The 72,089-nt window shown below is 38.0% G+C and overlaps 1 long non-coding RNA gene across 1 annotated transcript; it reads left to right on the top strand.

Annotated features, from left to right (window-relative positions):
• Positions 1-36,694: 36,694 nt before the first annotated feature.
• On the top strand, positions 36,695-47,779 carry LOC118151648 (uncharacterized). The gene is made up of 3 exons (XR_004740059.2): positions 36,695-36,832; positions 45,021-45,316; positions 47,118-47,779. It is a non-coding gene; the product is annotated as an uncharacterized LOC118151648 (long non-coding RNA).
• The last annotated feature ends 24,310 nt before the right edge of the window (positions 47,780-72,089 follow it).

The following is a 72,089-nucleotide window of genomic DNA, read 5'->3' as shown; positions in this document are numbered from 1 at the left end:
ATAAGACACCAAATCTTGGGCTTTCCCTTTCAGAGAACAGGGAAATAGCTGACCAGTAAGAGAGTACAGCATGCTCACATGATTAATTTTATTGAATGGGATATGAGCAGAAATAATATGTTTCATTTCCTGGAGAGAAGGGTTAAAAAATGAGTGTTCTTTCTTCATATTTTCTGTTTCCACCAGTTTGGTGAACATGAGTATGAAGAACTTGGAAACCACATTATCACTATGAATGGAACCAGAATATGAATGGGACATGGGCCTTTGAGTCACTAGGTAAAGAACTGCATGTTGACCTGGAACTGTTATCAGATTGTTATGTGAATTTATGAATTTCTGTTACATAGAGACATTGAAATTTTATTTTGTTTTGTTTTCATTAGAGCTGGTGTTACTGTAAGTAACATAGGTCAAAGCTCTGAAGTCATTGGTTTGTCCGTTAAAATGGGTCAGGCAATCTGACAGCACCATGAGTTTCAGACTTAATGGTCTCTTGGTGATAAGCTCTGGCTGGTTGCAATTCTTCTCTCACCCACTAGATAATAGATGACTTGGTGTCCGGAAGGTTAAAACTGTGGAGACAGCTCTTCTTTAATTTTGTCACATTTCATGTTTTCTGTTCTGCTAACAATTTCAGTAATGACTTAGAGAGTTTGAGATGGTAGGTTCTCAAAACATAGGTTATTAAGTGTTTGAGTATCAATTTGTCCCATATGAATCATTTTCTTACCATATCATAACATGCAAGAGCCTTAAAACAGCATAGACAAATATTAAATATTTCATCAATAACTTGAATGATAAGTATATATTAATCAGGACTCCCCAGAGAACAGAACCTACAGGCTATATAGAGATATATAAGGGAGGATTTATTATGGGAATTGGCTTATATGATTATAGAGGCTGAAACATCTCACAAAAATATCTGCAAAATGGGAAACTAGGAAAGCTGGTGGTGTAATTCAGCTGAAATCTGACAGCCTGAAAGCCAGGAGAGCCAACAGTGTGACTCCCACTCTGAAGCTGAAGGCCTGAAAACTGGAGGGTGAGGAAGGAGGGACTGCTGGTACAAGTCCTGGATTCCGGGGCCAGAGAACCTAGAATTCTGATGTTCTAGGTAGGAGAAGATGGATGTCACAGTTCCAGAAAAGAGAGTGAAGGAAGTTGCTTTTCCTCTGCCCTTTTGCTCTATTTTTTTTTTTTTTCTGGAGACAGAGTCTCACTCTGTTGCCCCAGCTTGAGTCCAGTGGCATGATCTTGGCTCACTGCAACCTCTGCCTCCTGGGTTCAAGCAATTCTCTGTGCCTCAGCCTCCTGAGTAGCTGGGATTACAGACACCTGCCACCAGAACCAGCTAATTTTTTTGTATTTTTAGTAGAGACAGGCTTCCACCATGTTGGCTAGGCTGGTCTCAAACTCCTGACCCCAGGTGATCTCTCCACCTCAGCCTCCCAAAGTGCTGGGATTACAGTTGTGACCCACCACACCTGGCCCTTTTACTCTATTTGGGTTCTCAATGGACTGGATAATGCCCTCTCACATTGGTGAGGGTAACCTTAGGGTCTGCAGATTAAAATACTAAACTCTTCTCGAAACACCCTCACAGAGATACTCAGAAATAATGTTTTCCTAGCTATCTGGATATCCCTTAACCCAATCAAGTTAATAACTAAAATGAACCATCACAGAGTGCATGTTTTTCAAAGCTGCCATACAAATAAGAGAAGCTCCTTTTAGGTCTTTTAATTCTCCTTTATGCTTAGATGCAATTGAGGTCCTAAGAGGAGTTCCAAATGAATTTAAAACCTGAGATCAAATAACTGCAAAATTTACGTCAATGTTGTTCTGGTAGGTAACAATTAATTAAAAAATTGTAGATTAGATAAACTACATTTATTTAACCCACTGTGGTTTGCTAACTATACTAAAGATACTGTCAAAGGAATAGCTCGACAATTACGATCCACTAGCCAAATGGCCTAAGAAAATAGCATAGCTCTAGATATAATATTAGTGCAGAGAGGTGGTGGTTTGTGTTGTGATTAAAACCCACTGTTGTGGGCTGGGCGCGGTGGCTCAAGCCTGTAATCCCAGCACTTTGGGAGGCCGAGGCGGGTGGATCACAAGGTCAAGAGATTGAGACCATCCAGGTCAACATGGTGAAACCCCGTCTCTACTAAAAATACAAAAAATTAGCTGGGCATGGTGGCGCGTGCCTGTAATCCCAGCTACTCAGGAGGCTGAGGCAGGAGAATTGCCTGAGCCCAGGAGGTGGAGGTTGTGGTGAGCCGAGATCGCGCCATTGCACTCCAGCCTGGGTAACAAGAGCGAAACTCCGTCTCAAAAAAAAAAAAAAACCCCACTGTTGTACCTTTATTCCAAACAACACTGCTCTCAATGGGAGCATGACAAAAGCCCTTTAAGGACCTACTACTTTATCAAATGAGCTAGCTAGAAATTCTGGCATCAATAACCCTATTTCAAATTGGCTCAAAAGGTGGTTTGGTTAATGGAAAGAAACTATAACCTCAATTCTTACCTCTCTAGCAACTGTGATAATTATACTTTGCATTAGATGTTGTGTCATACCATGCACCCGAGGACTTGTGTAGAGGCTAGTAAACACACCTCTTACCAAAATATCCCCAACCCCTCCTCCACCCTAATTAGATGGATTACTTCTTTTAGAAAAACAAATAGAACAACTAAGCCAATACATTTTAAGGAAGTTTGAAGAGAAAAGAAACTGGAAAAATTCAAGATGGGGAATTGCTGTAGTGAACCCCAAGTTTCTCTTCAAAGAATTAGGACATCAGTATGTTCAGCTCTCTTATTCTTTAATTCTCTATTTTAAAGTTTAACTCCCTTTTAACTCCAGTAAACAACCTTCTCCACCAGTTCTAATCAGTAGTTCACATCTGTTCCACACCCCACCCCCTACTCCATCCTGACTCACCCAGTCACCTGATCAGCTGGATCCACCTGCTCTGACACACCTGTAATGGTCCTTCCTGCCAAAACACCCACCCCACTCCAGCTCAGACCCCTGCTCTTTTAAAAATAGCCAATAGGGATTAGTCTAGCTTGTGTGGTCTAACCCTAGCCAACAGGGGACAACACAACAGTAGGGATGACCCCCATCAGTCATAAGTACCCCTTCCTCCTTTTCTAAGCATGGTACCACCATTGTTGCATCCATATGCTGCACTCTTTTATAGAAATAAATTGCCTTGCTGAGAGAAAAAAAAAGTTGCCATAGAGACCAAGATGAAAGGGACAGGTAACACAATAGACAAGAGAATATATTTCTTTTGCCCCCATGCTTCCAAGCTATTTCCTATGCTATATTTGGCCTCAAATATCCTTGTTTTTTTTGCTAGCTAACTCCTATAGGTTTGCAAAATTCTCCATTAGGAAGTCTTCTCTTCTTCCACCCATAGTTTATTTATATTTATTTTCTCTGTATTTTCTTAGTGTCTGGGCATGTCTCTATCTTTGCACTCACATATAACCCAATATTTTGATTATATTTATGGGGTTTTTTTTTTGGTCTGGTAGTCCACAATTTTTTTCTTATGGCAGATACTCTATCTTATTCAATGCTGTATCTTCAATGCTAGCATTTTATTTTATTTATATGCTGTCTTATTCTAAGACTGATTTATGCTCATTGGTATCCTCAATGAACAAAAGACCAAATTAGTACATTTTTTAAAAAAATCAATAATCACAAATGATAAATTCAAATAAGCAAGGTAAAATAAAAGTGGCATCAAGGTAAATTTTCTAGTTTTTCTTAAAATAATAAACACAAAATGGAAACAAACACAAAAACACGCTCTCTTGCAAATAAAAATGTAGTATTTGAAAATTTTTGAAAATGGCTTTTCAAAAATTGATGTAAAAAAAGATCTGAAGTTTTAGAAGACAAGTTTGCAAGAAAACCAAAGATGACTGCTGCATAAATACAAGTAAAGGGGCCTGATGAGCACAAAGAATAGTGCCATAGGCTCACTAGGGTGAGGGCACATGTATAGCATTCTTTAAAAAGACAAATGCCATTACTCAAAAGGAACCAGAGGATGCCCAAAAGACAATGACCAAGCCAGTAATGAAGATAGATCTAGGAAGACGTTTCAAATATCCAAAGGCTCTCATGTATAAAAGGAAGTTAAATTACTTGGATGGATGGCATATGTACAAACTGAGGCCAAGGCATAGAAGTTGCAGAAGACAGGTTGTGCTGTTTTGGAAATACAAGTTCTGATAATAGAGGATAGTAAAAAACATTCAGGGCTACTTTGGGAAGTTAGTGGAGTTTGGACAAAGGCTGAATTATTTCTCCTCAGAGTTGTGATAGAAGAGGTTCCTGCATTAGGAAGAAGGTAAATACTATGGTCCAAATGTCCTCTCTTCCTAAATTCACATGTTGAAACGTAATTCCCAATATTACTGTATTTGGAGGTAGAATCTCTGGGAGGTGATTAGGTAATGAGAGCGAAGGCCTTATGCATGAGATTAGTACCCTGAATAAAAGAGACCCTTGAAGGTGCTCTTACCCCTTCCTCCATGCTAGATCACAGTGAGAAGAAACAAGGAAGCAGGCCCTCACCAGATACCATCTACTATCATCTTGATCTTGTACTCACCAGCAGTCAGTGCTGTGAGAAATAAATTTCTCTTCTTTATAAGCCACCTAGTCTATGGTGTTTATTTAGCAGCCTAACAAGAATAAGAAAGTAAACCATAAAAAATGTGTCATCCTCTACAACCTGAATATTCCAGATTGTCTACATTGAATCAGACTAATCATATCTTACTCCAATGTGTACATTAAACTGTCCTATTTTATCTGTATCTCTTTGTTGCTTCTTCCTTCTCTTCCACTTTTGCTTCCTTCTTCTATCTTTCATCTTTTCTGTCTTCTTCCTTCTCACTGATATCCACCTAGCAGCTACCATAGGTCAGGCAACGTAGTAAGTACTGTGAGTTCAACAATGAGCAAGTTAGACAAGGTTGTTGCTCTTACAGAGTTTGCCATCTAATGAGAGATACAGACAAGTAAACAGGTAAATACAATGCATATTATAAAAGATGATAAAAGAGATTTAGAAAGTGCTTATTAACCCAGGGCATAGAGTGTTTGAGGGAGGCAATATCGAGTCTGCAGACCTCTTGGAGCCAGACCAGCAATGGAGGCATTGGTAGCATTGACATAGCAGACCCAGTGTAAGCTGCATTCATCTGGTTCTTTGTATTGATTTTTTCCCAATATTCTTCAAGCACTTTCCAAATTTACTTTTCAATCATCAAATGTCCCTGTGAGAGAGAAAAATATCATATCCTTTTATATCTATCTGATAACTGTCAGTGCTCAGCAGGTGAGTTAGAAGGTAGGGGGTGGAGAGAGAGACAGAAAGATAAAAAAAAGAGAGCAAGAAAGAGAAAGAAGAAAATACCTAAGTTTCCCAGGAGATATTGTCTCTTGTGATAAGTTGGATTTTAATTTCAGGGCTGGGTATAAGCTAGCCTTGAATGCATAATGGCTATCATGATTGCCTACCGAGTCACTGTCAATCTATATTTGAAACTCATTACAGTAAATTGCTTTGGGATACCTTGAGCATGAAAAATGCAATAAAAAACAACACATTTTGTACAGAAGGTGATAAAACTATAAAGACATTTTTAGAGCTTGCCTCATGTAAGTGAGATGCCAAAGACAATACAGGGGACCCTGCCTTTGCCCACGGACAACAGTCATATCTGTTGAAAAGAAGAGAAAAAAGATGAAAATAGCTTACCGTGGTCTCTGAGGAACAACAAGGGACTAATTAACTGAACTGGTCTCAATACGCCAACCTTTATCGTTTATTGTCTATTACGATGTCTCTACCAGAAGCCAGTGGTGACACATGCTAATTGCATGCTATTTATGTTGACTGTTGTGTTCTCTATAATGATCATTTGTTTCTACAAAATTGCTATCTGTCAACACTTCAACCAAAGCGTCCGGTTAAGGCAAAAGTGACCTCTACTAGGCATAATTTGGTTTGGTTTTCATTCTTTGTCAGTCTGTCGAGGAAAGGCAAAGAATCTGGCCAGCATAACTGGGAATGACATTAAGTTAGTAAAAAAATGTATTACAGATTTTCTTCTCTGTATTCCAACTGAATGACATTCCCACCTTCCTGCAATAAGATTCTTACTAAAATAATTTCTAAAGCATTTATTTTAATTGGTCATGAGGGACAGATGTGATTTTTGGGAATAAAATCTCTACTAGGATCTATGATTGGCTTAGAATCATTTCAAACCAAAATGAGTAACTTCACCTAATATTTGCTGTAATAAAGAAAGAAGTAGGTAAGAGTTCAAGGATACTGGATTTCAGTTCCAACTCTAATTGAGAGATTTTGAGCAAGTCCTTCTCTTTGATATGATCTTTCCTCATCTATAAAATTTGGATCATCTGTTTGCTGGATTCATGTTTATCTCATAATTTTGGGGCTCTTTGAATTTTTTCTTTATAGCACTTACCATGGTTGTATTTGTACTATTATTGTATGATTCTTTGATTCATGACTTTTTCACCCACTGATGCACCATGAGAGCAGGAATCATACTTAATTTTCCTCAATATTTCAGCTCCAGCTTCTTGTACAAGTTTCTTGCACAAAATAGGTACTCAATGAATACTACTACTACTACTACTTCTTCTTCTTCTTTTTTTGAGTTGGGGTTTCCCTCTGTAGCCCAGGCTGGAGGGCAGTGGCGCCACCTTGGCTCACTGCAGCCTCCGCCTTCCTGGTCCCAGTTCAAGCAATTCTCCTACCTTAGCCTCCCAAGTAGTTGTGATTATAGGCACAAGCCACCATGCCCAGCTTATTTTTGTATTTTTTAGTGAGACAGGGTTTCACCATGTTGGCCAGTCTGGTCTTGAACCCCTGACCTTGTGATATGCCTGCCTTGGCCTCCTAAGGTGCTGGAATTATAGGCATGAGCCACTGTGCCCAGCCCACCATATTTCTTGAATCAATGAATAGACAAACAACAATTTAGGGCAGATATTCTTATTTTGAGTCTTAGAAATGGCATTCCCTCAAGACTTACTGAATAGCACAATCTACACCTGACTTCTCTAAATTTCCATGGCAACTCATCTATGTTTGTTTTAGAGAGCTTAAACTTTTCCATCTTCCATTATTATTATTTATTTAAATGCTTAGCCTCCTATCTAGGGTTCTGAAAGATGCCCTGAATTACTGTATTTTTTCTTCTATATAATAGGAATTCAATAAATATGTGTTGAATTTAAGAGAGTGTCTGTGCTTTATTTATCTTCATATCTAAAGGCAATAGATGTTTTGTAGTGTTTATCTAATAAAAGTTGGTGATATTTCACTTGTTTGTCAGGGATATGTCGACTATAAATAACAAAGTTCAACTCAAACTGGCCTACCCAATAAGATTGTAACTTATGACTCACATAACTGCAAAGTTCAGGTAGGCTTCAGAAGGGTTAATGCTATAACTGAAGTCCCAACATTCTCTCTTTTCTCTCTCCCTTCCATAATCTGTGCATCTTCCTAAAAGTGTCTGCTCTTAAGATGACTAATAGCAGCTTCTTATAACTATATTTATTTATTTTTTTAATAGTCCTCTCAATGTGCCAGGTGCTGTTTTCGGTGATTAACAAGTATTAACTCATGTAACACCCCAAGCAAATCCCCCAGTAAGAATTATTAGTATCCCTATTTTGCTTATGATATTAATTAACACCGAGGGCCAGAGAGGTTAAATAATTAACTTAAGATCATACAGAATAATCATGTTTTAGACCCAAATACTTTTTGTCTCCAAATTTTCTGCTCCTAACTACTATACTTACTCATTCAATACAACAGAAATAAAGCTTCATTTTTCTTTATTAGATACCAAGAAATGAAGCTTAAGCAGCCTTCCCAAAAGAACCAAGATAATATCTCTGCACTTTATTGGCCTGGTTAGATTAACTGCTAATTCCAGTCATCTCATAGTGAGTGGTAGCAATGTTAGGATTGACTTAAATGTATTAGGACTAACTTCTGGAGTTGAGTGATGTGAAAAGCTTATGGTCTGAGTAGAACAGGGTAGATATCCAAGAATAGTCATTGATACTGTAATCCTGGGTATGAGCGAGGATTTATTAGGTGGACAGACAAGAGCAAATGGACATTGAGACAGGTAAACCTCAAAAGATATTTTAAGAGCTAGATGTCAAACTTTCTGTGACTTCAAAGAATAAATGTAAACCTAGATCAATTCACTAAGAAATGCAAATTTTAGTTTGTGTACAACAGCTCTCAAATAATTTCATAACCATGATTAGAGGAAGTCTGTATACATGGTAGCTAAATTCATTGATTATTGATTATATTGGCTAGATTGACCAAGGGACTTACTTGATTGAACTTCAGAATTGGAATTGTTATATAACTGTCCTATAACCGAGGTTGTAGAAATAGCTGATTCTTGGTTTAAGAAAATTCAAAGGATATATTTGCTAATCTTTGGTCTGCAATAATGTGGTGGGTAAACATTTGAATAAAACCAACGGGCACCTAGTTGCAGTTTGATAAAACTGAAGAGGAGTAGATTATTGAGTAACTAAATCAACACAAATCAGCAATTAAAAAAATATGATCTCCTAACCTGCAGGACTTCTGCCTGCAAACTGGCTCCTCTGTACACAATCTAGAATGTATCCAAATGTCCAAAATGCTTAACTGAAAAGATAAGGGATCTGGATTAGAAAATAGCTGACCTGTGCTGAAAACCAGATGCTTGCAGCTCAGCTGAAATTTTTGGGATAAATAAATTATGGACAAAAACAACACTTTAGAAACTCTGGTGTCTGTGAGCTAATGGACAGCTCCAGACAAAGACTGGAGAAGAAAAGCATTGTTATTTGAGGATGGTAATAGAAGTAATTATCTTTGTGCCAGAAAAAAAATAGCACAAAAAGGCTATGATGAGTCTATACAATCAGTCAACAAAAGAAATTTTCTAGAATTATTTGACCTAATTACAACAGAATTTGCTTGCTGTTTTTGTAAATATCTTAGGGATATAGCACTCACCACACAATAATCTGATATCATTAATAGGTTGTGCAGTATAAAGCCCAGAGCCAAAAAGAGCCTAGGGACTCTGGGCAAAGAACAAACAAAGCACTGGATATAAAATGAGCAAATCAGGCACATGGAATTACAACACATTGAAGAGAGAAGAAATCAAAAGAAAATTTGAGGCCTGACTTTGCAAAACAAAAACACAATCAAATGAACGCAGAACCAAAGATGAGTAATGAGTGAAAGGACCTTCTAACTCTAAATTCACTTTAGATCATCAGCTTCATCATCCAAGTATCTCTGGTTTATTTAGCCACTATGCAGATACAAAAAGAAAAAAGGATGGAAATATCTTGATAAAAAGTATTTAGCAAGAGATATTAATACTGATCCTACAGCATTATTTTAAATCAATCAACAATCTTTTTAAGAGTCTAGATATTTGGGAGTATATAACTACTTTTAAGATATGACTTACAGCAAGGACAATTATTCCAAACATATTTTAATCCATGTGCTTACCAGAATCTTCTGGTAAACATTCCCCTCAGGGAACTCCCTGGCAATCATAAATGTTTGTTTTCTCTGATACTGTTCTTGGGTTGCTGAGTGTACCTGATAAAGTCATATTGCCATTTAAGTTGATTTCCCCCAAAATTTATAATTTTGAAATTTAACTCATTCTTTAGTGCTGTTTAACAACTATTTACATACCTCTCTTTTCCAATCCCAACCTATTACTGCTCCAATTTTATTACCTCCCTAAGGTCTGTTCTATTGATCATTTTCTATATTCTCCCCTTCCTGTAGTTTGACTTAGCCTCTTCCCAGGCATAAACTCTCCTGATATTTATTTATATACCTCTTATCCATATCCATATTTTTGTTTGTTTTTTGTCTTCCTTCCTATTTTATAAGAGGTAGGGGAGTGGTGGAAATTCCCTTTGCTGTCCAAGTTTTATCCCTCAATTATACTCTGGAATATAAAATTCTCTTTAGTCTCCATGAAACATTACTTGGTGAACTATCCTTTCTTTATTTTCTCATTCAGCCTACCTTATCCTTCCTCTTATGCTCAAATATTCTCTTTACAAAAACCTTAGACTTTTCCTCCATAGCAAGCCACCAGTCTCTTTCTTTTCTCCTCTTTATAGCTAGATTTTGAAGTCTTTGTCTAAAGTAGGATTTCTTAATCTTGGCACTACTGACATTTTGAGCCAGATAATGCTTTACTCTGGGAGCTGTCCTACATCTTGTATAATGTTTAGCAGCATGTGTAGTCTCTATCTACTAGATGTTAGTAGCACTTCCCAGTTGTAACAGTCCAAAAATGCCTCTAGATATTGCCAAAAAAAAAAAAAAAGTTCCCTGGAGGGCAAAACCATTCCTGGTTGAGAATCACCATCTCCATTTGTTGACGTCCCATTTGCTATTCAGTTCAGTGCAATACAATTTCTGCTCTGGACACTTCTGTGCAAACTGCTTAATTACAGAGCAATATTATTCTAATGGCTAAATCCATTTAACTTTGACATTTAACTTTGTCAGTGGTTTCCTCTCTTTGAAATCCCGTTCTTGAATGGCTTACAAGGACCGCTCTCATAGTCCTTCTTTAGTCTCTTTTTTGCTGATTACTCTTCTACCCTATTCCTAAACTCCACCGGCTTCTCTCTCCGCAAGGCCTAGTCCACTTCCATGACTTTAACTGCAAATAGGCCAATGAATCCACAAGCTTAACTCCATCCCAGACTGCTTTTCTGAAAATCAGACACGTATTTATAACTAACCAAGAAACTTATTTCTAGTTGATATCTCAAATGTACTTCAAAACTCAACATGTCCAGCTGGAGCTTGCATGTACATATTCTAAAAACAAGATATTTTCACGTTCACTATCTCTGCTTACTAAAACACCATCCATCAGTCAGTAGTCAGCTAAGCTAACATTTTATAGTCAGTATAAACTCCTCCTCCCAATTCTAAATTTCTAGATTTGCCAGTCTCCAATTCCCTCGAACCCTACCTTTAATATCTCAATTGTTCCATACCAAGATGGCCAAATAAGAGGCAGCTCCAGAAAGTGGCTCTCAGCGAGAGAGACACAGAAGCTGAGTGATCTCCACAACTCCAAACGAGGCACCAGATTCATTTTAAGGGTCTGGTTGGACAGTGGGTGTAAACCAAATAGGGCAAGTTGAGGCAAGATGGGACACTGCCCCACCCAGGAGGTGTGTGCAATCAACCGGAGGACTGGGGGATCTCCCCCTCTGGGACTTTGGTTCAGATACAGCACTCCACCCAAGCCCTCTACAACCCACAGAACAGGAGATCTTTGCCGGGCTGGAAAGCCTCAGTGAGCTGCTTGAACAGGGCAGAACAGCAAGTTTGGCCAGCGATGGAGCTGTCAACATAGATCTGGGCAGACACACTGACTGATGCAAAAGCCAAAAAGCCGGCGGGGCAGAGCTACTCGCCTCCCAGTAAGAAGGGGAACTGAAGGCAGGGAAACAGCCCAAATGGCAGGACGGGTCCCCACACCCACAAAAAGCCCAGCAGCCTAAAGAAAAGAAACCTCTCACTCCAGAGTTACGCACCCAGAACATCAGTTAGGGAGAGACCAGGAATGATCGAGCTCAGCAGGGGGAAGGGAAGCCGCAATTTGCAGAAGCCGTCCTAATTTTCCTAAGTAAGTAAAAGACACAACAGCTCCTTGGAATCTGTGGCAGCCCAGCAGCGCCTCTGCAGGCAGACCAAAGAAAGGCCACATCCCCAAGCAGCTACCTGAGATCAAAGCTATATAAATCCAAGAGATGGAAAGAAACCAGTGCAAGAAGAATGAAACCATCAAAAACCGGAATGTCTCTCCCCCACCATGAGATCACAACTCCTCACCAGCAAGGGAACAAAGTAGGACAGAGAACGAATTTGACAAACTGACAGAAGTGGGATTAAGAAGGAGGGTAATAACAAACTTCTCTGAGTTAAAGGAACATGTTCTATACCAATGCAAAGAAGCACATAGGAAGCAAAGAAACTAAAAACCTTGAAAAAAGGTTAGACGAAATGCTAACTAGAATAAGCAGCTCAGAGAAGAACATAAACGACTTGATGGAGCTGAAAAACATAGCACAAGAACTTCATGAAACACACACAAGTTTCAATAGCCAAATAGATCAAGCAGAAGAAAGGATATCAGAGATTGAAGATGAACTCAATGAAATAAAATGAGAAAGCAAGAAAAGAGAACAAAGAGTGAAAAGAAATGAACAAAGCCTTCAAGAAATATGGGATTATGTGAAAAGACTAATCTACACCTGAACGGTATACCTGAAGATGATGGGGAGAATGAATCTCAAGCTGGAAAACACTCTTTAGGATATGATCCAAGAGAGCTTCCCCAATCTAGCAAGGCAGGCCAACATTCAAATACAGGAAATACAGAGAACACCACAATGGTACTCCTCTAGAAGAGCAACCCAAGGCACATAATCATCAGGTTCACCAGGGTTGAAATGAAGAAAAAAATACTAAGGGCAGCCAGAGAGAAAGGTCGGGTCACCCACAATAGGAAGCACATCAGACTCACAGCAGATCTCTCAGCAGAAACCCTAAAAGCTAGAAGGGAGTGGGGGGCCAATATTCAACATCCTTAAAGAAAAGAACTTTCAACCCAAAATTTCATATCCACTTCATAAGTGAAGGAGAAATGAAATCCTTTACGGACAAGCAATTGCTGAGAGATTTTTGTTACTACCAGACCTGCTGTATAAGAGCTCCTGAAGGAAGCACTAAACACAGAAAGGAAAAACCTGTACCAGCCACTGCACAAAAGAACCAAATGCTAAAGACCAATGATGCAATGAAGAAATTATACCAACCAAAGGGCAAAACAACCAACCAGTAGTAAAATAGCAGGATTAAATTCACACATAACAATATTAACATTAAATGTAAATGGACTAAACAATCAAATCAAAAGACACAGACTGGCAAATTGGATAAAAAGCCAAGAACCATCAATGTGCTGTATTCAGGAGACCCACCTCACATGCAAAGACACACATAGACTCAAAATAAAGGAATGGAAGAAGATTTACCAAGCAAATGAGGAGCAAAAAAAAAAAAAAAAAAAAAAAAAAAGCATGGGTGGCAATCCTAGTCTCTGATAAAATGGCCTTTAAACCAACAAAAATCAAAAGAGACAAACAGGGCATTACATAATGGTAAAAAGATCAATACAACAAGAAGAGCTAATTATTCTAAATATACATGCACCCAATATATACATGCACCCAATATAGGAGCACCAAAATACATTAAACAAGTCCTTAATGATATACAAAGAGACTTAGACTCCTACACAATAATAGTGGGAGAATTTAACACTCTCCTATCAATATTAGAGAGATAACGAGACAGAAAATCAACAAGGTTATCCAGGACTTGAATGCAGATCTGGACCAAGTGAACTTAATAGACATTTACAGAATTCTTAACCCCATATCCATAGAATGTACATTAATTTCAGCACCACTGAAATTAATTTCAGTCGCACTTACTCTAAAATAACCACATAATTGGAAGAAAATCACTCCTCAGCAAATGCAAAAGAATGGAAATCATAACAAACGGTCTTTCAGACCAAGGTGCAATCAAATTAGAACTCAGGATTAAGAAGCTAACTCAAAATCACACAGCTCCATGGAAAATGAACAACTGGCTTCTGAATGTAGACTGGATAAAGAATGAAATGAAGGCAGAAATAAAGATGCTCTTCAAAACCAATGGGAACGAAGACAAAACATACCAGAAATTCTGGGACACATTTAAAGCAGTGTCTAGAGAGAAATTCATAGTAATAAATGCCCACATGAGGAGCAAGGAAAGGTCTAAAATCGACACCCTATCATCAAAATTGAAAGAGTTAAAGGAACAAGATCACAAAAACTCGAAAGCAGGCAGAAGACAAGAAATAACTAAGATCAGAGCAGAACTGAAGGATATAGAGACACAAAATTCCCTTCAAAAATCCAGGAGCTGGTTTTTTGAAAAGATAAACAAAATAGATAGACCAATGGCCAGACTAATAAAAAAGAAAAGAAAGAAGAATCAAATAGATGCAATAAAAATGATAAAGGGGACATCACCACCGATTCCACAGAAATACAAATTACTATCAGAGATTACTACAAACAACTCTATGCATACAAACCAGTAAATCTGGAAGAAATGGATAAATTCCTGGACACTTGCACTCTCCCAAGAGTAAACAAGGAGGAAGTTGAATGTCTGAATAGACCAATAACAAGGGCTGATGTTGAGGCAGCAATAGCCTACCAACTAAAAAAAGCCCGGGTCCAGACAGGATTACAGCCAAATTCTACCAGAGGTACAAAGAGGAGCTGGTACCATCCCTTCTGAACCTATTCCAAAAAATACAAAAAGAGGAAATCCTCCCCAACTCATTTCATGAGACCAACATCATCCTAATATCAAAACCAGACAGAGGTGTAACTGAAAAAGAAAACTTCAGGCCAATATCCACGATGAACATCAATGTAAAAATCTTCAATAAAATACTGGCAAACAGAATGCAACAGCAAATTAAGAAGCTTATTCATCATAATCAAGTAGGCTTCATCCTGGGGATGCAAGGCTGGTTCAACTTCGCAAGTCTATAAATGTAATCCATCACATAAGCAGAACCAAAGACAAAATTCACATGATTATCTCAATAGATGCAGAGGAGGCCTTCAACAAAATTCACCAGCCCTTTATGCTAAAAACCATCAATAAACTAGGTATTGTTGGTATGTATCACAAAATAATAAAAGCTATTTATGACAAACCCACAGCCAATATCATACTGAACAGGCAAAAACTGGAAGCATTCCCTTTGAAATCTGGCACATGACAAGGATGCCCTCACTCACCACTCCTATTCAATATAGTATTGGAAGTTCTAGCCAGAGCAATCAGGCAAGAAAAAGAAATAAAGGCTATTCAATTAGGAAAAGAGGAAGCCAAATTGTCTCTGTTTACAGATGACATGATTGTATATTCAGATGACCCCATTGTCTCAGCCCAAAATCTCCTGAAACTGATAAGCAACTTCAGCAAAGTCACAAATACAAAATCAATGTGCAGAAATCACAAGCATTTCTATGCACCAATAAGAGACAAACAGAGAACCAAATCAAAAGTGAACTCCCACTCACAATTGCTATAAAGAGAATAAAATACCTAGAAATACAACCAACAAAGAATGTAAAAGACCTCTTCAAGGAGAACTACAAACCACTGCTCAATGAAATAAAAGCAGACACAAACAGATGGAAAATCATTCCATACTCATGGTTGGGAAGAATCAACATTGTGAAAATGGCCATATTGCCCAAAGTAATTCATAGATTCAACGCTATCCCCATCAACCTACAAATGACCTTCTTCACAGAACTGGAAAAAAACAACTGAAACTTCATATGGGACCAAAAGAAAGCCCACATAGCCAAAACAATCCTAAGCAAAAAGAACAAAGCTGGAGGCATCATGCTGCCTGATTTCAAACTATACTACAAAGCTACAGTAATCAAAACAGCAAGGTACTGGTACAGAAACAGAGACATAGACCAATGAAACAGAATAGAGGTCTCAGAAGCAACACCACACATCTACAACCATAGGATCTTTGACAAACCTGACATAAACAAGCAATGGGGAAAGGATTCCCTGTTTAATAAATGATGTTGGGAGAACTGGCTAGCAATGTGCAGAAAGCAGAAACTGGACCCCTTCTTGACACCATACACTATAATTAACTCCAGATGGATTAAAGATCTAAACATAATACCTAACACCATTAAAAACCCTAGAAGAAAACCTAGGCAAAACCATTCAGGACATAGGCATAGGCAAGGACTTCATGGCTAAAACACCAAAAGCAATGGCAACAAAAGCCAAAATAGACAAATGGGATCTAATGGAACTCTAGAGCTTCAGTACAGCAAAGGATCAGTCTTTAGAGGGAACTGTCAACCAAGAGAATGGGAAAAAATTTTTGCAATCTACCCATCTGACAAAGGGCTAATATCCAGAATCTACAAAGACCTAAAACAGATTTACAAGAAAAAAAAACCATCCAAAAGTGGGCAAAGGATATGAACAGACACTTTACAAAAGAAGACATCCATGAGGCCAACAAACATGAAAAAATGCTCATCATTACTGCTCATTAGAGAAATGCAAATCAAAACCACAGTGAGATACCATCTCACACCAGTTAGAATGGTGATTGTTAAAATATCTGGAGACAACAGATGCTGAAGAAGATGTGGAGAAACAGGAACACTTTTACAATGTTGGTGGGAGTGCAAATTAGTGCAACCATTGTGGAAGACAGTGTGGCATTTCCTCAAGGACCTAGAAACAGAAATGCCATTTGACTCACCAATCCCCTTACTGGGTATATACCCAAAGGATTATAAATTGTTCTATTATAAAGACCCATGCACACATATGTTCATCACTGCACTGTTTACAATAGCAAAGACTTGGAACCAACACAAATGTCCATCGATGATAGACTGGATAAAAAAAATGTGGCCCATATACACCATGGACTACTACACAGCCATAAAAAACAATAAGTTTGTGTCCTTCATAGGGATCTGGATGAATCTGGAAACCATCATTCTCAGCAAACTGACACAAGAACAGAAAACCAAACACCACATGTTATCACTCATAGGCAGGTGTTGAACAATTAGAACATGTGGACACAGGGAGGGGAGCATCACACACTGTGGTCAGTTGTGGGGGGCCTAGTGGAAGGACAGCAGGGGGTGGGAGGGTGGGGAGGGATAATGAGGGGAGAAATACCAGATATAGGTGATGGGGGGATGAAGGTAGCAAACCACCTTGCCATGTGTGTACCTATGCAACAATCCTGCATGATCTGCACAGGTACCCCAGAACCTAAAGTACAATTTAAAAAGAAGACATATATAAAAAATCTCAATTGTTCTTTCCATTTTATTTTTGTGAACATTGCCCCAGTTCAAACAATATTCCACTTTTACCTAGACTCATGCCCTGTAAAATTTCTAATTCAATCTATTCATTGTCAGTTATTTTTCTAAACTACATGTCTAGTTTGACCACTTCCATGCTCACAATGCTTTTGGTGGTTCTCATTGTCTAAAACTGTATTTCCATAACTTTTGGTGACACAGAATATGGTTTTGGAGATGTGTCCATTTTTTTAAATTTAAAAAGTTTTGCATATATTATAATTTGCATTAGGAAAAAACATAGCTAGCACATCAAATCTTTGATTTCACAGACATATTGCTGAGGATGAGCAATATGTTATTGCTCAAGTATAAACCGTCCAATTAAAAGTACTCTAAGAAAAAATATCTAGTATGTAAATACAGTTTATAGTGTTGACAAAATTTGTGCCAGTGGTATATAGATGTTTGAAAATTGGTAGCTGTTAGCCTTCTAGATAAAATCTAAAGTCTTTAGTAGGTTATAAAATTGTTCTTAAAATCTCATCAAGCCTCTACATAGTAACTTATCTCAGAGTTCCCCAATAACCACTCCATATTCAAACCAGGCAACACGTTCTTTTATTACTGAACATGGTATATAACTTCCTGACTTTCTGTCTTTGTTCTTCCTGTTTTTCTGCTTGAATGGTACTATGGCACATCCAGTGGATTGCATTTCTCCATGTCCGTTCCAACATTTTTCTAATTTGGCTTCTTGTTTGGTTAGTCTAGAGGATTTCCCAGACTCCCTTGCACCCAAAGGTCTGGATCTGTGTGGTTCAGGACCAGCTAATCAGAAACACGTGCATAAGATTTATTAGTCAGAAAAATGATTCCTGTAAAGCTGATCTTCTGTTACTTCTGCTTTTTCTGTAGTAAGCACAGTTGTGGAGATGTTCGGTTTTCTAAGGAAGCAGGTTGCAAGATAGCCCAGGAGTTGACCTATAGGGCAGAATTTAGACATTTGTGGCAGATTTATCATAGCCAAGGTGGACTGGTCCCAGAGCAAGAGATGGTGGGGCACTTCAAACTCTTTGGCTTCTGGATAATTTTTTAGACTCTTGATGGTGACAGAGATATTTGCTATTCTATTGGTCAGTTCCAGGGTATTATTCTGGAAGCTGATTCTGGAAATTCAGCCTTGAGCCTGTTTCTTTAAGCTCTACGAGGTTTCTGTGAAGACATAACTCCCTGTGTTGAATGGATTCCTGCTTAAACTAGCTAGAGCACTTTGCTCATCTGATGCTAAATGCTAACTAAAAAAAGGTTTTGCTTCTACTCTCCCCCATTTGATTTTTGTTCCACTTTTTTGCACTTTTAATTATGAATGTCTTATTACTTTGATCAATAAGAAACTTTTTTGCATGTTATTTTAAAATATTCACACACATATATTGGGTAAATAGAAATATAAGGGTATATATGATGTATACGCCGGCATATTCAGAAGCTAAATGTTCCTGCAGAAGAACCTAAACATTTCCACAGTACAAAGGACCAAGTGCCCATGTTTCTCCCACCATGACCTGCACCAAAATTGCAGCTTGTTTTTTCTTTTCTTCTTCTGTTTTTTAAATCTCTGATGCAACCCTCTAATATAGTTCTGGTTATTTAAAATCCATAATTCATTGAGTCAGTGGCTGGCCTGTTATCTTGTATACACCACCAAAATGTTCTTTAGAATTTTCACCCTTTCAAAAGAAATAAGTTGCATAAGAATCTTAAACCCCAGATGACTGTCCCTGTTCCCCTCCCAAATTAAAGAGGAGCCCTTCTTGCCACAGTGAGACGACATTTGCATCCAGAGTGAGCAGAGTGAATTTCTATCTTTCTTGGCACACTGTGCTAGTTATTTCAAAGTCTTTAAAGGGAGATGTTCTTATTTATTTATGTTAGGTTTTCAGGACAGTTCCACAAGGCAGTGCCTGTTTGAGTTCTTCCTGTTTCTTGATGTTCTAATTCACTGCAAGCAGAGATGCGTTTCTAGCAGCACAGAGGTTGAAAGGCTGACATCAGCCTGGATGCTGCTTACTAATCAGGCTCCCTAGTTTGGTCCAGCATTTTAATTTATTTCACTTATTTATCTGTTTGTTTATGTTTCCCCATGCTTAAAAATCAACTATGGCAATGTATATCTCCATAGCTTAAGAAATAAAGACACAAGGAACAAATGCTTCTCTACACATGCAATAGATGACTCTTTTGACTGCATTTTCCTTTGTCCGGAGTCTCCTTTGTTGTTCGGGATTTATTTAGGCATCTTATTACTCTAAGGCAAATAAAATATAATATTAGTAGCTAACATTAATTGAATATTTAATAAGTTCTAAATGAATTACATGCAAAAGAAATCATTTAATTCTCACAAAAGTCCTATGAGCTAGATCCTAATTTCACAGTTGAAGAACCTGAGACTTAAGAAAGCTAAATAAAGTTTCAAATGAATATAAAAGATTCCCAGGTGCATATCTATGAAAAACATTGGTATTTCTGGGCTATATCACTCTGGAGGTAAACTAGTCAGCTCACAACCTCAGAAAAACAATTATTTATCTCTAATTTTGATGATGTTCTTAGAATAGCAGGCACTTCAGACTCAAGCAAAGCACTAAGTGCTTAATGAAAGTGCTCACTGTCCTCTGGGACACCAGATGGTCCCTCCATTTCTATTCTCTCTTACTTCTCTGCCTAAAATGGTTGCTGTTATTTCTTTCTAGTTTCTATTACAGAGGCCTGGGTACTGTGTCTGGGAGTAACATTCTGCTGGCGGTAGTCTATGCTAGCACTTGAGAACTGAGAAGTAAAATTTCTGAGTAGTATCAGTTTTGAATCAGTGGTATAAAGCGAGTAGCAGTGGGATCAGAACCACTGGCATAAAGTGGGTCAAATCCAAATGGAAAATCTAGTGGATGACTAAAAGGTAGAATTCAAATTAATGTATGATTGGCAAGATCAAAACCAGCAAAATAAAAAAAAAGTTAGCTGGAAGAACTGCAGTGAATGGCTACGGAACAAAACTGGGTTGTGAAAAAACTCCTCTATTTCTAATGCCCTATCCCTAGTGCTCATTTGCCAGCCAGAAGAACCTCAGTGTCAAACTCATATGATGTCCACAGACAATCAGTTTAAAACAGAAAAAAAAGCTGTTTATGTTTCCCTTTTTGATGGAGTGGTGCCTGATGCATAGTAGAACTCAATAAATATTATTTGGGAGAAAGTGCATGCATTCTGGGATGGAAATGCTTATTAAAATCAAAGCTTGTTAAGTGAGACCAAGGGCATGCAGATTGTCCAAAATAGGCTCCCCTGATTTTCAACCGTACTGAGTTTTGAATTATTTCTTCTGTCTTTTGACACTTGATTGCTATTTAGGCTGGCTGGAAAAGATTCATTGGTTTAGTGTACCTCCACACACAAAATCAAGTAGGGTTTCCCCAGACATCAAATAACTCTAGTGAAGGTTTGATGAGTTAAGGGTAAGTGAATCAGGAATTTATTGATTCAGTTTCCTCTGTAATACACAAGCATTTAAAAATTCAGGAAAGAGCTTAATTTGAAGATATTAGGTTTAAAATATCAAAAGCAAAATTTGCCAAACCACAGTACAACGATTTTGTCTAAGCTGAGAATGTCTATAAAATACATGGACAATACATTTCTTTTAAGTCTGTCTTAATAGAAAAATGGTTGAACCTGGATTTCTAACCCTGGGCTTCAGGACCTGCTTTCATTGAGTGGAATGATAAAACTAACAAGAGCTATTATTTATTCAGGACTCAGTATGTGTCGGCGCCATTCTAAATGCTTTCCATAGATTACCACATTGAATTATCACAGCAGTCCTATGGAGTGGGTACTACTATTACCAACACTTTATAGATTAGAATCAGGCACAGGAAGATTAACAAATTTGTCACAGGTCCAACAGTTAGTAATTGAAAAACCTAGGACTCAAACTTGAAGCAGTCTAACTCCAGATCTGCATACTTGCATACTTTTAGTTCTTTGATGTAGATGTCCTCCTCTACCATCTCTTCCAGTCTTATATCCTTTACCAACTGGTGTCTTCTAGTGCTGTTACAGGCAATAGAATATTGTGACACTATGTCTGTATCCTTTGGAAGACACACAAGAGGGAAACAAGGCACTTAACTTTAATGGCTTTAATTCTTATTCAGAAAGCCAAAATGAAGTATCCAGGGATTCATAAATGGGACACATGCCAATTTTGAAGCTGAGTCTGGTAAATCTGAACTGAAATATGAACAATATCTTCCACGTCCTGCCAGAACCCCAGTGGTTATAGCATGGCCTACGATGTGAACTACTAGTCTCTCAAAATGATTCAAAGTAAAGCTTCAATGTTGCTTTAATTTGCCCTGTCTAGGATGGTGTGATACCCTTTATTCAAAATGCTTTGACCTCTATAGAGTACCAATCATTTCCAGTGACTGCAAGTTTGGATTCTGTAACACAGATATACAGATTATAAATAAATAAAGGTAAATTTAATTTTCAATCTTCATCTAAGAATGTGGTATTCAGTGTTAAGAGGAATAAAGTAATTAAGGATAACTAAAAATTATAGGAAATGACCAAAAATAAATCAATTCTGATACAGTCACACAATGGAATATTCTTTCATGTTAATAATGTTGGTAATCCTGTGTTTCTCAAAACATGAGTGCTCATAATAAAATATAAAAAAGGAGACTATATTGAACACAAGTATAACCATAATAACATAAAATAAACAAAATAAATCAAGCATGGAAGTAAGACTGGAAAGAAATCCGTCAAAATATTAATAGTTTTTGTTACTAGGTAGTTGAATTATGCTTCAATTTTTCTTTGTAAGGATTGTTTTCCAAATTTTTAGTAATGAGCATGTATTTTTATTGTCATGAAATAGAACTCCAATTGTAAGATATATAAATATGGTTTAAAAGGCTCTCTGAAATTTTTAACGAAATCTTTACTAATACATGCAATTCTTGTGAATGCCCTAATGATGTATGTCAATACAGCAGAAGAAATATTTAAGTGGAAGTATGAGAAAAAAATATATGGAAAGAATATGTGGTTTCTTGGATTTGCTATTCACTAGCTCTGTAACCTTGAAAAATCATTTAACCTCTCTAAGCTTCAATTTCTTCATCAGTAAAGTAGAGATAATAATATTTGCCCTCTATACCACAGAGAATTGTTGAGAAAATGAAATGCTTTGGAAATGCTTTGGAAAGTTTAAAGTAACATATGATAATAAACCCTATTCTTACTAGAGAGTGATAGTTAACTATTTTAATCTCTAAGAACAATCTAAAAATTTCTAAGTTGCCTATTTTTAAACTTTATTTACTTTTAAAAATTGCCTTGACTGTGAGTGACTAGTTTTACTTTCAGTCATACAAATGAAGGCTAGAATTGACCTAATTATAATATGACTGGTGAAAAGGTGGGGCATGGAGTGCAGGTTACGGATGATGGCAGCAACATCATCGTACCCAGCATACCTGCTAGAATTTCTGGTGGGAATCATGGGCAGGGGGAACCTCTAACACCATTGAGAAAAGCAGATGTAAAAGCTCCTAAGAGGCAGAACGTGTCTCCACAATGTCAGGAAAAAAAGGATAATTAAATTAGAGAACAAATGCCTTCTTTCCTGTCTTATACAAACATGCTTTCACAACCACTTTGAAAACAAATCATTACAACACAATATGCTTAGTGCTATCATGGCAAAAGCAAAGCGCTTTAGGACCATGAGAAAGGATGTGGCTAACCCTGCTACAATCTGAAGAAGCCTTTGTAAGGCAGGCAATGATGGAGCTGGATTATGAAGAATGTTATATGGGAAGGAGAGGGACAGCATTTCAGGAAGGAGAAGAGGTGGTATAACATCAGGGAAGCACCAAAGAGCGTGACCTGTTCATGGGACTAGATCCTTTGTGTCTGGAGCTGAGAGTTAATTAGGAAAGAAGTGGGAGATTAGCCAGATATTAATTGGGGCTAGTATGAAGTGTCTCATGTGGACCTACACAAAGTCTGCACTTTAGTCTAAAGTATGCTAATATAACTAACGTTTTAAAGCCATGGAGTTGCATGGCTGTATTAGACTTTTAGAAAGATAACAGTGGCAGCCAGACTGTGAATGATGAGATGGCAATTTGTCTAGTGGGCAGTGGCCAGATACAAAGCCACATTTTGCCGAGAGATGATCAAAACCAGATAGCAGAGAGGACACAGGAACAGAATGGATAAAACATGTAAAAAACAACAAAAAATAAAATTAGCTCACATTCATAGATCATTCCTGCATGCAAGGCACTGTGAGATGTACTTCACTTGGGAATCTTATTTTATTCCTAAAACCCCCTTGGGGTAGGTATCATGATGATGGCAATTTCACAGATGAGAAAAACAAAGCTAGGGATTTTATGTCACTTGACAGAGGTCACAGACAGAGTGGCGAAGGCTGCCTAATTTTATGTGCTTAGTGTGGAGATGACCTGCTTGAGAAAGATTGTGAAGAAATGTGAAAGGCCCAGGTGATCTCTCACGATTGCAGATTGGGATTGTGGGTGGAGAGAAAATAATAGAGAATTGAAGAGAGGAAAATAAGGAAGAGACTGAGAATACAACCCCATATTAAAATTGCTGAATGTCAGATACCTGCATGGAGAGTCCAAGAGGTAGATGGAATACTACTTTAATATCAAGGAGAGAGATCTAGGTTAGAGATAAATGCTTGATTAATTGACTGGGCATTTAAACCATGACTAAAAGAAAATGCTGATTAAAATCAGCTATATTAATTGAGAGAAAGAATAAAAGAGAGAGATGAAGAAGGAATGAAGGAAGAAAGGAAGGAAGGGAGAGAGGGAGGGAGGCAGGGATACAAGTAGGAAAGGAGGGAGGGAGACAGAGGGGAGAAAAAACACTATAGAAAGGGTGCCAGACCACCAACCTCAGAAAAGCAGAACCCCTGGCTAGAATGCACTCGTTAAGCTACTGGGCCCGAGGGACACTTTTTTTTATTTTTGAGTCAGAAAAGAAGCCTCATGAAACGCAGGTTTCATTGTGATCATGACATTGTGATCTGAGGTTGACAAAGAAAATGTCTTGCTAACCTCTGTGCTTAGGGTGGCCTCCAAAACCCTGAAATATTTGTTGGAATCCATTATTTTTATCCACACAAAAGAACACTGCTCTTCCATTTGAACTCTGTATTTGATCAGCTAATGAAGAAACTCAGTGTTTATTTTGAGACGCAGCTAAAGTCACATCTTCACTTATTGACTGTTCTGCTTTGACGGAGTAAATTACATACCATCATGGAGCAGACAAATATGCTTCTCTGAGTACAGTTACCTCCCTCACTCCCAGGTACTTTTCTATTGATTCTGTAAAAAACCCGCAATATCTAAAATAAAACAATGAAACCCATCCTCATTCACACAGGGGAAGAATTTTAAACTCTGTGCACTCTTTCTCAGTAATATTATACAACGTGAAAGCTAATAATTCTTTTTGAATTTTAACAAACCCCAAAAGCCTCTCCATCAATTTCATGTGGGAAAGGCTGGTGAGGGATGCTTTCCACAAACTTTAATTTTATAACAGAGTTCTTCAGTTCAAATGGGCTTTTGACCTAGCTAATTTAATTGTCTTTGTTACTGACAGCTGCAGAGCTGTAAATCAACCTCATCTGAGAATGTGCTTGTGAGGTTTACTTTCCAAAGAGCATTTTGGATGACCCTCCAAGTGGCAACACTTCCCTTTGTTTCTACAAGTGTATACTGTTTTTCATCATAACCAACATAAAAGGGTGACTTGAAGTGTTTATTTTTATTTTTTTTTAATTTTTTATTGGATTTTAGGTTTTGGGGTACATGAGCAGAGCATGCAAGACAGTTGCATAGGTACACACATGGCAGTGTGCTTTGCTTTCCTTTTCCCCTTCACCCACATTTGGTATTTCTCCCCAGGCTATCCCTCCCCACCTCCCCCTCCCACTGACCCTCCCCTTTCCTCCCCAATAGACCCCAGTGTTTAGTACTCCCCTTTCTGTGTCCATGTGTTCTCATTTTTCATCACCCACCTATGAGTGAGAATAAGCGGTGTTTCATTTTCTGTTCTTGTGTCAGTTTGCTGAGGATGACGTTCTCCTGATTCATCCATGTCCCTACAAACGACACAAACTCATCATTTCTGATTGCTGCATAATATTCCATGGTGTATATGTGCCACATTTTTCCAATCCAGTCCATTATCAATGGGCATTTGGGTTGATTCCAGGTCTTTGCTATTGTAAACAGTGCTGCAATGAACATTCGTGTACATGTGTCCTTATAGTAGAACGATTTATAGTCCTTTGGGTATATACCCAGTAATGGGATTGCTGGGTCAAACGGAATTTCTATTTCTAAGACCTTGAGGAATCGCCACACTGTCTTTCACAATGGTTGAACTAATTTACACTCCCACCAACAGTGTAAAAGTGTTCCTTTTTCTCCACATCCTCTCCAGCATCTGTTGTCTCCAGATTTTTTGATGATTGCCATTCTAACTGGCGTGAGATGGTATCTCAATGTGGTTTTGATTTGCATCTCTCTGATGACCAGTGACGATGAGCATTTTTTCATATGATTGTTGGCCTCATATATGTCTTCTTTCGTAAGGTGTCTGTTCATATCCTTTGCCCACTTTTGAATGGGCTTGTTTATTATGGCAGAATATGGGGCATCAAAGTGCTTTCCTCCGATGCTTGCTCTGGGATCAGCCAGGGCTGGCTCCACGACCTGCACCATTCTGCTCCGTCTGACTCATTCCTCCCCTAAGTAAAGGAGGAGGGTAGATAAGAAATGGCCTGGAGGAGAACCATTTTTGCAAAGGCAGTATTAACGGAGAGCATCAGAGCATCTGGGAAATGTAAGGTCTCTTCTTCCCTGTCGTCACTTAAAGGTTGGTTGAGCTGTTGGAGCTGCTGGAGGATGGGGTAAACTAAGGGGAAATGACTAAGAGTAGCCTAATGGAAGGAGCAGAGACAAATACCTAAGATTTTTGCATGTCTTGAGAGCTGTTTCTTGTTGTGTGTGTGTGTGTGTGTTGCATTGATTCGGACTTTTCTAAAGAGAGTTGAAGAAATCATGCATATGGTCATCCTGGTCAGTGCAGGGTCCCTGCCTGTTTTTCCTTGTCTCCCTTCCTGCTTTTTTCCCCCTCCCTTCTTTCTTTCATTTCCTGTTCCCTGATGTCCCCAATCCTCGCTCCCATTTCCTACCTCATGAAGGAACAGGCAGCCACTCAAGCACATTTGATACTGTATTCTTTCATTTATATATATTATTATAAAATATAAACTATGTACATTTAAATGCATATACAAATGTAAGTATGTTCTAAATCTTATTTTGATTTCCTTGATTCAGCACTGATTTTTAAGATCTTTGTTGCTGTATATAATTTAGTTGGTTGCTTCTAAGTGCTCCGTAATATTCCAAATGGTGAATCTACAATGTTTACTCATCCAGTCCTCCAACTAGATAACTTGATTGCCTCCAACTCCCCAGTATCTCAAAATATGCCATATTTGAAACTCCTTGTATATATCTGTCTGCTTTTCCTCTTTGATATATATCTAGGAGGTGGGTTGTTAGTTCTTAAGGCATACTGCATGGCATTTGATTCATTTTGGCTGGAGTTTCCAGAAGGAGTTCCCCAGGCTTCCAAACTCACTCAGCCCCACCAGTGCTTCGCATTTTCTGGAATAGAAAACTTAGCAAATCTAATTACTGATGAATTTAATTATCTCTTCTTTTACTTGCTAGCCTTTCTCTTTTGTGAATGACCTGTTTATATCTTCTGCACATTTGTCTATCTGGTTTTTATTTTTTGTTAGCTTTCACTTTTTTTTTTTTTTGAGGAGAAGTTTCGCTCTTGTTACCCAGGCTGGAGTGCAATGGCACAATCTCGGCTCACCACAACCTCCGCCTCCTGGGTTCAGGCAATTCTCCTGCCTCAGCCTCCTGAGTAGCTGGGATTACAGGCACACGCCACCATGCCCAGCTAATTTTTTGTATCTTTAGTAGAGATGGGGTTTCACCATGTTGACCAGGATGGTCTCAATCTCTTGACCTCGTGATCCACCCGCCTCGGCCTCCCAGAGTGCTGGGATTACAGGCTTGAGCCACCGCGCCCAGCCCGCTTTCAGTTTTTTGCATATGGCACGTTTCTTACAAATTTTTGACATTACAAATAACTTCTCCAAATTGGTTACTTGTATATTAATTTTGTCTTTAATATTCTTCATTGAACAAACATCAGTTATTTTAATAACATAAAATTAATATATATTTTTTTTTTTTGCTTTTAACATCATCCTATATTATCTTTCACATTCAGGTCTTAATCCTGAATAAGTGAGGGAGTTGGGGAGATCGTTTTCTGAAAAGTCCACCTTTCCCCTTGGGTTTGTGATGCCATTAAAATATGTGTCATATTTCTCTCTATATATGTGATTTTATTGCTAAGCTCTTATTCTGTTCCAGAAATCTATTTATCGGTCTTTATACTAGCACATGGATGATTTTTACTACTAATACTTTGTAATATATTTTAGCAATTGATAGGTCAGATTTCCCCTTTTCCAACTTTTCTCCCTTTCAAACACATTTAGAAGACTCCATTAGATTGCTCAAAAAATATCAAGCTTAAAATTGTTTGGAATTACATGTAACATACAGATTCATTCAAATATCTGATATCAAGTTGTCCCGTTCAGGAACATGCAATTTCTCCTTTTAATCAATACCTTTGTTTTTAAAAAACAAAAGTACATTTTTATTTCCACAAAGAGAGTTTGTTTTCTCTTTGTTAATTCTTGTAACTTTAAAATATTTTGTTACCATTTTAGATAATATGCTAGTTTTGGTTATATTTTCTATTTGTCTTGATTTGGTTTTGTTGCCCCTAGGGCTAGTATTTTCTTTATCTGGTAGATTTGAAATACACTGAAATCCCAATTCTGGTGGAAGTTGAAACTTTTATACCTGCATCATGTCTGGGATTTACAACAACAATGTTTTTATTTCTAGAGAGATTTGAACTTTCTTCTAAAAAACCTCAAATGCTTTGCAAATACCATCCTCTAAAATTCCCTCAGCATTTTTAAGAGATAAGAATGTAGGAGGAATATGCAAGATACTCTTACCTCATTCATCTAAGGCATCTTGGTGTCATTTGATGTCCTAATCAGTGAGACTCAAGGGTGAGATGAAGCTTTCAGCAATGAAGACAACTCCCTAACTAGTGCAGTTAACTTACACACATGCTTTGTGATGGGCTTAGCATGTAGGAACTAGTGACTGAAGCCAGACCAAGGTTCCTCTGAGGAAATGCTTTGCTTTGCTTGTATTTGTTTCAACTTTTGCTCACACTGTTTTTCCAGCCAACTCATTCTCCTTTTTTCTTTTTTCCCAATCCAGATATAGAAAAAAGTAAAGTTAATCCAAAGCAAACTTTCAAATATATTTCATAGGCTTCAATGTACTGCTTAAAATGCCAGACTATTAAACACCAGACATAGAGTGTGTTCTCAGGGGCAATGACTGTGGGAGTAACGTTTTCCCTAGTTTTTAGCTGACAACTTGTGATTTCATTGCTTGAAAGTATTATTTACTTTCTGTTAAAAAGAAGTTTCCTTTCTCCTCCTCTTATCTTCTTTTTCTTCTCTTTCTCCTTCTCTTCTTCTTTCTTTCTTCCTTCTCCTCCTTCCCTTTTTTCTCCCCTTCTACTTTCACATCTTTTTCTCTTTCCCTACTCCTCTTCCTTTTTCATACTGGATCTTTTTAAAATAAGACAATATAAGCAGATGAGTTTTATGAATGCATAAACACATATTATGATCATTTTATTTTATCAATAATATGAAAAGACACTGAGGAAAAAAGTGAAGAAAAATATACCTTCAATTTTTTCCACCTAAAATTGGGAATAAATTTAAAAAAACATAAAATGTATTTGTTGTACTTTAGGAGTTAAGTCAATACATAGATTTAGGATATATTCAGATTCAAAAAATCTTTCTCACAGGTGCTTCTGTGATCTTTTCTCTATATGATAAAGACAAATGCTCACCACAAAAAGAAAGTATGTGAGGTAATTCAGATGTTAATTAGCTTGATTTGTCCATTCCACAATGTATACATATTTCAAAACATCATGCTTTATACTACAAATACAATTTTTGTCTTGCCAAATAATAAATTTCAAAATGAAGACAAATGTATTCCAATTACTTTGATCAAAAATCTAACTATAAGGGTAATAATTCTTCCCCGTATAAGATTGTTCCTCGTACGACATTTTAGTATACCCATATTTGCTTTGTAGCTTTTTCAGATTTATAACAAATTAACTTTGCTTATCTTCTAATCTCATACCACCCAATTTGGGGATGAGTAGAAGGCAAAGAGCATGACAAAGTAGAAGGTGAGGTTTCTGCAATACAGGCTCAGAAAACGTGAAAGATCTGAGAATGATTTTGGTTTTAGAACTCATTCCAGCTACCTGCTTGTTTAGCGGAGATTGGACCTTATAAAAAAAGGGTAGGTGGACAATTAGCCTGATTCAGCAAAGTTTCAGTGCGTTCTGGCTTGAAGTTGCAAAGAACAGAGCAGATACTGTAAGTAACCCTGTCCATGAGGACAGCATCTGAGAAATAAAAATAAACATATTAAATAAAGATGGCATCAATCTCTTTCCATCTTAGGTGTAGAAGTTACTTTGTGGGATAGGTTACAGAACTCCAGAGCAGCAAGTCAACTTCAAATTATAAAATTAGAAAGGTATCAAAATGAGAAAAATGACACCAATATATTATAGTATATGTGTATAGCATAGTTCAATTCCAGATAAGGTTTAATTCATGGAATAAGTTGCTTTAAGCAACATGGAAGATCTGGAGAAGTAAGCTCTAGGCAGAAGTTCCAAGAATAAATCTAAAAGCAACACCGTAGAATTGGCCCACAAAGAAGCAGCTACCTCAGCCACAATAAGGAAGGTGAAGGTTGACTAGGAAGCCATTGCCTTAATTGTGGACTGTGGACCACCCTCCTTTACCACCATCTGAGGATCAAAAAGCTACTGCTAAAACAACTGGCACCAGAACCACAGCATCACAGCCACAAGCCATCTCAACAAAATGAATATCACTCTAAACTCTCAATACCTACAAAATAGGAGACTGGTTACTAGGCCCCTGCTTCTACTGCTGCTGAAAAGCCAACTGCTTCCACGGCTAGGCCCACCAGCAAAAGTCTCCCATCTCAGTTTTGCCTGCCAGTTCTTGCGTAAAATGCATCTCCTTGGTAGGAACCAAACACTTGCAAAATCCAAGCTATAAAGCAGCTGTGCAATAAGGCATAAGACAAGGGGATTAGAACAGAGTTGAATGAATCAATACCTACCATATGCCACAGTATACATATTATCTGCAACCAAGCAACACACATTTATAAGCATCTCATAAAAACTGTTGTGGAGGGAAAATCCTGTAAAGTTACAAGTGAACAAAAAAGGAAGTGGGAAAATAGTCGGACTCTCAATTTCATTAGTTTTGGATGTGTAAAATATCACTGTATGATTCTTTATTTTATATGTATGATTTTAGTCAAGGTTAAAATATTTCCAGAGGCTTCCATGGGTTTGCCTCAGTCCCCTTTGTCTTATTTTTCTCATAAGTTATCTAATTTATCACCTGTAATTCCCCTATCATGAGAGTTTCAGGAATCTAGCTTTCAGAGCTGGAGAATACATACTCAATAAGAAGTACTGTTAATAGTCTAGAACAATACACTTCTGGAAAGATAAGTTCCTGACTTCTGCAGCTTTATGCTTCCCTTTTCTCTATGACATTGTAGTGGACTTTCTTCCTCATCAGTTAGGGATATCCAGTGTATTAGTTGGTTCTCTCACTGCTAATAAGGATGTACCTGAGACTGAGTAATTTGTAAAGGAAAGAGGTTTAATTGACTTATTCCTCAGGGTTGGGGAGGCCTCTGGAAACTTATAAACAGGGTGGATGGGGAAGCAAGCACATCCTTCTTCCCATGCTGGCAGCAAGAAGTGCTGAGCAAAAAAGGAAAAAGCCCATATAAAACCATCAGATCACATGTGAGCTCACTAAAACATCAGACCACATGAGAGCTCAAGAACAGCATGATGGTAACCACAACCATGATTCGGTTACCTCCTGCCAGGTCCCTCCCATGACATGTGGGGATTATGGGAACTACAATTCAAGGTGAGATTTGGGTGAGAATGCAGAGCCAAACCATATCATCCAGGTTGTTTCAAAATGTATTTTTAAAAATGAAAGTGAAGGTCTAATTATAGAAAGACACACAGACCACCTACCCACGGACTTAGAGACTAAAGCTGGGTAACCTGGGCTGGCAAATAAAGGGGATAAAGTGTGACCTTCAGTGGAATCTGACCTGATAGGGGTAAGGGTAAGATATTTGGTAGAAGTAAGGTCTACCTGTTTGGTTCAGCCCCCAATGTGGCCTGTGCAGAAAACTGACCTGAAACTGGGCCCAAAAATGTAAGCCCTTCTAATATCTACCAAATTTATTACCATCCCAGAGAGTCTCACTTATTGCCTGGGAAGTACTTTGTGTGGTCACTGAGGTGAAGGCCTTCTTCCATATCATGAGGAAAAAGCTCCTCCACACCTAAGATTTACTAAAGCTCTGTGTCAACTGAGTTTTGAGAAAACTTTGCTCACTTTAAACATCCTGGTACACTAATAATCCCTGAAAAACAGCATGTGGGTGGACTTGGTGGTCAGAGAAGAGGTTGTATGCAAGGAAAATAGCAGCACTTGTACATGGGTGGCCTTGGACATCAGTGCCACACTTGTTGCACAGAATGCAAAGGGTGTTCATATACTTGGTCTCCCTTAACCCTCACAATATCCCAAAGCAGAAAGCTCAGAAGTTATTATCTGCAACTCACTGATGTAGAAACAAAACTCAGAGAGGTTTCGGAACTAGTCAAAAGTCACACCACTCGTAAGTGACAGAACACAGACTGGAATGATTTTGTTCTGACTCTGAGACCTGTGTATAGCAAAGAACACTATAGAACACTATACCACACTGCTGAATTTAATCAAAAGTGTTACACCAACCACTGCAATGGATTGAATTCAGTAAGAAAATTACCTTATTAAAAGCAAGAAGATTTTTTAAACCTGAATTTAATTAGTTTGAATAGGACTATCCTGAAGCTTTGTTAGCATAGGAAAACAAATTTTTAGGAAAACATCAGTTTTTATAAAAAGCAAAGACTAATTTGGTCATTTCAATTAAATTACCAGTTAGTTATATCAGAAAAAAGTTTAAAACTGGGAAAAGGTACAGGCAAGGTAGTTAATGAAGTTGTGAAATCAGATCAACAATCATCACATTTTCTTTTTCCACTTTTCAAATAATGATGTTGGCATAGTGTAAGAAAATTAACTCTGGACTTCTAGAATTTGACAATAATGTTTCTCAGTACACCCTGTACCATTCATTTAGCTCTGCATGTTTCTACCCAAGGCTGAATTATAAATCCTAATTTTACTACTCTCCTCTCTACCTCCTGTGCTAGGAGATTAATTTGGATAATATATATGATATTCATTTTTTTATTCATTCATTCCATATACTTTTAAGCACTTGGTAGGTGACACATACCACATGATTCTTATAATAAAAATCTAATGGCATTGCCTCAGGAGAGAAAACCTGACTCTATATAACTGTGCTTGAACCAGAGAGGATTTGGTTTTTCTTTCTAGCTCTAGGCAAAATCTCAGGGAATACTAAAACCAAGATATAATTGGGAGCATGGGCTATGTTAATTAGAAAAAAATTTCTGGCTGAGTGATGGCAGGATTTTATTATGGTTAAGATACTGGGACCAAAAACACTGGAAACAACCCAAATGTCCTCCTAGGGATGCATGGATAAGCACGCTATGGTACATCCATAGAATGAAGTCGTACTTGGCAATAAAAAGACCTGAACTACTGATTCCTACAATAACAAGGATGAATCTCAGTGACCTATGCTAAGTGAAAGGAGACAGACTCAAAGGGCTAAAGGAGAGAGGTTGACAATCAAGCAAAGAAGCATGAGGGAATTTGCAGAGGTGATGAAACTATTCTGTATTTTGAGTGTGATAGTGGTTACGTGATATGTGTTAAAGCTCAGAACTGTGCACCAAAAAGGATGACTTTTACTGTGTATAAATTATACCTAGAAATGACATTTGGTTCCAGAATTTGATTTGTTAGATTCAAGTAAAATTTCACCTTTGCTACTTCTTATTTGTATAAGAATTAGCAAATTATTTAGCTTATTCAGGCTTATTTTAGAGTCATTGTTTATAACATAAATATTGTAATAATATTTACATCACTGAGTTGTCATGAATATTAGGTGAAGTAATCTACGTGAATTGCCTAACACAATGCCTGACATAGATTAACTTTCAGCAAACAAAAAAAATCATACATTCTTTTTTTTTTTTTTTTCTGAGATGGAGTTTCGCTCTTGTTACCCAGGCTGGAGTGCAATGGCCCGATCTCGGCTCACCACAACCTCTGCCTCCTGGGTTCAGGCAATTCTCCTGCCTTAGCCTCCTGAGTAGCTGGGATTACAGGCACACACCACTGTGCCCAGCTAATTTTTTGTATTTTTAGTAGAGACAGGGTTTCACCATGTTGACCAGGATGGTCTCGATCTCTTGACCTCATGATCCACCCGCCTTGGCCTCCCAAAGTGCTGGGATTACAGGCTTGAGCCACCGCACCCGGCCCAAAAATCATACATTCTTGCAAGAACAGCAACATATTTACCATTGACACTTCTTTTGTTATGCTAACATAACAACACCTTCTAGACTTCCCTCACATCCAGAAAGAAAATTCATGTCAAGGGCTTCCTGATATGCCACCCAGGGTCCATATGGCTACTGTGGGCACACCATCACCCTGTCATCTCATTCTTCTACTTTTGCCGCTCACTGGTGCTTAGTTTAGCTGGTTCCATGACAAGGTAATGGCAGCCACACACTGCGCTTATCAAGACCAGAAAGACAGAGATGACAGCATGCAATTCAATCATCTTTCACTGCTGATTTATTCATGATGCCTTTTTCTATTTCTTTTCTCATCCAAAATATCAAAGAATGTCATTTACAAACAAAAATAAGTAATGCGTGGAATAATATATGCAACTCCTTCTTTGTAATTTATTTCAAAGCACTACATTATTAAGTCCTAAAAACTCTAAACAGCATTATTTGGTAGTGCAGAATTCAGTTATTTTGGATTAAATTAAAAAATTAAAATTACTTTCTAAAACAATGAACAGTGCCCAAATTCTCTACATGGTAGAGTTATTCATTTCGGATGGAATTATCATTTTTTTTTTCCTGAAAGATTGCTTTTTTAATTGTATTTTTCTCATGTCGATGTTATTACTTTGCATTCTCTGAGAACTTAACAAAGGACAGTGATGGTAAGACACAGCAAAATAACCTAGAAATATGCTAGAGTCATCCTCTAGAAGTCATAAACCCTAATGCATAAGTTTACTTCTGTAACTTGCTTAATGATATCCAAACACAAAAGAAACACATTAATATTATACGTCTTGGTTTTATGATAAAATGCAAATGATTCTGGAGAGAACTCATTCTTTTTTTTTTTTTGAGACGGAGTTTCGCTCTTGTTACCCAGGCTGGAGTGCAATGGCGCAATCTCGGCTCACTGCAACCTCTGCCTCCTGGGTTCAGGCAATTCTCCTGCCTCAGCCTCCCGAGTAGCTGGGATTACAGGCACGCGCCACCATGCCCAGCTAATTTGAGAACTCATTCTTATCAGTCATTTACATTCTAGTGAGAACAAGTTCCCAAGATGATTATTGCTGGGGACGTCATGGGGAAAAGGAACAAACAAGGGTTCTGGGTAACTGTAGGGGACAACACATAGATATCAACGTGCTTTGGTTGCCACACATCTCAATTTCACTTCAATCGAATGTCCAGATCCTCTGTTCTTGGAAGAACATAGTTTTCTGGCAAAGTGTTTTTATAGCTTGCAATTTTTCTTTCTGTGTTCATACATTCTACTCTACCTATGAAGAAGCAGAGTAATATTTCCTCTGCATCTTGAATCTAGATGAGAAGGCTGACTTGTGACTGAAAGAGTGTGGTGAAAGTAATATTTGGCACTCCTGAGGCCAGACCAGAAAAAGACTGACAGACCAAGCTTCCTTTCTTCTGGAAGTCAGGTATCAAGTAAGGCCTAGGCCACTCTGAAAGAGAGCACCTCGGTCTCACATGGACAGACCAGATGTAGAAGCAGCAAGGACCACACCTGTGAACGAATACTAGTAAGTCACTCTAGTTGATCCCATGTGGAACAGAAGAATCATGTGGCTAAACCTATTGAATGGAAAGAATCAACAGTAAATTTTTGTGGCTTTCAGCCATTATGTTTGGAGTGGCATGTTATGCAGCAACATATAACTGAAACATTTTCCTTCCCCACTCATTTCACGTGTCACTTCCAACAAGGATTAAAAATAAATTAAACAAACATGCATGCCAATAATTAAGAATGCATATGGGCTATGTGTAGTGGCTCACGCCTGTAATCCCAGCACTTCGGGAGGCTGAGGTGGGTGGATTACTAGGTCAAGAGATTGAGGCCATCTTGGCCAACATGGTGAAATCCTGTCTCTGCTAAAAATACAAAAATTAGCTAGGCGTGGTGGTGTGCACCTGTAGTTCCAGCTACTCAGGAGGCTGAGGCAGGAGAATCACTTGAAGCCGAGAGGCAGAGGTTGCAGTAAGCCAAGATCATGCCACTGCACTCCAGCCTGGTGACAGAGCGAGACTCCATCTCAAAAAAAAAAAAAAAAAAAGAGATGCATACACATTTATAAGTAATACTTTTTATTGTCAAGACCCAAGTAACTATTTTTTTCAATTTAATCTTTCAGTTTAAATGAAACCATCATAATTCATAACTTTTATATTAAGAAATCAGCCTCTACATTTATTAGGTTTGGAAGATCCCCTTGCTATGTGGCATCTCATTCTTCTAATATAAGCTGAAGGCAGCAATAAAACCAGAAATGCATGTAATTGAAAAGTACATTCATCTATTCATTCATGTTGTTTTCTCTGATCCACATTTTAAAAAATTTATGAGCTCATTTGGAAAATGTGAAAGAAAAAAAATCAATAGAGTAACCATGATTTATAAAGGTGAAACCATCATGTCATGAATATTTCATCAGGGAAATATGGAAACCATCCGATTTTATCTAAGTATATTCCTCAATCTGATGTGATTAATTCATAAATGAACTGCCATCCATTATTATGTAATAATGCCATTATGTAATAATGCCATCATTATTACAGATGATCACTGGATATATAGGAACAGCACAAGGACTACAGAACAAACACCTGTTTCAGGAAGCTTTCGAGAGTTCTGGAAATAATCTGGGACAAATGTGATTAGAAGTTGTTGGTAAGGAAAGGACAACAAGAAGAGACCATGACTTTCTGCATGTCTAGCAGAGGAACATCAAAGTGAGTCAAATTTTATAGACTGCAGGAGAATTAGGCCAAACTCTCCTTCTTTTTCCTAGGGATGTATCAGCTGCTTTTCTCAAGCCTTAAGTGGGGGAACCCAGTCACCCATGTTTGTCCTGACTGTAGCTCAAATTTCTCCAGGTGTTCAATTCTTTTCAAGTTCCTCCACTCAGTTCTGAGAGCTCTGGAGAAATTAATGTATGAAAGCAAAAGGCATTTTGTAGAGAAGAAATAAGCCAACCACATTTGAGAGGCTCATAGTCAAGCAATTAATGATACAACCAGTGGCACAATAAACACCCATCGATCCCCAGTAGAGCAGGAGGCAGCACAAAGAACAGGGTAAATTAGAAGCAGATCAATGGAGAAGCATATTCAATAAAGAACTCAGGCAGAATGCTGCCAAGGCCAGTTAGCACTGACGTTTCAAATGGCATAGTCATCAGGGGCTGGATTGTCCAAGCTGTGCAGTGCCCTCAATAGAATTTTCAAAGGTGGCCCATGGTGATGTGATTTCATTCTCAAGCTATTGATTTCATTGAAGAAATCTGAAACTTTCCAAGAGTCATCAGCAAGGACATAGAAGGGTCAGAACTTAATTTAGCAGCAGGGGCACTCACTGAGTCTAACATGTTTCCTTGCAGAGGAAATTAATCATGGACTTGAAGGCAGTCTTTTCATGGCTCTGAAAAGCAAAGTCTGTATAGGTGTTAGCGCCTCCATTAGTGAACTCCTCAACCAGGAGCTGAAAGCAGTCTACATGCATTGACGTCAGATCAGCACAAAGCTGCAAGGAGTGTGGGGAAATAGACTGAATTACAGTGAAAGAGACAAAGGACATAATGAAGAAGTGCAACAGCAGGGAAGAAGCACATATATGATATGTACTAGCCTTCTGAATGCTAATTGGCTGTCGTTTGTTGGAGAGGAGACTCGGTGGTTTTCATATCTAAGAGTCTGATCCCAGGACACAGTATGCACATTCAAGAGTCAGATGTGGATAACAGAGACAATTAAAAAACTTCCATGTGCAAAAATGTTCCATAGTCTTTCACTTACTATGAGGTCAGATGATATTCATTATATATATTATTATGTAAACAATTTTAAGTATTTGAATAAACTCTACATGGGGAAAGTGGAGTCTGATTTATCCACTCCTCTATCCCTAGTAACTAGCAAGTAGGTCCTCAATAAGTGTTTACTAAAAAATGAAATAAATGAATCAAGCTCTTGAAAGTCTTTCAGAAATAGAAGGCATGCTCATATTTTTACTTATTTAGTTTTTTCCTTTCATTGCAGTAACGAATATATTCTTGTATACTAGAATGAATTCACTTAAAGCCAGAGTGGTGCAGAAATAAATAAATAGATAAAAATACAGCAAAGCAAAACAGAAAACAATAACCTGGGCAGATAGGGATTTATGTTCTTATTTCTGGAGTTTCACTACATTTCTAGGCCTTGAGAATTTTACTCCTCCTCCGCACAAAAGCTAGAAAAACAGGTAAGAGGAATGCTATTATGTTCCAACTGCTTTCCAGAGACAATATTCTGTAATTCCATTGAGAAGGTATATTTTTAGAGCATAATATGGGACTTATTAACTTCATGAGATGAAAGAATCTTAATGTGTGGGGACTAAGGAATAATTTCAATTCAGAAAATAGAACAGAAAGAAAATATTTTAAAGTATCTGGTCTAAAACCATACCTTCAGGAAGATAAATGATGAAAATATACAGGGTTATTAGTGTTTTCATCTTCAATATTTCTAGTTATGTCTATTTATTTACTGAAGAGTAAATCTAGGATTAGTTGGTATGAATTTGAAAGCTTCAATGGTATCCTTTTTCTGCATGTTTAGGAGGCTCTCTCTCTCTGTCTTTCACACACATACACAGGCATGCACACACACATGTGCCCACACATGCACTTGCACACACACACAAACTGCAACGAAAATAACCTCAGGGCCAACCTTCAAACAATAGAGAAATTGAAAGCAGGACATTCTCTCTGAGATGTCTTCCGGCCCAGTTGCTAGCCAACAGGACCAAAGAATGACATCTTCCATTCTCTCAAGATCTGTTTATTCAGCAATTGTTATTCTAATTTTATTCTAATGTAAAGGATTTGTGAATTAAAGATGCATCTTTCTGTGTGTTAATAATCTCCTGTTTCTGTTATACACATGCCATTCTATAATTTTCCATACTGCAATCTGCTAACTGGAAGATAACTTGAAGCCAACGTTATGAATAAATCCAAAATGGACTAAATAAAAACAAAACCTAATTCATTTAACATGCCCTATTTCCCCACCCTTTCATCCTTCCATCAATATTTGGCTGCTAAAATGGCTCAAATTGTAAACCTGGATGAAAAGTGTGCGAAACGTTTTTCAAAAAAAGATATTGGCAGTTTGGAGTAAGTCATTTTAGATTTATGGTCTGGGTAACATTTGATTCACCTATCATAAAGGAAAGATCCATGCTAGTTTTCTCCCTTCATTAGTAAAAGCCATTTTGAGGTCTCCAGGAGGTAAATTATTTTTAGAATTAGTTTTTATTTTATTAGTCAGGTTGCAGAGTGTCAAAATTGCACTGAAGCCAGTGGCACTTCACTGAGCTTATTAATATTGATACGATCACTCTGTGTTCTGTGCTGAGTGACATTGCTAACCTTCTGGGAAGATGAGCATTCCTTTTAAAGAGACCACACAATTTTTTTTAATAGATCTGCAAATCTTCTGATATTTGTGAAAAAGAGCAAGTAGAATGTCTGCATCAATGCTCTGTGTTTCAATTCATTCAGCCAATGTTACCTAAGCACCAAATTTGGATTAACACAAGATGCAAGATGCTGAGACTGAAAAAGAACTCCAAAATGTGACGCTTCCCTTCAAGAAGCTCAGCCTATCCAGTAAAGATTTCTCTAGCACCTACATTATGTGCCAGGCCCTGTGGGGGTGGTGGGCTGCAAACGATTTTAAATGGCTATAGTATTGTCTCTAGTCAAGTAACTTACTAAATAATAGAGGGGATGAAAGAATTATTGCACTGTAAACAGCACCAAAGAACCAGTGAAGTGAGAGATTATGTCCATAGGGAGTTAGCTGATAACTTCATATACTACAGATGATGATACTGAACAGGGCTTGGAAGGATGGGTGGATTCTAAAAGACGGATTTCAGTAGCACAGGCAGGGAGTAAAGGATGCAGATGTTCAGAGGAAATACTTTGAGCGAAGACAGGCAAATCAAACTGGAATGCACTTAGAGAATGGCAAGTAGCTCTGTTTAAACAGACTAGGGATATAGTGGGTAAAAGGGGAAATTCGGTTGAGGCCATGTTGCGGAAGTGGGAAGGGCAGCTGAAGTGGTCTAAACTGAATTTCCACAGAGTGAATATTTAGCAAGTTTCCAAGCCAGGAATCAAATCTGTTGCTTATATAAAAAATTTTAAATACGAGTTTGGGTTAATCCCTCCAAAGGTTGGCAAACATATTTGGAATAATATTTGCTAAAAAATTCTGAGTTTTGTTTTAGGGTAACTGGAAACAAGATAGTCATTTCTGGTAAAACCTGTGAATCAAATAGTGCGCAGTAATTATGGAAGGTGAGAGTCAACATTCTACTTACCATAGAGGATAAGAGGGAATTTTGCAATCTATATAAAACATGTAAACAGAAATTTCTTAAAATGTAACTTCTTTCAGTGATATCCCCAATGATTGCTGACAGCACATTTTATATCTACAACCAAGATTCAGAAAGAAAGTTCTGAAAACTTCCTTCATGGCATGGCGGAAGAAAATCTGATCACTCTGTACTGACTTGCTCAGGAATGCAGTCTGGACCCAAACAAGGGCTTAAGAAACCTAGTCTCTAATTATAGCTTTTCCAATCACTGTGTTAAACACAAAATGCATGCTAACAACTACAAGTTTAGAAAATAGAATAAAACAATTCAAGTATTCAGAATTGGCATTACAGGAATTAACTGAACTGAATTTGATATAACAATTTCTCCCTGGTTCAACCTTGGGAGATTGTACATTTCCAGAAATGTATTCCTTTCTTCTGGGTCTTCTAGTTTGTGTGCACTGAGGTATTCACAACAGTCTCTGAGGATTTTTATTTTTTTGCTTTTCTGTGTAATTTGTGGTAATGTTGCCTTTGTCATTTCTGTTTGGCATGATTGGGATCTTCTCTCCTTGTTCTTTATTAGTCTAGCTGGTGGTCTATTGATCTTATATATTGTTTTAGAATCCAACTGTATTAGTTTGTTTTCAAGCTTCTAATAAAGACATACCTAAGACTGGGTAATTTATAAAGGAAAGAGGTTTAATTGACTCACAGTTCTGCAGGGTGGTGAGGCCTCAGGAAACTTACAATCATGGTGGAAAGAGAAGCAAACATGTTCTTCTTCACATGGCGGCAGCAAGGAGAAGTGCTGAGCAGAAGGGAAAAATCCCCTTATAAAACCGTCAGATCTCATGAGAAAACTCTAAGAAGAACAGCAGGATGTGGGTCACCAACTTTGTTTTGTTGATCTATTGTATGAATTTTCACATCTTGATTTCATTCAGTTCTGCTGTGATTTTCCTTTTTTCCTTTCGTCTGCTAGCTTTGAGATTGGTTTACTCTTATTTTTCTAATTCCCATAAGTGTGATGTTAGGTTGTTATTTGAGATGTTTCTGACTTTTTGATATAGTTGTTCAGGGCTATAGACTTTCCTCTTAACATTGCTTTAGCTGTGTCCCAGTGATTCTTGAATGTTGTACCTTTTTGTCATTTGTTCAAAAGAATTTCTTGATTTCTGCCTTAGTTTCATTCTTTACCCAAAAGCCACTCAAAAGTAGGTTGTTTAATTTCCGTGTAATTGTAATGTTTTGAGAGATGTTCTTGGTAACAATTTCTATTTTTACTACATGGTGGTCCAAAAGTGTGGTTGGTATATATATTTTTTAATTTGTTGAGAATTACTTAATGACAGAGCATATGGTTGATCTTAGATTATGTGCCATGTGCAAATGAGAAGAATTATATTCTGTTGCAGAGTGGTGTTCTGTTGATGTCCATTGGGTTTATTTGGTCAAGTGTTTTTAGTTACTATTAGTTTTCTGCCTCAATGATCTGACACTATCAGTGGGGTGCTGAAGTCTTTCACTATTATTATGTGGTTATTCACTTCTCTTCATAAGTGTCTAAAAACTTGTTTTATGAATCTTAGTGCTTCATTGTTTTGTGCATATATATTTAGGATAGTTAATTCTTCTTGTTGAATTGAATCCTTTATTATTACGTAATGCCCTTATTTGTTCTTTTTGATCATTGTTGGTTTAAAGTCTGTTTTATCTGAAATAAGAATAGCAACCCCTGAGCTCTTTTGTTTTCCATTTTCATGATAGATCTATCACTATCCGTTTAGTTTAGCCTATTGGTGTCATTGCATGTGAGATCTAGCTCTTAAAGACAACATTCAGTGGAGTCTTTCTTGCTTCTTTATTCAACCTGCCACTCTATGTCTTTTAAGTGGGGCATTTAGCTTATTTATGTTAAAGGTTAATATTGATATATCAGGATTTTATCCTATCATCTTGTTAGCTGCTTGTCATATAGACTTAACTGTATGGTTGCTTCAATGAGCTATGTATTTAAGTACATAGTGCGTAAAGTATGTTTTTGTGGTGGCAGGTAATGGTCTTTTGTTTCCATGTGTAGCACTCCCTTAAGGTTCTCTTGTAAGGCAAGTGTGGTGGTAATGAATTCCCTTAGCCTTTGCTTGCCTGAAAAGAATTTTATCTCTCCTTTGTTATGAAGCTGAGTTTGGCTGGAAAAGAAATTCTTGGCTGAAAGTTCTTTTCTTTAAGGATGCTGAATGGAGGTCTCTGATATCTTCCAGCTTTCAAGGTTTCTGCTGAAATGTTCACTCTTAGCCTGATAAGGTTTCCATTTGTACATGACCTGGCCTTTCTCTCTAGCTGCCTTTAATATTTTTTCTTTCACATTGACCTTGGCAAATCTTACAACTATTTGTCTTGGAGATGGTAGTCTTATATAGGGTTTCACTGGGGTTCTCTGGATTTCCTAAATTTGCAGGTTGACCACTCCAGCAATGTTGGGGAATGAAGACAATATCCTCAAATTATGTTTTCCAAGTTACTTTATTTCTCTTCTTCCCTTTCTGGGTTGCCAATGAGTTGTAGGTTTGTTCTCTTCACATAATCCCACATTTCTCAGAGGTTTTGTTCATTAAAAAAAAACCTTTTTTTAAAAAATTATTTTTGTCTAATTGAGTTGATTCAAAGACCTGGTTTGAGTTCTGAGATGCTTTCCTCACCTCAGTCTGTTCTGTAGCGAATATTCTAATTTTGTTATGAAATTCCTGTCATGCATTTTTCAGCTCTAAATCAGTTTGTTTCTTTCTTAAAAGAGCTATTTTGTCTTTCACCTGTTGTATTGTTTTACTGGATTCCTTAGATTTCTGGATCATAATGATCCTGTGGCCATCCAGATTCTGAATTCTGTATCTGCCATTTCAGCCTGGTTAGGAACCACTGGTAGGACAGTACTGTGGTTACTCTCAGGTAAGGGAACACTGTGGCTTTTAGAATAATCAGAGTTCTTGTTCTGTTTGTTTGTTTATCTGTGTGCTCTAATGTTCCTTTAATCTTTGAAATTGCTATTTTGGGATAAAGCTTTTTGCTTTTGAATTCTTTGATGCCCTTGAGGGCTTGACTGTAATATACATTGGGTTTGCTCAACTGGCTTTGTTTCTGGATGATTTCAAGGGGTGAGCACTCAGCTCAGCACTCCTGGGCTTTGTGCTCTCACCCTGGAGGGCTAGGATCAGGCCTGTAGCTTTTTCCTCTGGCCCCTCAAGTTTAAGCATCTGTTGTGCTGGAGGTGTTGAGGTGTTCCCTGTCTGCTGTCAACAACATTTCAATGAGGAATCTGGCAAAATCACTTCAGTGGAGAGGAGGTGGGTGGTGGACTTAGCCCGGGTGACCACTGCTAAGTCCCCCACATTTGTGTGTGTGCACCTGTGGCAGGGAGTGGCAGTTTCCCCACTGGAAAAACAGTGGGGGAGACTGTGGGTGAGTGGGTACTGGCAGGAGACGGCTGTAGGTGGGTGCTTGCTAGTCGGGACCCACCTCCAGAAGCTCTCCAACTGTTAGATGGGGCTTGCCAGTGAAAGAACTATTGTGGTGGTTGATGGCAAGCCACTTGGCTGGTCAGCTGAGCCTGTGCTGCAAGTGGGTGGGACCAGGCAGGGACTGGGGATGGGCTGGCAGACAGGAGGGTACTCATGTCAGACTGGCTGCATCCCATAGCCCTGCTATGTCCAGGTCTGACAGCCAAGAAAGGCTAAAGCTTCCTACAGGATCATGGTGAGCCTTTGAGGATGGGCACTTATGGCTGTGCTCCACTGAAGCAGTTCCCATGCCAAACCCTGTAGGCTGCATGCTGGCTGGAGTTGTGTGTCTTTCTACTTTCCAGAAAGTTCTCACTAACAGCACAAATGTCCATGGTGATCGTGGGTCTCGTGCAACTAGTTCCAGAGGTTCATGTGAGAGTGGGCCACTCCACCCCTGATTCATTTATACCTTCCCCAGGAGCTGCAGGGGGCCAGAAATGTGTCCTGGTGCTGGGCAACCCCATGCTTCCTTCCCTTTCAGTCCAGGTTCTGCATCCTCCTCTGTCCAATCTCAATGCCTTTTTTCCAAAAGATCTGTTCACAGTGTGCCATTTTACTTGATGGTGTGGTCTCTCAGTGAAAGAAGCTCTTCATGGCTATCTCGGTTCAAATAGCTTTTTTTGTCTTTCTTAGTTGGACACTCAGAGAAATTTTTTCACCACAAAAGTCAATTCCACTTTCCCAAGTTCACGAGAAAGCAGGGACAACAAATCAAAAAATAATTCTATTTGTAATATGCAGATTATGTCTTTGGAGGCATACCTACAAGGTCAGTTTCTCACTTCCAAGACGCTAGACCAGACAGACTCGCAGAAAGAAAACAAGTGGGAAGGGCAAGCAAAATACATGAGTGAAAGGTTGGGGTGGGCTAGTGAGACAATTACAGAGGAACAAGGGCCACAGAGGAAGAAGCTCAAGGCTATTTCCAGTGGCCACTCTTCTAACCTCCCCTCACCAATTCATTATCTGCCTTTCACAGACCTGGGCACTAAAAAGTACTCTGAACAGAGGATTCTGAATGTGTGCAACTTGTGTTTGGATGGAGACAGCATATAGTCCCTGGTGGGAGTGAACTGAATCCATGTGGGAAATATCTTGGGAGCAAGGACAGAAGTGGATGACTATCACCATCACCACATTCCTCCAGAAGCTTAGGAAGAAAAGAGCTCTGAAAGGAGCTATGTGGTTATAAGTGTTCATTTTGTTAAACAAAAGACTGATGAGATTAAGGTGTTGACACTAATATGTTAACAGAGGTTATCTCTAGAAGAAGAGGTAATTATAGATTTAAATAATACTTTTATTCATTGTCTTAATTTTAAGTACATTAACATTCATTATTTGTACAAGGGGTAAATACAGTTTGTGTTTGTGGTTTTTTTAAGTGTTGTCAATCATGTTTAACTTTCAGTTTCCTTTTAATATCATACTCCGTGATGGATCACATTATTCATATCCAAACTACCCTGTGATATCCCTGACAGTGGGAAGATTATATCTCTCATCCATGATAAATTTAAGAGCAGCCACATGACTTGCTTTAACCAATGAAATGTAGGCAGAAATGATTTATGTCACCTCAGTGAAAAAGCTTTGAGGACAGGTTTGATTCCCTTTGAGTCCTCTTTCAGTGGTGTCACCTCAGTGATACACTATTGTAGAGGTTTAATGAAGGACTTGGTTCTGGTGAATGTCATATAAAACACCAACAAAGAGTTGGAGGGTGCTAAGTGCTTCAAATGGCAGATGGGAGGACTTCTAGTTCAAGGAAGCCAGGAGACTTTCCTTTTGCTGTAGATTAGAGTGATGGCTCACGATGTCCTTTATCCTTTTGCTTCTGGAAAAGCAGAAAAAGACTGCCGTACCAGCCTAGACTCCATGGTGACCTCCAATGGCTAGGAGGAGTGAATGAGAAATAATCCAAAAATATTGCAAACCACAGAAATTGTGGGTTTTCTGCCAGTGCAGTATAATCTGTCTATACTGACGGATACATTTCTCTTTATGTTCCTCCACTGGCTTCCTTGCTGAAATTTTCAGAGCTCTGTCTTCTAATTCAGTCTCTATATTATTGCTTTCTCTTTTACAATAAACCCTGGAAGTATGTAAGTAGTAAGCTTCCTGAAGCAAAGAAAGGCAAAGGATGGAAGCTTATAATTTTTAATCAATAAAATTTAATTAAGTTACTCATCTAACTCATACTCTGGAAAGAGATGGAAATATGAATAAAACAGTCCCTGATTATTGGTCTGCTAGGGCAGCCATCACAAAGTACCACAGACTGGGTGGCTTAAAGAGCAAAAATGTATTTTCTCTTGGTTCTGGAGGCCAGAAGTCTGAGATCAGAATGCTGGCAGGATTGGCTTCTTCTGAGAACTCTTTTCTTGGCTTGCAGGTCACCCTCTTCTCATTCACCCTCTTCTCATTGCATCTCCACATAGGCTCTTCTCTGTTCATGCCTGTGTCCTTATCTCCTTTCCTTATAAGGGCACCAGTTGGTCGAGCACGGTGGCTCATGTCTGTAATCCCAGCACTTCAGGAGGCCGAGGCAGGCGGATCACAAGGTCAAGAGATCGAGACCATGGTGAAACTCTGTCTCTACTAAAAAATACAAAAATTAGCTGGGTGTGGTGATGTGCACCTGTAGTCCCAGCTACTCAGGAGGCTGAGGCAGGAGAATTGCTTGAACCCAGGAGGCGGAGGTTGCAGTGAACCAAGATCGCGCCACTGCACTCCAGCCTGGTGCCTGGCAACAGAGCAAGACTCTGTCTGAAAAAAAAAATAAATCAATAAGGACACCAGTCATGTTGGATTAAGGCCTACCCCAATGACTCATATAACCTTAATTACCTGTTTTAAAGACCATATCTTCAAATATAGTTATAGTCTAAGGTACTGGAGTCAGGATTGTTCAGCCCGTAATTCTAACCTGTTGGCCCTCCTAGTCTATTTGGAAAGAGACATGTGAAAAAATAATTATAATAAGAGATGATAAATGGTATAGAACATATATATATAAGGCAATATGGGAAGACAGATGATGTATCAACTAAACTGTGGCTTGTCTGATTGACAGGATATTCAATACATCTACAAGATGCTCTTCTCCCCTGAGTGATTGATGAGGAATAATTAATGAATACAATGCCAGTAATTTTGACTCTGAGGTAAAACCAGCATACAAGCCAACATTCTCTAGCCTCATTTGCTTGAGTGGTATTGCTCTAATCTACAACAAAAGGAAAGTCTTCTGGCTTCCTCGAACTGGAAGTCCTCCAGTGTGCCATCTGAAGCACTTAGCACCCTCCAATTCTTTGTTGGTGTTTTATATGATCAACAACAGAAACAAATCTTCCATTAAACCTCTGTGAGTGTGTCACTATGGTGACACTAAACAAAAGGAAATCAAAGTCCTCTAAATTTGAATAAACCAGATATGCAAAGACAGATACCAGTAATTATAAAAATTGAAGAACTGCATCCTGGACAAAGCTAAGCAAAGGAAACAGTCAAGGCAACAGTATCCCAGAGTAAAGCTTCAAGGCAGCTAAGGACATGATTTTCAGGGAGGTCTACACATCACTCAATCTCCACAGCCTCAAGTGGGAGAAAGCTTGCGGGTAGGCAAGTGGATGGGCTGGCCTGCCCATTATTTTCCTCTTTTCTCTTTCTTTACTCTCCTCCTACAATTTTTCTTCTAATACATACACAGATCAATCCAATCAGCTTCAAAATGAAAATACACATTACATATATATATATATATATTTTCTATTCTCAATTGTATCATTTATATTTCTAAAGTGAGGTAAAAATGCACTATTATTGTAGCATGTGTGAAATTTGATGTTTTGTGGCTTTTAACTCATCTCCACTCTCTCTGATAAAAGTTGTGACGGCCCAACTCAGAGAGAGATTAAACCCTGCGGGATTAATTATACTGGAAGGTAAGTGATACTGATCAATAAGACACGATTATAAAATAAAATAGTATGACAGATAATTCCGTTTTCTTTTGCAAATATGTAGTTATTTCAGATTTTTTTTTAATGGAGGAAGTGGTGTGTTTGTCCCTGATTTGTTAGAACGGAGCAAATATTAATATTGCAACAGATGCCAAATAGTGTAGATTAAAAAGCTTTGACATGGGTTGATATAATGTAGATCTTACATTTATGATGTAATTGTGAATTATGTACTTTATTCATTGGTAATTAGAGAGCAGAACAGATGGAGAAGGTTTAGCTTAAAGTGATGTGTCCATTAAAATAACCTGCACTGCCAAGTGTCTATTCATGTCCATGAGTATAGCAAATTTGTTCCATTAAAATATGATTAGAAGATAAGGACTTATTGTCATTTTGTTGGAGTCATCCATCTAACGATGAAAGCTAAAATACTCTGTAAATGTCAGATCCAACTAGTATCCTGTTTTGCTCTGCAGAGGGTCTTAACTAGACATTTTGGCTGCGGCAGAAATTCTAATATTGGCAACTCTGTTTTTCCATTATTTAGACATTACCATAAAGAAAATCAAAGCAGCCACCAAATGAAAATAACAATGTTGACTATTACTTTAAGTGTATTTCTTTTAGTTTATTGTTAAAAGGACAGATGGTAGCTATTTTTTTAATGTGAATATTGGATTTTTCTATTTCCACTAGCCATGTTTGCTTCTACCCCTCACATTATTTCCCCCAGCCTTTTTGGATGGCATCTAGAGGCTGCTTTTTCTTTCAGTTTTAATCTGCTTTCACTGGGCTAAAAAAAAAAAAAACAACTGATATAGTACAGATTTCTCATATGCTCTACTGGAAGATAATGCTACGTTGAACGCACCACAATTGAGGGGAGAGGGGGGCAGGGCCTCTTCTGCTTTGCTGGTGGGGATGTAAATAGTGTGCTTTTCTGGAAAGGAATTTGGCAATATGTATCAGAAGCCTTAAGTAATTCATCACCAGAAATTCCAATCCTGTGAATCTATCCTATGGAAATGTTAAAAAATAGAGACGAATACACACCGGCCCAAGTGCAGCCCCGCCAAACACAAAACTTTTAAATGATCAAGTCATTCCATATAGAATAACTAATAACAGGAATAAACTAAACATCATATGGGGAGCTGGTTAAGAAAACTGTGGTATAGCTATGTCTTACTCTTGGGCAGAAATTTAAATTATAAATGTGAAGAATCGCTAATAACACAGGAAAATGTTTATATTATAAAGTGAAGTTGAAAAATAAAATATTAAAATACTAGTAAATAAAAGTCAATAATGCTGAGTGTTTTTAAAATATACCAGGTACTATCCTAAAAACTTTATTAAAAAATACTATATTGAGAGGCTGTGTCAGGCAGATCATGAGTCCAAGAGATCTGGACATGGTGAAACCCCATCTCTACCAAAAATACAAAAATTAGCTGGATGTGGTGGCACATGCTTGTAGTCCCAGCTACTCAGGAGGCTGAAGTAGGAGAATCGCTTGAACCTGGGAGACAGAGGTTGCAGTGAACCAAGATCGTACCATTGCACTCCAGCCTGGTGACAGAGCAAGACTATGTCTCAAAAAAAAGAAAGAAAAAAAAAGGAACTACCAAAATACATAAGCCACCAAGGTAAGTAGTTGTAGAGCTAGGAGGAGCTGGAATTCGAACTCAAGTACTCTGATTTCAGAGAAACTGCTTTTAATTTGTATGCGATACTCCCTCTTTATTAAGATAGCAACTATGTAAAAACAATACGAAACGGACACCCACATGCACAGCAGTGGGAAAAAAAATTATGCAGTTTTTTTCATCAAGAGCTGCAGTCTATTTCCCCACCCCAAAATCCAAGGTGGCCCTGTGACTTGCTTTGAAAATAAAATGCAGTGGAAGGAATTCTGTGACTTTCCAGGCTCTGCTTTAAGAGACTTTTTAGCTTCCACTTTCACATTCTTGGAATGCTGCCCTGAGATGGTCTACTCTACTAGGGGATGAGAGACCCTGTGGAGGAGAATTGAGGTGGTCTTGCCCCAGCCAGAACCAACTGCCAGACATGTGAGTGAGGCTATCCTGGGCCTTACATCTCAACCCAGCAGCTGAATGCAGTCACATGAGTGAGTCCAGGTGAAATGAACATAGAAAGTGCCAAGCCAACCCACATGATCATGAAAACTAATTATTCATTATTACTTTTCTTCTTTTAGACTTCAGAACCTGACATTTGCCATTCCTCTGGAAAAATTGGACTGTTTCCTCAGGTTTCCAAGACTAAGGTAAAAGTCTTTCTAAAAGAACTGACCCTTTTGACACATTGCTAGTGTGCCATTCCATGGTCCCTTAAACCTTCCTGGATTGGGTACAGTGTGAATGACTCAGAATTTTGTGAGCAGCCGTTGGGCAGTTAAATGGTAAGAGGAAGAATGTGCAGTCTGGATAACTGAAAAAAATGCCATGAATATTTCTCCCCACCAGCAGTAAGAAGTGCTGAGCCAACTCTCAGGATAAACATGAAGCTGGGGACCATTTCACATTGGACCACGTCTCTAATTACTGCCCCTGTCATTTTACTGTTGGTGCCTGTTCATATGAGAAGGAAGCTCCAATTCCTCAAGTGTATGCTCATGCTCTGGCATTTCTGCCTTGCTTATTGAGCCATAGAAGATCTGAAATTACAATCAGGGTGAGGCAACATAACTGTCAACAATTGAATTAGAAAGTGGGTATTTTACCAGAGAATTATAATGAAGATTAAAATGCCAAGCTGAAAGTCAATTGCCAGCCAAATGGCTTTTGTTCTGTTGATCACTTTCTCCTCCTGGAGAGCACCCCTGGCTTCCATAAGCACTTTGCATCACTTTCTTCCTTCTTTTCTGGCCCTTCTTTCTGAGTACCTATCAAAAATATTTTTAGTAATCATCCCAGAAATTTGGTTTCTATTCTTCTTACTCTACTTACTCCCCTTGAGGGATATAACCAACTTCTGTGGTTTTAATTACTGATAAGTTCCCAGCTTGCATCTTTGGCTCTTGAATTATATTCAACTATGTAGATACAGGTATCTGTATCTGGGTATTTCCCAAGCACCACCATCTTATCACGACCAAACAAAATTTATTTGTTTTTCTCCAAGATCCTCTTCTCCACCATGACTGATTGTCACTTAGCTTCTTTGCTTCTTTCTAAACCTTTACGTTGACATCTAATCAAATATTGTCCATTTGTTAGCCTTAATATTTCGGAGATCTGCATTAAGTCCATTCTCTGTAGCAGAGCACACATGGCTGTTCATGGTCTGGTCCCTGCTTATCTTTTCAGCCTTCCTCTTGCCCCTGTTATGTCCTGAGCTATTCTTATATCGAATGAATTTAAGACTGCAGTATGCCTCACACATTTCTGCATTTTTATGCATAGTACCCTCTATGAAGATTGCTCTTTCTTTCTGCTTTCCTCCAGCAAACACCTTCTCATCTTACAAAACTCAGGTTAGAGCAACTTGTCTGAAGAGGCTTCTCTGACCTACCTTCCCTCCAGCTGTGTAAATTAGGTATTTCTCCTTCCATGGTGCTTTATGCATGACTCTACCATTGCATTTATGATACTTATTGCAATAGACTCCATTTGTCTGTCTTGCCTAGAAGATCTGCCTATTTCCTGACAGCAGGCACTGTGTGTTTCTATCTATGCAACTCTATTATTTCATTTACTACTTGGCTCCTAGTAAGTGCACATAGAAGACATTGTGGAATGGATAAATGTGATGTAACCAATCCACAGAGATCTCTCCATTAATGATTCAGCAGAGAGAGGTGGTAGCTCACAACCTTTGAGAGGATCGGTTGTGATAGATAAATCATAAAGAGTTAAAATATAAGATTGAGTGACTCAAGATGCCCAAATTTGGGGCTGGCCATGTTTCAGCATAGGGTAATAGCTTGTGTCCAAACCAGGAAGCTTAGCCAGTCAACTACATGCCTATGATCTTGTTAATCACATTCCCAGATAGGACAAAGGGATCCTACCTTAGCCCCTGGTTATGGGGTCAGGTGTCTCACTCCTTGCAACTTGCTGGTCTTGCAACCCCCATGGCAATACCTACCACTTGCCACACAGACTGTTATAATTTCAGACCAAGAGAACTATCTCCTCTCTGAGCTCTGGCAGTCATCATTTGAATCTAAGAGAACCTACTGGTCTCTACTTTTCCTGAGATCTCAGAATTCCCAGATTTATACGCTGAGAAAAATATGCATATAAAATTATTCCTTTAAGGCATACTAAATCCTCTCACATGTGGTATTTGCCTCTTCACATTACAAACTCCCTTCTGCCAAAGTTCTGGCAAAAGCCATTCAAGCTGCAGAGCTTTTCTTCTCTCAGCTGTCAGTGCCATGTCATGGCCACACTTAACGAAAAAAGAATACATATGTTTGCAGGCTGCATCTGTCTCTAGGATATAGCTCTGTATTTTTTTCTGCCAAAGCCATTTACATTGATTTAAATCACCAAACCATCAGTCTATACTGCCTCGGTAGCCAAGTACTAACATAGGTGGTAAAAGGCTTAAATATAAGTAAGACGCACAATCCTGATGGATCTTAGAATCTCCAAAGGGGTAGAAAACACACTAACTATACAGTAAGTAATGAAGTAAGAGAGTGTTTACACACCACAAATTGCTTGAGTGTTTACGGGTCAGGCCTTACCTAAGACACGTTTGATTTAATCCTTATAACCATTCTGTGAGGTAAAGTCTATCATTCTAGACTAGAATGATAGGTGAGGAAATCAAGAATCAGAGGGGAGATGTAAGCTTCCCATCACACAGCTAGAACTCAGGCCTAGGCCGTGATTTGATCACAATGATGATTTTCCTCCTACAGCCATAGGAGTTTCGAAGAGGATGCAACTGCTGTGTCTTGGAGTGTTTAGGCAAGACGTCACAGAGGAGGTGAAATATAATCTAGGCCTTAAAAAATAGCCAGGATTTAGAGAAGTAAAAAGGAAACATAAGACATTTGGGCAGCAAATATCTTTAATTACATCCTATTGTAAAACAAAGGATGGCGATGAAACTAAGGATTCCTTGGTCATCCAGAGAGCCCTAAGAATTACCTCTTCCAAAGTAAAATTACTTCAACCTGTAGCTCAACTAACTTGCTTGAGTATTTTTCAATCCACTGTAACACCACAGTCACCTGGCAGCTCTGGGGACCGTAAACTGAAAGAATATTTGGAACTTTACTTTGCTCTGATAACTCTGCTTGTTCTCTGAGTCTGTCAATTTGATATCCTCCACTAACACTGAACAGCATTTAAAATAAATGTGTCAAATAGCCATTGCCTGCAGTTTATGCAATATAAAAATGAAATCCTCTTGAAATAAAACTAGCTGAAGAGACCAGTCATTAAATAAATACAGGTACTTTTTTCCTGGCCAAGAATCATGGCATTGAGCTGTGAGAGGTCTTTGCTAATGTGAGTCAAATATTGACTCATTGGGAAGGCCTTAATATTTAGATTATGAGGCTTTTATCCATCACTGAGGAGGCCAGAAGGAGTCACAGTGGTATTTGAACTATGGCTTTGTTTGCTCGGTGAAATGAGCTCCATGGCAATGTCTTCCTGGGTACACCTTAGCACTGAATCTGAATTTCCTCCTAATGCAGATTGTAGCTGAACAGACTCTACCATAACTATCTGATCTTCTTAATAGCATGATAAGTGTGGGATAAGTGACTAAGAAATTCAAAGATCAGAAATTGGCTGGGTACGGTGGCTTATACCTGTAATCCTAGCACTTTGGGAGGCCCAGGCAGGTGTATCATGAGGTGAGGAGTTTGGGTCCAGCCTGGTCAATATGATGAAACCCTGTCTCTACTAAAAATTACAAAAATTAGCTGGTGTGGTGGTACGTACCTGTAGTCCCAGCTACTCAGGAGGCTGAGGCAGAAGAATCGCTTGAACCTGAGAGGCAGAGGTTGCAGCGAGCTGAGATCACACAACTGCACTCCAGCCTGAGTGACAGAGCAAGATTCCATCTCAAAAAAAAAAAAAAAAAAAAAATCAGAGGATCCAAGATGGCTGATTGCTAACAGCTTGGGACTGTAGCTCCCAGTGAAAGTGCAGAGAAGAAGAGGACACCACATTTTCAGATGAATTTTCATCACTCAAGGACCAGAAGATTCCCAGTGGAAGAGCCCACGGGTCGCCAGCATGACTCTTGTGGCCGGTGCAGCAGTTTTGCGGATGCCTCGGCGTGGCAGCTCTTGGTGCAGAGTAAAGGGGACTGGTTCCCCTTCTGACCGATGTTTGGAGCTCCGGGAAGGCAGAGCCACTTATTACGGACTCAAGAAGGAAGCCAGACTGGAGATTCCCGGGCAGAAGAGCACCATCAGCCTTAACGCCACTGTTTTGGCCGGCGCAGTGGGTTGCTCGGATTCCAGCACTGGGAATCAATAAATTGGACATCCACTCAGGAACCTAATTAGAAAGGCGGTAATTGTAAAGATGACAGATGGATAAATTTATAACAAAGGGAAGAAACCAGCCTAAAAAGGATGAGAATACCCAAAATCAGAACCCCTCTCCCTATACAGGGGATTATAGTTCCTCATCAGCAAGAACAAGCCCTGATGGAAAAGGACTGTGTTCCATTAACAGAATTAGGCTTAAGAAGGTGGATGATAAGAAAATTCTGGGAGTTAAAAGAACGTGTTCTAACCCAATGTAAAGAAACTAAGAACTTTGAAAAAAGGTTTGACGAAATGCTAACAAGAATAGACAATATAGAGAGGAATATAAATAAACGAACGGAGTTGAAAAACACAACACGAGAACTTAGCGAAATATGCACAAGTTTGAATAGCCGAATTGATCAAGCAGAAGAAAGGATATCAGAGGTCAAAGACCAACTTAATGAAATAAAAAGAGAAGACAAGAATAGAGAAAAAAGGATAAAAAGGAATGAGCAAAGTCTCCAAGAAATATGGGACTATGTGAAAAGACCTAATTTACGTTTGATAGGTGTACCTGAATGTGACGGAGAGAATGAATCCAAGTTGGAAAATACTCTTCAGGATATTATTCAGGAAAACTTTCCCAATCTAGCAAAGCAGGACAATATTCAACCCCAGGTAATACAGAGAACACCACAAAGATATTCCTCAAGTAGAGCAACCCCAAGGCACATAATCGTTAGATTCACCAGGGTTGAAATGAAGGAGAAAATACTAAGGGCAGCCAGAAAGAAAGGTCAGGTTACCCACAAAGGGAAGCCTGGTAGACTTACAGCAGATCTCTCAGCAGAAACCCTACAAGCCAGAAGAGAGTGGGGGCCAATATTCAACATCCTTAAAGAACAGAACTTTCAGCCCAGAATTTCATATCCTGCCAAACTAAGCTTCACAAATGAAGGAAAAATAAAATCTTTTATGAACAAGCAAGTACTCAGAGATTTTATTATCACCAGGCCTGCTTTACAGGAGCTTCTGAAAGAAGCCTTATACATAGAAAGGAACAACCAGTATTAGCCTTTCTAAAAATATACCAAAAAGTAAAGAGCATCAACATAAAGAAGAATTTACATCAACAAATGGATAAAACAGTCAGTTAACATCAAATGGCAGTAACCCTAAATTTAAGTCAACTAAATCCCCCAATCAAAAGATACAGCCAAAACCTAACGGTACGCTACATCCAGACCCATTTCACATCCAAAGATACACAAAGACTTAAAACAAAGGGATGGAGAAAGATTTACCAACCAAATGGAGAGCAAAAATAAACAAATAAATAAAAAGCAGGAGTTGCAATTCTTGCATCTGATAAAATAGATTTCAAAGCGACAAAGATATAGTGGTAAAAGGATCAATGCAACAATAAGAGCTAACAATCCTAACACCCAGATACATAAGACCCATAAAGAGATTCAGACTCAACGAGACAGAAAATTAATAAAGATATCCAGGACTTGAACTCAGATCTGGAACAAGTAAACTTAATAAATATTTATAGAGCTCTCCACTTAAATACACAAAATATTGATCGGCCATTATTAATACCCATTTTTATAATAAAGCAATATTCCCATTCTCTCTCCCTCTTTTTCTTCCTCTTTCTTCCTCTCCTTCACTCCTTGTTTTCTTTCTTTCCTTCTCAAAAAAAAAAAAAATCTACACTGGCCTAGGTCTTTATGTCATAAGGGATTGAGGCTTGTGATCTATAAGTGGCTCTCTGAAGTGTGTCTTTCTTTAAAAACATGTGCCCCAATTCTGTCTTCACTTCAGTAAGTAATTTCAATTAGTTTTTAGACCAAAAATGTGAGTATCATTTATTCCCTTTTCAGGGCAATAACAAATCAAAAGCCTGGACCATAAGTATTTCATCTGACTTCAGTCCCAGTACAGGTCATTGTGGAATGATTCCATCAATATTGATGATATTATTCCATCAATAACCTCTACTTCTGTAGCTTATGGCTCCTCGTCTTTTTTCCATGTATAGAAAAAATCACCAAGAGACCAGACACAAGGTATCTCTTCTTTCAAGTGTTTATATTCACTCAAGCCATTATATTAGGGGCTTAGAGCTATTCCCAGCCACCACATGTACCACCCTGCTTACACTGCTCTCAGCTCCCTTTTTTTTTTTTTTTTTTTTTTTTGAGACGGAGTTTTGCTCTTGTTACCCAGGCTGGAGTGCAATGGCACAATCTCGGCTCACCGCAACCTCCGCCCCCTGGGTTCAGGCAATTCTCCTGCCTCAGCATCCTGAGTACCTGGGATTACAGGCACACGCCACCATGCCCAGCTAATTTTTTGTATTTTTAGTAGAGACGGGGTTTCACCATGTTGACCAGGATGGTCTCGATCTGTTGACCTCGTGATCCACCCACCTCAGCCTCCCAAAGTGCTGGGATTACAGGCTTGAGCCACCGCGCCCGGCCTCAGCTCCATTTTTAAGGCAAAATGGACACATATCAGTACATCGGCTTTCCTAATCATTCTTGCCAGCAGCTCCATGTGAAAATGAACATACAAAACAGGATACAGGATTAACTTAAATGAGATAACCTATATTGAATAGTTAGTACTATGCCTAGGGAATAGATCTTACTCAAGAGACTTCCCAGAACTTCTTGGAGAATTAAAACATTTGACCGTAACAGTGAATGCATGGTTGCATTTGCATCCACCTGTAGCCTACACTTGCCTGTCTGATAATCTATTAACTAAGGGCTAGAAAATCTTGCAAAATTCTCAGTTTCTCTAAAAAGGCATCGTTTCTAGAGGCGCAGACATGACTATCAGAATTAAACCACCAGAACCTCCTTGAAAGGCAGAAGTACATCAAACTCACCTTGCAAGATACCTGTAGCTTAAAGGAAATGTAAAATCCACGCACTACTCTCCATTTAACTCCACCAGTTATTCACACCTATTTGTTGGCAGTCACTGGAATTGATTTATCCCTGAAGTTGAAGGAATAACAAGGCTAACTGTGGTCCAGCATGCTTCCTTTTCATGGGCCCTGCCTAGGACAGGGCAATAAGATGTTCCTTTAAAATAAGTCTGAAAAACGTAGGGTGATAAAGCAAAGAAGATGCAAGCCAAGTTGCCTTTATGCTCAAATTTCTGTTATTTACATTTTACCCCCTTTTCCCTCCTATTCTTGAATTTTATGGTGGGGTGTGTGTGGGGGGGAGGTGAGGGGAGGGAAGGGAGAGAGCAAGAGAGAGGTGAATGGAGGGAGATGTTTGGGTAATGGAGTTAAAAAATGTGTCAATCTTTCTGTCTGAAGCAGTTCTCCAGTGTGGCTGCAGATGAATGCAGTAGAGATAGAATAAAGTTGTCTTTAGGAAGTAGCATAGATGGGGACAGAAGGTGGTGGGGATGGGAGAGGCGACTTGCATGGGTGTTTACCTTTTCCTGTAAATTGGCGGTCACCATATCTGGTTGTGCCCCAGTACTATCCTTGTTCTGTGGCCTTGGCTAAGTCAGATGACCTTTGAACTTATCTTCTCATCTGTAAAATAGGGTTAATGCCTAATTAGGTTATGGTAAGAATTAAGTGGCAGACTATATGTGAAAACCTTTTTTAAATTAATGCTTTATTGCCCTGTGCTAGGCAGGGCCCATGAAAAGGAAGCATGATGGACGCCAATGAGCCCTGTTATTCCTTTGACTGGCAGATTCTTGCTTCATATCAAGTACTCGGTAAATATTAGTTTCTTCCTCCCGGAAGTCAACAAGCAAAGTTTGTGAGAATGGTCCATTATATTGAAGGGGACCTAAAGGCATATATCAAATTCTAGCTCTTCCACTAGAATGTCAGCATGTTTTTAAAGGGCTGTATCTGTGCAAAGAGAATGAATTCAAACGGTTCATGCAAATTCTATTGAGATTTTTAAAAAATCAAAACTTCAGTCAAGATATATGACGAAGATGATTTCCTTTAGATCTGAAGCCTGATTTTCTTTCAACCCTCTCTGATTTCTTTGAAGCTCTGGGTACCCAGGCATATGCATGTATTTTGGCTGCTTGGAAGCATAATTGGTTTCTCTGGTGACTTGGCACTCTTCTTTATCCAGATTTCTCCTTTCTTCTCTTCTAACAGAAGAACTGCCATTCTTTCCTCAAGTGATAGGTGTTTGATACATATCCCCACCTGTGACCTGTGGTTGATTGGCTGGCTTTTCCTCCTTTTTCTACCCATGGGTAGAATATGTTCTTTTTATGATACATGACTTTGAGCTTGCATAACTTTTGATGCAATTCCTTTATGGCTTTACTGGGTAATGGGTGAAAGGATTGGAAATAATGTTTGAGGGAAGAAGGAATGGGAACATTTCTCTCTAATTCCATGAAAGACTTGGTTTAGAATATTTCCCTCTGGTCCTATCTGGAGATTGCTGCTGTAATTATAGATTGCTTTGATAAAGCCTTTCTTTAAAATGGACTGAAATGAATTCAGATTCCGTTTTTTTAAAAAGTGAAATAAGTACAGAACATTTATATACTTTGCTCATTTACTAGCTAAAAGGATTCAGCAAGATTTCAAAGAAATAATTTAGGGATAGTTAAAAACCTAGGCTACATAATAGGTATGTACTCGGTGCTATATTTTACTTCATAAACTATTGATGCTTAGCCTTATCACAAGTCAGGCTGGAAATCCGCTGAACCTCTACATTCTTATAATTTGCATCTTTGTTGCCATACTCTTATCAGTGCTAAAAAGAAAATACATAAATTTATCCAGTGACTATGCGTCAGGCTCTGTTCTAAAAGCCTTATATATATTATTTAATGCTCCTATCAACACTTTAATGAAGATATTGTTATCATTCCCATTTTATAGATAAGACTACTGAGGTATTAGATAATAAGACACACAAGTATTAAATTTTACAGCCAGGATTCAAATCAAGCTATGTCCAGGATAGCTGCTGCAATCATCAGTTACCCACTGTGCCTAGATATGTTTTAGACAAGAGTATAATTGTCCAGTTCTTTTTGTTACAAAGATGCAAATACAAGTAAGAATGTATAGATTGGGTTTACATGTCTCTATTGAATTTTTTTTTGTAGGCTGATTGCGAAAACGACCTACATTTTCTGCACTTTCTCATGTTTGCATCCCTTATTAAAGACTGCAGCTACTCCCACGAGGAGTCTTTTCCCTCATCCCTCCTGGACACTAGACTGGGCTTATGACTTGCTTTGATCAATACAATGTGGAGGAAGTAATAGCGGGTCAGTTCTCAGTCTATACTTCAGGAGGCGTTGAGCCTTCCATTCTAGTTTTCCCTCTCATCTTTGCCAAACCATGAGATCCAGCCTGAGACAGTCCAATGGAAGACAAAAAAAATCATGTTGAATAAAGTCACCCTGTTGACAGACTTCCTAGAACCCCCAGGCTCTGGCTGGCCTGCCACTGACTGCAGACATGAGCAAGCCCAGCAGAGATCAGCTGAGCCCAGCCCAGCTCAGCAGCACAGTCTTTCTAGCTTCTGAAAACCACCAGAAATAATGAGGGGTTATTGTTGTCAGCCAGTGAGTTCTGGGTGGTTTGTTATACAGAGAGGGCTAGCTAATACAGTGCTGAGCTGATTGGAGGTATTTCTGTTAGTGTGTTTATGCCTTTGATTGCAGAGTTCTAGTAAGTTCAAAATTCTTAATTAGCCTCCTCACTGAAATACAAAACACTACCTAAGACAAACACCAGAATTCAAATGCGGAAAACAAAATTTAAAAAAAGTTCCAAAGAGATTAGTAACTTTCATTCTTAGTTCCCTGTTTCCTGCTCATGGACCTTCTTGCTGTTACTCAATTTCTACCGGTTAGAATGTATTTTATTTTTATTTATTTATTTATTTTTGAGACGGAGTTTCGCTCTTGTTACCCAGGCTGGAGTGCAATGGCGCGATCTCGGCTCACCGCAACCTCCGCCTCCTGGGTTCAGGCAATTCTCCTGCCTCAGCCTCCCGAGTAGCTGGGATTACAGGCACGCGCCACCATGCCCAGCTAATTTTTTGTATTTTTAGTAGAGACGGGGTTTCACTATGTTGACCAGGATGGTCTCCATCTCTCGACCTCGTGATCCACCCGCCTCAGCCTCCCAAAGTGCTGGGATTACAGGCTTGAGCCACGGCGCCCGGCCCCAGTTAGAATTTATTAAAGGCTATTTAAAGCCACAGGTTAGAAACAGCCTAGATTTCTAGGTGTAGCAAAACCATACTAAATGGATTCACCAGAAGTAAGATTTTAGCACATTTTAAAATGCTGAGCATGTATACACAACCTCAGTTCTATTTTTTTGGTGACTGTCCAGACACATGACACTTGTTTTTTATTCTTCTATTGAGACCTTATGAATGGATGTGAAATATGATTGCCAACTAGGCTTAGCAGACCTTATAAAAGAAAAGCATTGTGGGACTTATCCATCAACTTAACACTCCCATCCTCCTTAAATCATAGAAATTCTAGAACTAGTATTTATTAGCTTGTTCTTTCTGTACATCAATTACCTTAGGCCATATATGCCGCAGCTCCATCAAAAGCATTAAATAGTTCCCAGTGGCAAATTCCTGGTTATCTTTAGCTCATGCTGTTAAGTAAGTTTCCACAGTCTTTATAGCTCCAGCTTTTATTGTATTTTTAAAAGACTTGGTTTCAGCTGTTAAAGCTCAAGACGTCAACTTAAAGGGAAATACTTGGCAGTGTGTGAGTGTAGTGAGTGACTTTTCAGCTTTATGAAGGCCAGTGGGTTCGGGGCATCCCTGCTATATTGGAGAGCTTTTCAAAAGCTGTTTGTTTGGGTTTCCAGTGTTAACATATTACATCTATGTTTCTAACAAATTGACTAGCCCTTCTACTTTGTGGGGTCCTTAACCAGTTATCTGGCCTGCCTCAGCTTTCTTTATGGAGAGGACTTTATGCTTTACAAGCAAACTTTCTGGATCTTTTGTGTTTGCTATTTCCTGGATAGTGTGAGTAGGGGTGCAAGCTCATCCTCAGCTCCCCACATGCCTAACACCAACTTCACAATGTCCCTGTGCTTCCTTTCATCTCTGAGCTCTTAATATGACCAGATATGCTCATACTTAACCTGGTTGTGGTTGCAAGATGCTGTTTCTTCCTCTACTTTTCTCAACAATATGAAATTTGCCACTTTGAGAGGAAATTACTCTTTTAAAAAGAGGGAGGGGCATTAAACTCAGCCACCATTGTGAGGGGATGTAATGTCTACAAGGTCCTGCTGGGAGTTTTACAATTGTTGAACTGTCTATCCTGATTTCTTAGTCAATGCAGCAAAGCAAAACAATTCACCAAGAATATAATAACTTGCTGTTACAAAATTCTGTAACCTGTTTCTTAGAATTCCATTTTTTTAGGTAAGGGATTTGTGAACTGCTCTAAAGAGAAAAAAAAGTCAATCAGTAAACCAATGATTCCCCTAATGGCATTTTGAAAGTTCTATTAGTATTGCAATTTGCCATTTCCTTCATTTAGTTATTTTGGGAAAATCTCTTCTTGCATTGCTACAGCTTTTCTTCCAGGTGATTCATTTGTTTTATTTCCTAAATAAGTCATATACCTACTTAAAATCTACTATTCCAAGGTGGCTAAACTTTTTTCTCCTTTTTGTGCATATTTTATTTTCTTAAAGCAATGGTCTACAAAACTTGAATACTCTTAAGCACACTCCCCAGATATACTGATATTTATCTAAATTATATATTTCTCTAAAATATACATCTAATATGTAAAAATGAATATATCATGAACATTATAAAACATAATATTCCTCAATATCTTACACATCCTATCCAAAAGATATTCAAGAAGAATTTATTAGAAAACATAAGTACTTTGTATCTTTATCAGTCAATTGACATTATAGATCAGATGCCTTATTTTTTTTTTTTGAGACAGAGTCTTGTTCTGTCACCCAGGCTGGAGTGCGGTGATGTGATCACCGCTCACTGCAACCTCTACATCCTGGGTTCAAGTGATTCTCCTGCCTCAGCCTCCCGAGTAGCTGAGATTATAGGTGTGCACCACCATGCCCCACTAGTATCTTGTATTTTCAGTAGAGGCAGTGTCTCACCCTGTTGGCCAAGCTGGTTTTGAACTCTTGATTTCAAGTGATCTGCCTACCTTGACCTCTCAAAGTGCTAGGATTACAGATGTGAACCACCCAGCTTGGCCCAAATGCTTTTGTTTTTATATATGTGTGTTAGAAGGAAAAAGGGAGTGCACTGGAAACAATTGTAAATATATAAATACATTTAACTCAATTTTAAAAAGCTACATTAGACATATTTGATACATTTAAATAAATTTTCCAAGCTGTGATCATCTTCATAACCTATATGTATATACATTTTGGTGTACTGATTTCCAACTTTAGTCTGTATAAATCCCTTAGTGGGAAAAAATTACACATATTATGTGTATACACACACACACACACACACACACATATATACATATATATATAACATATATACATACATACACACATACATTTAATTTTGTGTATATATGGAAGGCATATATGTATATGTATATTCAGAAAATTTGATTTAACACCCAGGATCATGAAGTGAATATATTAAAGATGAATTAGAGATTCATCTTTGACAAAGATGTATGCATTCTTCTGATTCCAAAGGAAACATAATGTGTGCATTAAATTTCATTTTTCTTAATTCTTTAAGAAATATTTATTTACATTTTTAAAAGGAATTATTTGAGAAACATAAAAACATGACAGAACACTGACCACTATACACAACAAAACAGATAATGATGACATATGTATTTTTGTAATCATAAACATTCAGCATACTAATGACAATCACATGGGTATAACAGTTATGAGCAGAGGAGTCACATTCAAAAAGAAATAGGTCAAAAAGTGAAAGCTATGAATAGGCATCACTATGTTTGGTAATTGTGTGCACCTAGCTTTATAACTGAAGTCATCTGAGATACTGTGATGGACAACCTAAGTCTTTCGATGATACTGATCCGAATCTACAATGGGTCCCTGCTGCATATGCTGCTACCCAAAAAGTTGAAATCTTGAGAAATCTTATCTTTCACAAATGCAGTCCTACAAAGAGGATATCTTTCCATTTTTTGAAGAAGTTTAGACATTTCAATGTACATGCACAATGCTTGGACACAAAGCCAACATTGTGACAATGAACTTTCATGGGGTCAAATTTGCAAAATAAAAATGCATAAAATGAATTAGGACTCTCTAAAGGTCTACACAATTTCTACCTACAGTATTGAAATTGATGGGAAGGTGAAATATGCAGCATAGCAAATAGGTGCTTCGAGTGAAGGGTCAGAAGTCACGCATGATTGACTAATTTGGCAAGGGAGATTTCTTGTATTTTTCACCTGCATTTTCAGTTCATCTATGATCTTCAAAACACTCACTGCACTTGTATTTGGAGAGTGATTGTGGTCTACAAATTTTGTAAATATGTGTTGCTCATTAGAAAGTCTGGTTATTGTTCAGACATTGCCACTAAGCAATTTTCCACTTTTGCAGCACCAATAATAATTAGTCTTTAAACTTTTATCTTTCACAATTAAGTAGTCTTGTCACTTAACTTGTCATGGCCTTTTTCTGAGAGAAAAATTTTACAGATCTCTTCTGTTGTGTTATTAGAAATACAGTAAAAATATGATATTCAGTGTCCCAAGACCAAATTTATATTAATCAGGGTTCTCCAGAGAGACTGAACCAATAGGATATGTATATAGACATGTGAGAGGTTAGTTATTCGGGGAACTGTCTTACAAAACTATAGTGGATAAGTCCCTTGACAGGCTATCTACAAGCTAAAGACCCTGGGATGCCAGTGGCATGGCTCAGTCAATGTTCAAAGACCTCAGAATCAGGAAAGAAAATGCTGTAACTCTCAGTGTGAAGCAGAAAGCCTCAGGACCCGGGAGGCTGCTGGTGTCAATCCTGGAATTCAAAGGTTGGTGAACCTGGAGTTCTGATGTCCAAGGCAGCAGAAGAAAAGTCTGTCCCAGTTCTCAGAAACAGCAATTCACCCTCTTGTATTTGTTCTCTTTGGGCCCCCAACCAAGGTGATGGTGACTGCTAACATAGAGGACAGATCTTTTCCACCTAGTCTTTTCCAGTAGTCCACACTACTCTCCGATGCAAACATTCCACAGACACACCCAAAATAATGCTTTTCCAGGTTTCTAGCTTTTCCTTAATCTGGTCAAATTGACACCTAATATTAAATCCACAACTCTATCTTTTGTCAACTTGGCACCCACGTGCATCTTCTTAAACCATACTCAATTCCAAACAAATAAAAAGATAATAGTTCTGCTTAACAGGATGTATTTAATAGGATGCAACTTTGCCATGTATAACCCAAACCACACTAATCCCTTTCCCAGAGTTCAGCTTTCAGGATTTAAACATTTGGGATTGTCTTTCAGGATTAGGACTGGCATGGCTTCCTGTCATTGGCTGTCCTCAATTGCTTTCCCTTCTCAGCTTCAAGGCTGAATCCTTAAACCAAGATCTAGAGGGATTATAGGAACTACAGTTAACCCTAACATCACCCCTTGCTATGGTAGTGTGTTAGGCTGTTTTGTTTTTTTTTTTTTCTCCCATTGCTACAAAGAAATACCTGAGGCTGGGTAATTTATAAGAAAAGAGGTTTAGTTAGTTCATGGTTATGCAAGCTTTACAGGAAGCATGGTGCTGGCATCTGCCCCTGGTGAGGGCCTCAGAAAACACTGATTCATGGCAGAAGGCAGAGCAGGAGCAGGCACTTACAAGGCGAGAGTGGGAACAAGAGGTGGAAGTCCCACACACTTTTAAACAACCACATCTCATGACAACTCACTATTGTGAGGACAGCACCAAGCCATGAAGGATCCACTCTCATGACCCAAACACCTCCTACCAGGCTTCACCTCCAACCCTGGGAATGACATTCCAACATGAGATTTAAGTGGGACAGATATCCAAACCATATCAGGCAGGCAAGGTAGGGATGGATTTGCAAGTTCCAGACACATGCTTCCAGCCTCTCCTGTTAGCTTAGCATGTGTCTACAGCACTAGCTCAGAGGCTGGCAAACTATGGCCCATGACCAAATCTGTCCTGCCACCTGTTTTTGTAAATAAAGTTTTATTGAAACTCAGCTATGTTTATTTGCTTACTTATTATCTGTGGCTGCCTTTGCTCTATCACAGCAGAGTTGAGCAGTTGTGACAGAGACTTTATGGCTTACAAAGGCTAAATATTTACTAATCAGCCCTTTGCAGAAAAAAAGTTGCAAACACCTGCTCTTGTTTATTCTCTTTTGGGCAGATTTTTGTTCTGAGCACAAGCCTATGTTGCCAATAGTTCCCTTTACCCCTATTTGTCCCTATCTGGTGTCATTAAATTTCATTCCAAGGTTCCTTCTTTAAATGTGGGCAAAAATATTTCAGGGCCTAATATGTGATATTTATTTTCTGATGACTACTCCAGATGTATGTCCTTTCCTGTATGCCAGTACATACCCCTCTATGCTTCCATCATCCCATTGTAATGTTTTAGACAGCTGTCAAATGAACCAGAATATTATGTCAAATTTGGACATTACTTTAATTTTTGGCTAGCACTGACAACAAAAGAGAAAAATGCAAATGACTGAAGAATTTATTTTTGGTTTCTGCCACTAGACTAATTTTCCTACTTCTATCCCTTCTTTCTTCAGACCTCTATTGTTATGCTGTTTTTCCCCCTCTGTATTGGATTTGTAATTAGATTAGAGGCACCTGCATTATAGTAGAATGTACCAGGGCTTCAAGGCAGCATGCCTGAGTTCAAGTCCCAGCTCAGCCCTGACTTTGTCTAATATTTTTATAATCTACCCCACCCAATTTCTTCGTGTTTCAAAATATATAAACACAAACAATAAACCTTGAGAAGAAAAACAATTCACAAAAGAAAACTAAAATTATTCATACACCCGTTATTTAGATATAATTACTATGAAAATTTGGTGTATACCCTTCCTGATTATTTTTTAGGCATAAAAACTGCGCAGTTAAGTATAAACACATATTTATAAAGTTAGATCATATTTTACATACTATTTTGTAACTTGTATTTTTACTTTTACCTGTATCATGGTTATGTGAAAGGTGTGTGTGTTTTTATTTTAACTGATGACACTACATTTTATTGTATAGATGATCTTTTCATTGATTTCAATGTTAGACACTTAGGAACTAGTGATAGAAAAGATGTATTAGTTTTTACATGGTTGTGCTAAAAATGTAATTAGAGAAGTATATATCTGTGATTACTCTCTATAGGATAAGTTCAGTTTATGAATTTCTTCTGTTTCAACAAATTAGAATAATTGGGAAAACTTTAAGGTTTTAAAAGAAGGCAAGACTTTTCTAAACAAACAAAAGCTGAAGAAATGCATCAAAAACTGAAAGGCAGTTCCAGACCTGCCTTTCAAGAAATGCTAAAGGGAGTTTTTCAAACTAAACCAAAAGGCTACTTAGCGAGTAACACAAAAACATATGAAGTATAAAATTCACAGGTAAAAGGAAATATGTTGTCAAATTTAGAATAATACAGTCATGGTGGTGGGTAAACCTCTTATAACTTTAGAATAAAAGCTAAAGAACAAAAGTATTAAAGAGGATGATAGCTATAGCAACAGGTTAATAGAGACACACTATAAAAAATTATGAACTGTGTCATCCAAAACACAAAATAGGTTGGGGGGTAAAATACAGAACTTTTGCATGTGATCAAAATTAAGCTGTTATTAGCTTAAAATAGACTGGTATAACTCTAACACATTTTATTTAGGTTTCATGATAACCACAAAGCAAAACCTTTAGTAGATAAACAAAAAATAAAAAGGAAGAAACTAAAGCATACCACTACAGAAAACAGTCCAATCACAAAGGAAGACAGCAAGCAAGCAGAAACAAAGGATCTATCAAAACATCAGAAAACAACAAGCAAAAAAACAGTAAATATTTATCTATCAGTAATTATTTTAAATGTAACTGGACTAATTTTGCCAATCAAAATACATAAAGTGGCTACATGGATAAAATGAACAAATAAACAAGACCCAACTGTATACAGCCTACAAGAGACACATTTCACCTTCAAGACATACATAGAATGAAAGTAAAGGAATAATAAAAGATATTCCACGCCAATGGAAACAAAAAGATCACAAGTAGTTATACTTAGACAAAACCAACCTGAAGTAAAATACTGTCACAAGAGACAAGGTTATCATATAATGATTAAGGGCTAATTTATCAAGAGGATATAAAATTATAAAAATACATATCAACATGTCAATTACAGTAGGGAATATCAGTATCCTACTTTCAGCAATAAATCCAGAGAGAAAATTCAGTAATAAAACACTGAAGTTGAACTACACTTTAGATCAAATGATCTAACAGTTATATATAATACATTCCATCGAACAACAGCAGAACCTACATTCTCCTCAAGTGTGCATGGAACATTCTCCAGGATAAAGCATATGTTAGGCCATAAATAAGTCTTAACAAAGAGATTAAAAATCATATCAAGTATCTGCTCTGACCACAACGGAATGAAAGTAGAAGTCAATAACTGAAGAAATTTCAGAAAATTCACAAATACATGTAAATTAAACAAAATGCTCCAGAACAGCCAATGGGTCAGAGTAGAAATTTAAAGGGAAAATTTAAAATATCTTTATGGAGTAAAGATCTAAGCATAAGACCAGAAACTATCAAAATTCTAGGAGAAACCTAGGAAAAATTCTCTGGACAAATTTTTGGACTAGGAAAAGAATTTATGAGTGACTCTTCAAAGGCAAATGGAACAAAATCAAAATAGACAAAAGGAACTTAATGTAATTAAAAAGCAAAACAAACAATCAACAGAGTAAACAGACAACCTACAGCATGAGAAAAAATATTTGCTAACTATTGTTAGCAAATTGTCCTGTGACAATGGGCTAATATCCAATATCAACAAGAAACTAAAGAACCTCAATAAGAAGGAAAAAAAAAAACCTGTTAAAAATGGGCAAGGAACATTAACATACATTTTTCAAAAGAACACAAATGGCTAACAAAGACTGAATAATTCTCAAAATTCCTAATCATCAAAGAAATGCAAATCAAACCCACAATGAGATGCCATCTTTCACCAGTCAGAACGGCTATTACTAAAAGCTCAACAAACATCAGATATTGGGAAGGATGTGGAGAATGGGGAACACTTACACACTCTGGGTAGGAATGTAAATTAGTATAACTTTTATGGAAAAAAATGGAGATTTCTCAAATAACTAAAGATAGAACTACCGTTTGACCCAGCAATTCCATTACTGATTATGTGTACAAAAGGAAAGAAAGAATTATATCAGGAAGATACCTTGCACTCATATAGTTATCACAGCACTATTCACAGTACCAAAGAGTCTCCCTAAGTGTCCATTAGCCCAGGATTGGATAAAGAAAATGTGGTATATACATATATGCACTATGGAATGCTACTCAGTCCTAATAAAGAATAAAATCATATCTTTTGCAGCAACATGAATAGAACTGGAAACCATTATCCTAAGTAAAATAACTCAGAGACAGAAAGTCAGATACTATATGTTCTCAATTATATATTATGTCCAGATGTACCCATTGTTTAGTTCCTATTTATAAGTGAGAACATGCAGTAGTTGGAATAATAGAAATTATTGATTGCAATCATAGATAAGAGAGACTACAAAAGGGGGGTGGGGTTGAAAAGTTATCTATTGGGTACAATGCTTACTACTCGGGTAACGGGTATACTAAAAGCCCAGACATCCCTCTATACAGTTTATGCATGTATGAAATTTGCATTTATATTCCCTAAATATATAAAAAGAAAAAAAGAAACTTCTATTGGACAGTGCTGGACTGTGACATTCAAAAAGAGTTTTAAACCAATAAATACAATTCCAAGAGACATTTAAATAATTCCATGATGTGTTATAGATAGTGAAGAATTTGTAAGAAGTGACACTATTTAACAATTGTAAAACATGCCTGGAAAAAAAAACCTTGTACTTATATTAACATCAAAAAGTTATTGCAATGGTATATTCCATTTGTGATGCTCATGCTTGGAATAACACTTTTTATTTTAATTTTGTGTGGTACCATGTCAAGTAAAGAAAGTTACAGACTAGCACATAGGAATACATGTAAAAATGCTCTCCAAAATGGTATTAAGCTATTTAAATGTTTTAAAATAAATTTCACTATGTATACTTAAGGAAACAACATGATGCTATGGGGCACATATAGATAGCAAAAAGATTACTATGATGAAACAAATTAATCCATCATTCACATACTTACAATGTTTTTGTGGCAAGAGCAGTTAAAATCCACTCATTAGCATGACTCCCATGTATAGTACAATTTTAATACCTATTATCCTCATGCTGTATATTGGATCTCTAGACTTGCTCATACTCTGTATTTGCTGCTTTGTATCCTCTGACCTAATCCCCCTGTTTCCTACATCACTTACCCTACAATGTTTTAGTCTCTTTCTCTGTACTGTAAAAACATTTTAGATAAAATCTTTAGATAAACAAAAATGAAACAGAATATGTCAAAACTATAACATGCAGTATAAGCAGTTATAAGGGGGAAATTTATAAAGAATGACTACATTTTAAAGAGAGCATGATCTCAAATAGAGAGATATTATAACCCAAAAACTAAAAAAAGGCAAGCTAAGCCCAAATTTAGTAGAAGAAAGAAAATTGCAAAGATCAGACCAAAAATAAGTCAAAGAGAGAACAGAAAAACAATATAAAAGATAAAAAGTTGTATTTTTGACAAAATAACAAAATCCACAAAGCTTTAGCTAAACTAAGAAGAAAGAGATAAAAAGAACTCGGAAAGAGGAAATATTACAATTGATATTACAGAAAGGCAAGGAATTGAAATAAACTACTGTGAACAATGGCCAGCCAACAAACTGGAAAACCTAGATTGCCACAAAAACAAAATCTGACAACTGGGAACTAATGAAACTAAGGAGTTTCTGCACAGCAAAATAAAACTATCAACAGATTAAACAGACAACCTACAGAATAGGAGAAAATACTTGCAAACTATGCATTTAACAAGGGTCTAATATCTAGAATCTATAAGAAACTTAAATCGGGAAGCAAAAATCATGTAACCCCATTAAAAATGATCAAAGGACTTGAATAGGGACTTCTTAAAAGAAAGCATACTTGTGGCCCACAAGCTTCTGATAAAACTTTCATCATCAGTTACTAGAGACATGCAAATCAAACACTGTGAGATAACATCTCATGCCAGTCAGATTGGCTATTATTAAAAAGTCAAAAAAAAACAAGAGATGCTGGAGGTTGGGGAGATAAGGGAACACATACACTGCTGGTGAGAATGTAAATTAGTTCAGCCACTGTGGGAAGCAGTTTGGAGATTTCCCAAAGAACTTAAAATAGAATGACCATCTGACCCAGCAATCCCATTACTGGGTATATGCCCAAAATAAAATAAATTATTCCACCAAAAAGATGCATGTACTCTATGTTCATCACAGCACTATTCACAATAGCAAAGAAGTGGAATATACATGCAGAGGATAAAATGGGACCCTTATTTCACAACATATGCAAAAAATAAGCTCAAAATAGATTGAAGACTTAAATGTAGGAATTGAAATTGTAAACTACTGTCATTGACATTTATCTAGGCAATGACCCCAAAAGCAATACAACAAAGCAAAAATAGGCAAATAGAAAAACATCAAACTAACAAACTTCCACAGAGCAAAGGATGCAATCAATAAAGTAAAGAGACAATCCATGGAATGGGAGAAAATATTTGCAGGCCATGAATCTGGTAAGATATTAAGCTCCAAAACATATAAGGAACTCAAACAACTTGTTATAAAAAAAATACCAATTATAAAATAGGCACAGAACCTGAATAGATACTTCTCAAAAAAATATGTACAAATGGCCAATGAGTATATAAAACTATGCTCATTATCAGCAGGATGTAGTGGCTCACGCCTGTAATCCCGGCACTTTGGGAGGCCGAGGTGTGTGGATCACGAGATCAGGAGATGGAGAGCATGCCAGCCAACATGGTAAAACCCCATCTCTACTAAAAATACAAAAGTTATCTGGGCATGGTAGTGCATACCTATACTTTGGTATGCACTACTTGGGAGGCTGAGACAGGAGAATTGCTTGAACCTGGGACGCAGAGATTGCAGTGAGCCTAGATGGTGCCACTGCACTCCAGCCTGGTGGCACAGCAAGACTCCATCTCAAAACAAACAAACGAACAAAAAAACTATGCTCACGATCACTAATCATTAGGGAAATGCAAATTACAACCACAAAGAGATATCACCTCATTCCTATTAGAATGACTATTACCAAGAAGACAAAAGATATAACAAGTGTTGGTGAGGATGTGGAGAAACAGAAAGCCCTGT

The sequence above is a fragment of the Callithrix jacchus genome, chromosome 1 (genome assembly GCF_049354715.1).
Source record: "Callithrix jacchus isolate 240 chromosome 1, calJac240_pri, whole genome shotgun sequence".
Lineage (NCBI taxonomy): Eukaryota > Metazoa > Chordata > Mammalia > Primates > Cebidae > Callithrix > Callithrix jacchus.
The sequence above is the reverse complement of the archived record's forward strand: the minus strand, read 5'-3'. Positions and strand labels throughout refer to the sequence as shown.